Genomic DNA, 72,089 nt, shown 5'->3' on the forward strand with positions numbered 1-72,089 from the left:
TGGTTAGATTAGTGCCGAGACTAAACATGGATGGAGATTCTCTGTCTGTAGAAAGCATCCGTATCGATTATTCCTGATTTCTTAGAAACAAACCTATTTTTTATCCTTCCATGGGGAAAATCAACCGATTTGATTATTGTTTTGAATATTTTTGCCTACTATTCATTGTTACACGTACTTCTGTGATTTGAAAAATGATCCTGGTTACTGTTATGGTACAGATATAATAGATTTCAGGCCACAAGAAGCTCATGAATACAAACATGAGTTGAAGTATTTCCAATTCACAAACATGGAAACGAAGAATCTGTGTTTTTTTGTTAAATCTTTCCTTTAATTAATTTTGGGTACATTTTATTATTTAACTTTCTAAGGAAAGGAAACGAAAGCAAATGGGGTTTTACAGTACACAATACAATGTCATACTTTTTGGGTTTATCTATGATGATAGTAATATGGGACTATCTCGTATTCTAAAAGAGGCGGATAAATTTATTTTCAATTAATTTTTTTTTTAAATGTTAATAATTTGTGGTATTCATATGTGAATTGTGGAAATATTAAAATATGAAGACCGGACTGATAGTAGGGCCAATGTTTATCTAATGACCATGTTTTTGTATATTGTTAAGACTTGCGCTACTTATGGTAGTATTTACTTTATTGTAATGCTTGTGTGAGGGTTTTTGAAATTTCGAAAGGGGGTGGTTTAATCTTGTGGTAGTGAATGTTGTTCTTTTCTATTATGGGCCAGCCCCCATTTTGGTTGCTTCTTAATTTCAAAAACATATGGGAAGATAGTCTTGTAGTATTTTTGGCAATCACCCATTAATAATTGTGACTTTTAAGTTGTTATTATTCATGATGCCTACCCATAATTGAACATAAATTTTTTCTTACATGACTTCATGCACAACTATCAATCTTTATGGCCACCTTTGCATAAAACATGTTGATGTGACATCATATTTGATGACGTGGCCCCAAAACCTTCGTTGAATGTAGGGGGCTTGCCAAGCTATTTTTAATTTTAAAAATGAACTGATCTAAAACTTCTAAATACAATGTGAGAAGCACAAATTTAAGGTGTTGAATTGCTAGACCTTCTCCCCTTAATATATTGACACAATAATTGTGATTTTTAATGAGACACAAAGTAAGATGAGCATACAAATTGCATGAACCATAATTACATCTTTATCTAACCTCAAATCAAAGATCTCACTTAATGAATGTCATTTCCCTTTTTTCACATATAGCTTTACATGATTATTCATTGAGCGCCAAATTGAAAGCCTTATATAATAAATGACAAGGGAGATCTCTAAAAACTAGTGCACCATTCTAACCATAATTTATTATTGTCAGCGTCATATCATTGAAAAGACTTTAAAATAATTCACAATCATTGTATACAAATGCATTTTGTGTTGTACTATCTCAAAGGTAATGAATTATGATGATATAATGAGGTTAATCAATTTTCTAAAGTTATTTCCTATGAGATATCATGGACAATGGTAATAAGTTAAAATTTCTAAATATCTATATGAATATTTCCTTCTCTAAATATCCATTTAATATTACTATAAATCTTAGATTATAATGAATAAGTTCATACTTTATTTAAAATCACATCAATATAAATTATTGATGAGACAGCTTATAAAAGTATAGTTGGGAGTTTGATGTTTCTAGCCTACAGAAGGCTCGATAAATTGCATATTTAGTCTTATTGGTTTTAGGGTATTTGATAAATCTATCTGAATTACACATGAATGTAGCCAAGGGAATGTTGTGATATATTAAAGGAACTCTAAATTTCGGTATTCATTACTACTATTCAAACAACTTCAATCTTGTTGGCTTTAGTGATTCAGGTTGGAGAGGTAGTTTGGATGATTGTAATTTTACATCTTGTAATTATTTTTCTTTTGGTTTTGGTTTGATAACATAGAGTTTGAAAAAATAAACTATTTTTTCTCTCTCATCCACAGAAGAGGAATAAGTGACAATTACTTCAATGGGTACATAGGCTCTTTAGCTTTGAAAGGTTCTTAAAGAAATTGAAGAAAAGAAAATTCAAGCTTTGTGACAATATAAATGGCATCAAATTAGCAAATAGTCTAGTAGATCCCAGTAGAACCAATAATTTTGATCTAAAAAATCATGTTTCATTTGTTACTTAGTGAAAAATGAGGTTGAATTGAAACACATTCATACTCAAGATCAACTAGATGATATAAATTAACCAAGGAAGTAACAAAAAATTTAGTTTATAGCACTTCAAGATCAAATCGTGAGTCCTCTCTACATCAAGGGGGTGTATGTATACAATTCTTGCTTGCAGGATAATGATGCTCATAGAAAGATGATTTTTTTAATTTTAACTCACCCTCAATTTTTCAAGTTTATTTTGATAATTTTTTTTATTGCAAAAATAAAGGATAACTGTAATGCAAGTTGGAGTTTTTGGGTTAGTCTTCTTTATTAAATAAAGCATGTTTTTAATCTATTCTTTGAGCTTTTAGTTATTTTTTTAATCTTTAATTTTAATAAATATGAAACCTCTATATTATTTTCCAAGCTGCCATATAATTATTGAAGAATTACAATAAAGAAAAAAAATTGTACTTTTGGGTTTCTTCTCAATTTACACCAACCGCCCATTTATAGTACCATATGCATCCTTTTTTTAAAAAGGCAATTATATGTATAGTTAAGCAGATAATAAAATAGGTTTCTTTAAATGAGAGAAGAAAATTCATCCAATGAGTGGTGAAAAATCACTATTACTTTATGGATGCATTGATATCCTCTACACCTTGGTGAATTGTAATGCTTTGTGATGGCATGAGATCATTTATAAATTTGATTCACAAGTCACAGTTGATATACTAAATAAATGGGAGATAGACCTGGAGAGAACTAGAAATTGGTGTGGCAATTAGATTGACAAACTATCAAGATTTTGAGATTGTATTACTTTTTGTCATATCCCTCAAAAAAATAATAGAGTAGTTGACGCAAGGGAGGATGATAACTAGGGTCAAAGGCTCACCTAGTTACCATGCAACCTCACTGAGTTAACACAATGGAAGAAAATAACCAAGAGATAATGCTAGAAGGAGAGAAACAATAGATCTTTAAGATTTAGAAATGTAATTCATGCATACCAGGTTGTATGGAATTTATGGTTGCGACCAAATACAAAGGTTCAATTATAAAATAGATTCTTCATGTATCATGCACAATCTACTATCTCTAGACTCCAACTCTAACCTCTACCCCTAGACTAAACCTAAGACTCTATACCCCTATTTATACTTACCAAAATGACTTACAAAAGATTCTAGATATGTACTAGATATAGTAATGAGCCAAAATAGGTCCACACACTTCCCAATGATCGATCTCATACATTAAATTCAATTCACAAATTAAATACATAGGTCAACTCTCAAAGAAGAACTAAGCAGACAACTCGGTGAACAAAGGAACCAAGCGTCACCAAACATGCTCAATGAGAAAAGCAAGGATCACTCAACAAACATGCACATTGAGCCAAGCCAGGCCAACTCGATAAAAGAAGATAGAGTAAATCCATCAAGAAAACAAAAAAAATATCTACAAAGAAGGTCCAAAGAAGCAAGTGAGCACTACCATTCAATGTGAGCAGGATAACTAAACAATCTAGGATTCTCTTGCATCAAATACCTAGTGTTGAAAGAAATAATTTTCTAAAGCATGAAGGTATCGCAACTCAAGCTTAATCCAACTTAGACTGAGAAATCTATGCAGCATCTTCAATAGGTTATCTTTTCCACTTTACCAAATTTATTCCATGTAATCCTTTCCTCTTGTGCTCTTACCAACTCTGTGGTTTAGAATATGTTCAACCTCTTCCATCTACTTCTTAGGGTAATCACTCGATATGATAACTTCTTCATAAAAGTCATGATACTCATACAGAACAACAACCTTAAATATAGGTGATATATCCATGTCATCTGGAAACTCAACTTCATAAGCATTACCACTATCAAATCGCCTCATGATATTACAAGGACCAAACTTCTTCATCTTCAATTTACTATATGTGCCAATGGGAAATCTATCTTTCTTCAAATGAACCATCACCTCATCACCCACTTCAAAAACCTTACACCTTCTTGATCTATTTGCACTATCCTTGTACTCTGTTCCAACTTATATTTCACTTCCTAATGCAAAGACTTCATAACTTCAAAAATCTCTTCTCCTTCAAAACTCCTATTCTCTTCTCCAACAATATCCTTCAAATCTGATATACCTCTAGGATACATTCCTATAACAATCTTAAAAGGTGTCCTTCCAGTACTCCTATTTACAAAGTTATTATATGAAAACTCTACTTGTGCCAATACCAAATCTCAATTACCTAGTTTATCTCAAACTAAGCATCTCAACAAATTACCCAAACTTATGTTTACAACTTTTTTCTACCCATTAGTTTGTGGATGGAATATAGAACTAAACTTCAACTCATTATCCAACTTCTTCCACAAAGTCCTCAAAAAATTACCAACAAACTTATTGTCTCTATTAGAGATAATGCTCCTCAGTAGTACATGCAATTTGACAATCTCCTTAAAGAAAATATCTACAAAGTGCACATAAACTATTGTCTTCTTACAAGGTATGACATGTGTCATTTGGAAAAATATGTCCACAACAAATATAGAATCATTCCCCTCTCACTATCCTTGGTAAGACAAGAAAAAAATCCATGCTAATATCACTCCAAGGTTTCTCAAGTATTGAAATAGGTGTAATATACAATCCAATGTTCTAAATTACTCATTTGAAAACTTGACAAACTCCACAACTCCTTACAAACTTCTAAACATCCTTATACAAGTAACAAAATAATACTTTTCCTTAAGAAAACTAAATCTCTTATCAATACCAAAATGTCCAACCAAGCCACTATTATGCTTTTCCTTGATCAAATTAATTCTCATTGATCCCCTTGGTATACATAATTGAATAATCTTGAACAAAATATCTTCTTAAATGAAATAATCTTCATACTTACTCGATTGATCTGGCAAATTTGGTGTTCTGCATGCTGGGTAAAAGCACAAACCTATGTCACCTTTTGTGATATCTTGTACCGTTTCGGCCGGAACACTTTCGGCCGTAACGTTTTCGGCTACATAATGAATCCGGCCGTACACACTTGGCGGTTTCACGCGCCTACGTGGCATGTATAGTTTCGGCCGAAAGGGTTACGGCCGAAACCCCGAAACGGAATAAAACTTGGTGCAAACCTCTAGCGGCTATCATTGTTACTATTGCGGTTCCTGAATTTTTGGAGAGTGGATTAAGGGTTTCGGCCGTAACTGGTTGGTGGTTTTTCCCTCCCTATTTTTTAATAGTTTTTAAATGTATTTTTTGATTAGTAGATGTTAATCGTACTTAAAATAGTTGTTTTTTACGTATTTTGTGAGTGGAATGCTTTAAATTATTATTTTTTTAATATGTTTAAATTATTTTAATTATTTTAGATTATTTAAGAATGGTATTTAAATTAATTTGTTAACAAAAATGTAGTTAAACATGAGATAAAAACGTAGAAAAACATTAATTAAAAGTGTAGAAAAATATTAGGAAAAACATTAGAGTAAAATATAGAAAAACATTAGTTAAAAGTGAAGAAAAACATTAGGTTAAAATATAAAAAAACATTAGGTTAAAATATAAAAAAACATTAGGTTAAAATATACAAAAACATTAGGTTAAAATATACAAAAATATACCTTCTAACATAACCTTATATTAACTACAATCATAACCCATACCACATTCTAACCATAACATAGGCCCTCTACTAACCGAATGAACCACACTTAGATATTGATGATGTTCATTTTAACAACTAGTTATTGTTAGGTAATAATGATTCTTACATTACCAAATGACACATAACGACCTCATGATACATTTCTAAGTATTTTTATCCATATATATGTTAAGGGGACCTAGGGACTCCTACTAGGTCATTACGTCTGTTATAGGTTGTAATAGGTATTCATATGTTTACTAGCACATAATAGGTATTGTTAGGTAATAATGAGTCTTACATTACCAAACAACACATTACTTTATCACTTATGTCAACTGCGTTTTTCAATACCTTATCCATACATGTGTGTCTTAAGGGGACATAGGAGTTGTAATAGGTCATACTATTTTTTATAGGTTAGATAATAAATCTTAACATGTATTATTAGGATATAATAGGTCTTATTAGGTAATGATGATTCTTACATTACCATATGACACATAACGACCTCATGATACATTTTTAGGTATTTTTATCCATATATATGTTAAGGGGACCTAGGGACTCCTACTAGGTCATTACGTCTGTTATAGATTGTAATAGGTACATTCATATGTTTACTAGCACATAATAGGTATTGTCAGGTAATAATGAGTCTTAAATTACCAAACAACACATTACTTGATCACTTATGTCAACTGCATTTTTCAATACCTTATCCATACATGTGTGTCTTAAGGGGACATAGGAGTCGTAATAGGTCATACTATTTTTTATAGGTTCTAATAAATCTTAATATGTATTATTAGGATATAATAGGTCTTATTAGGTAATGATGATTCTTACATTACCAAATGACACATAACGACCTCATGATACATTTTTAGGTATTTTTATCCATATATATGTTAAGGGGACCTAGGGACTCCTACTAGGTCATTACATCTGTTATAGGTTGTAATAGGTATTCATATGTTTACTAGAACATAATAGGTATTGTCAGGTAATAATGAGTCTTACATTACCAAGCAACACATTACTTGATCACTTACGTCAACTGCATTTTTCAATACGTTATCCATACATGTGTGTCTTAAGGGGACATAGGAGTCATAATAGATCATACTATTTTTTATAGGTTCTAATAAATCTTAATATGTATTATTAGGATATAATAGGTCTTATTAGGTAATGATGATTCTTACATTACCATATGACACATAACGACCTCATGATACATTTTTAGGTATTTTTATCCATATATATGTTAAGGGGACCTAGGGACTCCTACTAGGTCATTACGTTTGTTATAGGTTGTAATAGGTATTCATATGTTTACTAGCACATAATAGGTATTGTCAGGTAATAATGAGTCTTACATTACCAAACAATACATTACTTGATCACTTATGTCAACTGCATTTTTCAATACCTTATCCATACATATGTGTCTTAAGGGGACATAGGAGTCGTAATAGGCCATACTATTTTTTATAGGTTAGATAATAAATCTTAATATGTATTATTAGGATATAATAGGTCTTATTAGGTAATGATGATTCTTACATTACCATATGACACATAACGACTTCATGATACATTTTTAGGTATTTTTATCCATATATATGTTAAGGGGACCTAGGGACTCCTACTAGGTCATTACGTCTGTTATAGGTTGTAATAGGTACATTCATATGTTTACGAGCACATAATAGGTATTGTCAGGTAATAATAAGTCTTACATTACCAAACAACACATTACTTGATCACTTATGTCAACTGCGTTTTTCAATACCTTATCCATACATGTGTGTCTTAAGGGGACATAGGAGTCGTAATAGGTCATACTATTTTTTATAGGTTCTAATAAATCTTAATATGTATTATTAGGATATAATAGGTCTTATTAGGTAATGATGATTCTTACATTACCAAATGACACATAACGACCTCATGATACATTTTTAGGTATTTTTATCCATATATATGTTAAGGGGACCTAGGGACTCCTACTAGGTCATTACATCTGTTATAGGTTGTAATAGGTATTCATGTGTTTACTAGCACATAATAGGTATTGTCAGGTAATAATGAGTCTTACATTACCAAACAACACATTACTTGATCACTTACGTCAACTACGTTTTTCAATACGTTATCCATACATGTGTGTCTTAAGGGGACATAGGTGTCGTAATAGATCATACTATTTTTTATAGGTTCTAATAAATCATAATATGTATTATTAGGATATAATAGGTCTTATTAGGTAATGATGATTCTTACATTACCATATGATACATAACGACCTCATGATACATTTTTAGGTATTTTTATCCATATATATGTTAAGAGGACCTAGGGACTCCTACTAGGTCATTACGTCTGTTATAGGTTGTAATAGGTATTCATATGTTTACTAGCACATAATAGGTATTGTCAGGTAATAATGAGTCTTACATTACCAAACAACACATTACTTGATCACTTATGTCAACTGCATTTTTTCAATACGTTATCCATACATGTGTGTCTTAAGGGGACATAGGAGTCGTAATAGGACCTCATGATACATTTCTAGGTATTTTTATCCATATATATGTTAAGGGGACCTAGGGACTCCTACTAGGTCATTACGTCTGTTATAGGTTGTAATAGGTATTCATATGTTTAAACTAGCACATAATAGACTGACCTTACTATCAACCTTAATAAAACTATATCCCATTTACTTTATTAACATTCTTAACTCTAATTCAAACTAGTAAATTAAGTCATGAGTTCTAAATTGTAAATTAACATTTGCTAACTAAACTCATTTACTTATCTAGTAACAAATTTTTCTATCCCTATGTCCTAACTGTCATCTACACTCTAGGCCATAATCATCAAAGCATTTACATCAAAATTTAGATTTTAGTCAAGAATTATATTTTTTTATTGCATGCATGTACATGTGTGCACTTAGTTATCATTTAATCAAGAAATTTTATTTTATTTTTATTGCATATACATGTACATATACGAATATTTATTTTTCACATTTGCATGAGCACGTTACAATGTACATTAGATATGGTCTCTAAGATAATTTGTTTTAAAATACATATGTATGTTACATGATTGTTCATTTAGCACCATACTTTTAATGTTGTGTATTTATATGTACATGTGTTTCAAATTAAATTTAACTTTTAATCATTTTAATTTAAATAGACTTGTATGTTTATATTTGTATATATATGCATGTGCAGATCTCTAGATATTTATCACTCAGATTGTAGCTTCACATTCATATTCTCATATTTATTTTCATATATACACTATGGCATCTGGTTCTGGGGATCATGCTCCTGCTGTCCCTGTATATTTAATTATTTAAAAAAGACAAAACAATATTTTTTTATATCAAAAAGTCACACTAACCGCAAGCGGTTTCTCAAGCCGACTAGGGGTTTCGGCCGTAACTGTTCTGGCCGAAACGGTTATGGACGAAATAGTTCTGGCTGTAACTGTCTATGTGGTAGCCTATGTGGCAACCAAACAAGAAAAAATCAGAACTTCTGTAAACATCTCACTTTGAAGGCCAATTTGACCTACTAAATTGAAGTATTTTTTAAAACTAAAAATATACTTTAGTAGTTCTCGGAGTCACGATTATGATTGTATAATTTTTTTAAAGTTTTGATTATGAATAATATGTTATAATTTAAAAATATTACAAGTAGGTATCTTAAGATTCAAGAAGATGTCTATTCAAAAATAAGAAAAAAATATTAAATCATGTTAAATTTTAATTTTTTTTTAATGGTGCACTAGAGGAGAGAGTCTTCTTCAAGAATATGTAATTTAAAAAAAAAAAAATGTAGATTTGATGGAAAATGTTTGACGGGAGAAAAAAACTGTCTATTTCTGATAACTTTGACTTTGACCAGTTATAACTTCAAAAATATTAGCCGAATTTCAATTTTTATTTTTTGGTGCACCAAGTATACATGTTAACTCTAACATATTCCAAAATAAAACCAAAATATGAAGATTTGAATATATTTGTTTGACGGGAAAAAAACTCTATATTTTTAGTATTTTTAAAAAATTAAAAAATACACTTTAAAAATTCAAAAATAAATAAAATTTTCACTCAATTTTTTTAAAATAAATTATAGACATAAACTTCATCTAATTTTACACATTTCATTAGTTTACATCATCTTCAAATTCTAAGCACAAATGCCACTTTTATTTCGTTAAAGTTGAAGACTTTAAATTCTGATATCACTTCTCCTTTATAAAAGGTGACACAGGTTTGTGCTTTTACCCTGCTCTCGACTAAAAAAAAATCACACTCAATTTCATACAAAGATGTCATCTCATCAAAACCAAGAACTTCAACCTTCATCTCAGTCAACAAATATCACCTTCTACTCAATGCATCTGCAACTCAGTTAGTGACTTTGCATTTATGCTTAGTCAAAAATGTGAAATTATACAAACACGCAACCCACTTCATATGCATTTGATTCAACTTATGTTGACTTCCCAAATATTGTCAAGCCTTATGATTAATAAACAACTTCTCACTAAATAAAGTAATAGGTTTACCTTCTTGAATTGACACAACTCCAACTATACTACCATTTCTATCACACTTCACTTGAAATACCTTATTGAAATTAAGCAAGGAAAACACAGGTAATTTAGCAACCTTATGTTTCAAAGTCTCAAAACTCTTATCAACACCATGTGTCCACTTGAATTTCATTTTATATCCTTTCATTATCTTAGTCATAGTATTACAAGTTGAACTAAAATTTCTTATATGCATCCTATAGAAACTTGCAAAACTATGAAATGATCTCACTTCCCCAACATTCTCAGGTGTAGGCCAATCAAGAATCGCCTGAACCATTCCATGATATATCATCAAACCATTAGTGGAAATCAAAAAACCAAGGTATAGAATCTCCTCTTTCATGAATGAACACATCTTCAAATTAATCAGCAACCTCTCTTCTTTCAATCTCTCCAACACTTTCCTAGTATGAAACATCTTCTCTAAACTTATTGAATATCTAAATATCATCAAGGTATGCAATCAAAAACTTACCCATGAATTTCTTCAAAACCTCATTCATCAATTTCATAAAAGTACTCAATGCATTAGTTAAACCCAAAGGCATAACCAACCACTCGTACAAGCCTTCTTTTGCCCTGAAATTATTTTTCCATTTATCACCTTCTTTGATTCTAATCTAGCGATAGTCACTCTTCAAATCAATCTTGGTAAAATATCTTGCACCACTTAAAAAATTCATTATATCATCTATCCTTGGTATAGGAAACCTATACTTCGTCGTGATCTTATTGATTTCTCTAGAATCTATACACATTCTCCATTCTCCATTATTTTTTGGTGCTAACATAGAAGGTACTACATGCGGACTCAAACTCTTTCTAATCAAACCTTTTTAAAATAATTCATATAATTTTCTATTAAGCTATTCATTCTTAGTTGATGTCAATCTATAAGGTTATTTATTTGGCAAATTAGGTACATACAATGACTTATACTCTTGCTTGTGGTAAATCATTAGGTAGATTCTCCAAAAAAAATTCCTTGTACTCGATAAGTAACTCTTCAAATTTTGTTGGAACTCAGTCAACATTGGCACTACTCAATGTATTAGGAATTATAGCAAAGAGAACATTTTGTTTCTTCACATCTTTGAAAAACCGATTTCCATTTACCAAGAAAACCTTGACAGTTTTATAATTATCTTCATCTAGTTTCTCTATTAAGGTTAATGATACTTGTCTCTTTCCATTAGCCCAAATGGTATACCAATTCAATCTCCTATTATGCATTGCTTGTCTATCATACTTCCAAAGTCTACCCAAAATAATATGACAACAATCCATGGACATTATATCGCACAAGACTTCATCATAGTATCTCCCAATCTTAAATTTCATGAGGTTTTTTTCACTTACCAGTAACTTATGCTCATTCCTAATCCAAACAATATGGTATGGCTTAGGATCTTTCAACCTCTACAGCTACAACTTGCTAGCTAATTCCTCTATTGCCAAGTTAGATAAACTATCACTATCAATGATTACTTTGCAACATTTATCTGCAATCTTGCATTTAGTTTTGAATGGACTTCTTAAAATAGGTTCCTCATCATATTTCTCATTTTGCAAGGTTATCGTCATCAAGTTCTTTCCATTTTCAAGTTCATTAGGTGGACTCTTGAAATATTCTTATTGAACTAGAAGGCATTGCTTCTACTACTTATAGTCTTCTTTTCTAAATGAGTACATTCAAAGGCACTATGACCTTCTTCTCCACACTTAAAAAAAGTTCCATGAAACCCTTCTCTACTATAACCACCTTAGTAAGAACTACCTCTTCCACGATGTGAATTATTACATTTCCACTCGGACTTCCCTTTGTCTTCACCTTGTCATTCACATTTTCCTTTATCTTGCATTGTACCATCGCATCCTTTATTTTTTCATAAGATATGCATCTACCTCTCTAAAGTATTCATTGTATTCTTCTTTATCTTTTCTCATACCTCTTTTTCAAAACCTCTTCAACCTTCAAAGCATACTAGTGTTCTTCTTCCACACAATCCATCTTACATAATTAATCTAATCTTGAATTGTAGTCCTCAATCCATTCAGGTATCAAGAAACTTTCTCAACATCATGATCCACATGTCTAAATTTGATATATAATTTATATAATTCCTCTATCTAAGCCTTCACATTCATATCCTTCTATCTTAGATTTTGGGTATGTACAGGATCATGGTGGGTCAAAAACTGGCAATGTGGGAAAGAAACTAGTCCAAAAATATCCAAAAGAGATTTGAAATTTGTTCTAACGTTTTTCTCCCAATCCTAATACCAAAGAAAAGAAAAGCTTCCATGGCATATTGGGTATCCTATATATCAGGTATCCAATATATCAGATACCCAAAACCTATGCATAGATTTTTTAAAATTTTGAATGCTTATATTGTCACTTTCTTTCAACATTAACGACCTCTACTATCAATTATTGGCTTCTAAATCAGGTATACAAAAATTCCTTGCCATTTTCTCACTCCACATTGCATCTAAAGAGTTTAAATTTTATTGGTATTTGATTGATTTAGTTTTTTTTTTTTTTAATTTAGGTTTTTGTAATGAAAATGGAATTTTTTAAAGTTTTATTTATAATTTTTCCATTCAAATTATAATTATATGTTCATTTACATTATAAAAATGCATGATAGAACCTAACCAACCTCCAAACATTCCCCTACCAAATGATGATCCTCAAAATAATCTAGAACCACCACTACCCCCTAAAAACCCTCCCCAAATTCAAGACCTAATTGAAGAAAATATCAAACAATTGAGGGTTGTCCAACAAACATATAACACTATCCTTATTTTATCTCCCATGCTAATCACCCTTAATACTATTGTGGCGAATATTAAGACCATTACCGACTGATGGGGACACAACCCAAGAACAGAATGGAACCAACAGAAAGGGAAAATTATATTAACTGAGAAAATAAGCTAGTAAAAATAGTACAGAGAAAATAAACTTCAAAACATGCCCTAAGGGCTTACAATAGCATAAATCTCGAGAATATTTCTCCTTTTAGCACCTCCTCTCAAACTCCACTCCGAACTGCCCTTTACAATGCCAGAAATCTCCTTAAATAGACCTCGGAGGGTTAAGGACTAGGAGTAAATTCGAGAAAGTTCTAGTAGGCATCCACCGACGAAATAGAAGGTTCTAGAAGCTGCGTTAGAAGTCGGTGCAAATCTAGAAGAATCCAGAAACAGTAACCGAACTTCCGGGAGGCATAACTTTTGAACCGTAGCTCCGATTGACGAACCGTTTACATTTTCGGAAAGCTCTTGAAGCGCTCTATAGCCCTATGGACAAGCTTTTCTCGTCCCCCATTTTTAGACCCTTTTTGAGGTCATTTAATGCCCCAAACCTGACTTTGAAGCATTCTTAGGAGGTCTCCAAAACCCAAAAAAACTGCAATAACTTTCAAATCATGGGGCCTATTGACCTGATTCTTTTTTTGGAATGCTCTAAATCATGATTACATTCATCTGGCCAATTCACACCTTCTAGTTTACCGAGATGATGGCCCAAATACATGCTCCTATTTTTTTAGGATTTTCAAACGCACTGATAGTTGAACTATGAGAGTTGGAACCTTTATTTGAGCCAAATGGGTATCCAAAAATGTAAAGACATGAAACAGAAACTAAGTCTAAGTACATTTTTTTTGGGTGACACAGGATTGCTCTTATACCTCTGGATGTTCTTGCATCAGACACCTAGGGTAGATTGAAAAGTGACCCTGTCACTTTATGGATGGTAGAGGAAATCCCAAATGGGAAACCTCAGCTGCTGAAATCCAAGTTGAGTCCTCGATTGGTCATCCTTTCCATTTGACCAAATACTCTTCATACTGCCTGTTTCTGGTACTCCTACCCACACGATGATCTAGAATGTCTTCTATCTCCTCCTTCTTAGAAGCAGGAATTGGACATGGCTCTAATACTAGCTCCTCATCTGCACAATCATCATGATACTCTGTTAAATCTGCAATGTTGAAAATGGGAGAAATTTGAATACCATCTGGCAGCTCCACTTCATATGCATTTCCTGAGTCATGTTTCTTCAAAATTTTGCAGGGGCCAAATTTCTTCATTTTCAGCTTATTGTAAGTACCGACTGGAAATCTTTCTTTTCGTAAGTGTACCATGACTAAATCTCCTACTTGGAATTCCTTATGTCTTCTCCTTTGATCAGCCCTAGCTTTATACTCTTGATTCATCTTGGTTTTGTGTGCCTGAACCTCCTCATGTAGACGCTTGATATGTTCAACAAATTCCTCAGCTTCAACACTTTTCCTCTACCCTTGTTCTATCTTCCTCAGCTCTGGTGCAGTCCTTGGGCTATTCCCATATACAATTTGGAATGGTGATTTTCCAGTACTCGTATTTACAGAGTTATTATAAGCAAACTCTGCCTGTGGTAGAATCAAATCCCATCCCTTGGGCTTATCCCCAACTAAACATCTCAGCAAATTTCCTAGACTTCTGTTTGACCATCAGTCTGTGGGTGATGCATGGAACTGAATTTTAGGTCTGTTCTCAACTTCTTCCACAATTTCCTCCAGAAATACCCCACAAATTTAGTATCTCTGTCAGAAACTATACTCCTTGGAAGACCATGTAGTCTTACCACCTCTTTGAAAAACAAGTCTGCAATATGGACAGCATCATGAGTTTTGTGGCATGGAATGAAATGTGCCATTTTGGAGAACCTATCAACCACCACGAATACTAAGTCATTACCCCTTTGTGTCCTTGGCAATCCAAGAACAAAATCCATACTTATGTCCTCCCTTGGCCTTGATGGAACAGGCAATGGTTGATATAGGCCAGTATTTTGACTAAACCCCTTGGCAACTTGACAAACCTGGCAACTCTGTACAAACTTCTTCACATCTTGTGTAATTTGAGGCCAAAAATAATGTTCTCTAATAATGGCAATGGTCTTATCCTGACCAAAATGTCCTGCCATCCCTCCACTATGTTTCTCCTTAATCAGATTTTCCCTCATGGAACTCCTTGGAATGCACAATTGACTACCTTTGAACAACATGCCATCCTGAATCAAATAGTCTAACCACTTGGTTCTATCTATAGCAACAGGTTCTTTACAAGCTTTCCATGCTTCAGCAAAATCAAGATCCTCAGGGTACAAATTCTTGAGTTCATCAAACCCAACTACTTCAACCTGCATTACTGTAAGCAGTGACTGTCTCCTACTTAGTGCATCTGCAACCCTGTTAGATTTTCCACTTCTATGCTTGAACACAAATGTATAACTCTGCAAGAATTCTACCCACTTCATATGCCTCTGATTCAATTTACCTTGGCTATTTAGGTACTGTAATGCCTGATGATCAGTATACAAAAAAAATTCCTTTGGCAATAAATAGTGCCTCCATTTCTTTAAAGCCTGAACTATTGCATAGAACTCTTGATCATAAACAGAATACTTCTTCTTTGCATCATTCAATTTCTCACTAAAATATGCAATAGGCTTACCTTCTTGGCTTAATACAGCCCCAATAGCGCTACCACTAGCATCACAATCCACCTAGAACACTTTTCTAAAATCTGGAAGTGCCAACATAGGCTGTTCTGTCACCTTCTTCTTTAAGAATTCAAAACTTCTCGCAGCTGCTGCAGTCCATTTGAACTCTTTTCTATCCCCTCTTATTGTATCAGTTAGGGGTGCACATATGCCACTGAAATTCTTAATAAAATTCCTGTAAAAACTAACCAGACCATGAAATGATCTTACCTCAGTAGAAGTCCTTGGAGTAGGCCATTCCAAGATGGCTTTTACCTTCTCTGGATTCATTTTGAGACCTTCAGGTGATATAACAAACCCCAAATAGACTAACTCCATTTTTGCAAAGACACACTTCTTTAGATTAATTAACAGTTTCTCTTCCCTTAGCCTTTCAAGGACACTACGAATATGCAGTAAATGTTCTTCCAAAGTCTTTCTGAAAATTAAAATATCATCCAAATAAACAATAACAAATTTTCCCAAGAACTTCTTAAGTACCTCATTCATGAGCCGCATGAAGGTGCTTGGGGCGTTCGTCAATCCAAAGGGCATGACTAACCACTCATAAAGACCCTCCTTGGTCTTGAAGGCTATTTTCCACTCATCTCCTTCTCAAATCCGTATATGATGATAGCCACTCTTCAGATCTATCTTTGTGAAGTACTGAGCTCCACTCAAGCAGTCCATAAGATCATCCATCCTTGGCAAAGGAAATCGGTACTTGATGGTTATCCTATTTATAGCTCAAGAATTTGTACACATCCTCCACTCTCCACCCTTCTTTGGTGCGAGTATTGTAGGTACTGCACATGGACTCAGGCTCTCTCGAATCAAGCCCTTCCTCAACAGCTCCTGAACCTGTCTATTTAGCTCCTCTGTTTCAGTAGGAGTCATCCTGTGAGCAGCCTTGTTAGGAAAACTAGCTCCTAGAATCAGATCTATCTGATGACTGATTTGCCTTACTGGTGGCAATCCATTTGGAACATTATCAGAAATAATATCTCCAAATTCCCCTAGTAAATCTGAAACTTCAAATGGTATTTCACTACTACCTTCTTTATCTTTCCTAGGAATCAAAGCATAGCACATATGCTGATGTTTCATGCCATCTAAAAACTTCCTTCCATCAACAAGACAAATCCTAGCACTGCTACATACCTTTTCACCTTCCTTTTTCATGGGCTTCAATTTGTGGTTAACTCCATCCTTTGTCAGAGAGTATGTGTTTGCATGTCCATCATGCACTGCATGTATCAAACTGCCATGGTCTACCCAATAATAGATGGCAAACATCCATCGAAATAACATCACAGAGAACTTCATCATGGTAACTCCCAATTTTGAATTTTACTAAACATTGTTCACTTACCAGGACCTTATGATCATCTTTTACCCAAGAAATCCGATAGGGCTGGGGATGTTTCTCCCTCTTGAGCTTCAGCTTAGAGGCCATCTCTTCTGATACCAAGTTATCAGTGCTACCACCATCAATGATCACATCACAACATCTATCCTCACACTTGCATCTGGTACGGAACAAACTCCTCCGCTGTCCTGGTTCATTTTCACCGCTTAGTAGGACTCTTTCATTTACCAAGGTCTCTCCTCTTTCTGCATCCTCTGAATGTGATGATTGTGCATCCTCATCCACATGAGCAACCCTAGCTTGGCCCTCAGTTCTCCTATCTTTCCTTCCTTGTCGTTGAGGGCATTCAAAGGCACGATGACCTTCTTTATTGCAATGGAAATAGGTACCACGAAAGCCTCCTCTTCCTTGTCCACGTCCTCTACCTCTTCCTCTTTGATTTCCAAAGTCTTGATCATGGGAGCGGTTGAAACCCTCATTCCTCTGGTTTCTGCTAGTACCCACATCTTCATTTTTCTTTTGGGTTTCATTGCGGCCTCCAGATGGTCTACCGCTTCCCCTTCCTCCTTGACCACACCCTCTTTGTCTTCCTTCAAACCTTTTATTCAGCTTCTCTTCAACTCACAGGGCAAACTGGTATGCCTCTTCAACGCTGGTCATTCTTACCAGACTTAATTCCTCCTGGATGCTAGGTCGCAACCCACTGATATAACGAGCAACCTTCTCCTTAATTGCTTCTGCATGCCCCACTCTAATCAAGAGTCGGTAAAACTCCTCTGTATATTCTTGGACTGATCTTCCTGCTTGCTTTAACCCATGCATCTTCTTAAACAGATCAAGCTCGTAGTCCACAGGAATGAACTGCTTCTTCAATTTGTCCACCATGCGATCCCATCTTGTGATCTTCTCCTTTCCTCTTCTAAGTCTTTCCAGTTGAACCTCTTGCCACTAGATTTTGGCATGGCCTTTCAGTTTGGCCTTTGCAAACTTAACCCTATCTGGGTCCCTTATATCCTCATACTCAAAGTATTCTTCCAGTTCATTGATCCAATCGATCAACTCATCTGGTTTCAGATTTCCTGAAAATATACCCACTTCAATTGTAGGTCTTTTCCCAAACTTAGTAATGGCCCTAAAAAGCCTTTCCTCTACAGGATTCAGAACTTCCCCGTCAACTTTCTCTTCTGGTCCCATTACTTCCTCTTCATTGTCATCCTCACTATTGTCACCTGCGGCAACATTTGCTCCTCTATGAAGCTCCTCTTGCAATGCTTGTACCTGCCTCTGGAGGGCTCTAACCTCCTCAGGATCAATAGCTCTGGCCCTTCCACCACACTCTCTTTGTGGAGGCATCTTCTAACTTGAACCCACAACCACACAGTCCTGGTGCAAACTGCCTCACAGTCAGCGCTTTGTCTACACACTCAGGAAAACCCGCTCTGATACCACTTGATGGGGACACAACCCAAGAACAGAATGGAACCAATAGAAAGGGAAAATTATATTAACTGAGAAAATAAGCTAGTACAAATAGTACAGAGAAAATAAACTTCAAAACATGCCCTAAGGGCTTACAATAGCATAAATCTAGAGAATATTTCTCCTTTTAGCACCTCCTCTCAAACTCCACTCTGAACTACCTTTTACAATGCTAGAAATCTCCTTAAATAGACCTCAGAGGGTTAAGGACTAGGAGTACATTCTAGAAAGTGCTAGTAGGCATCCACTGACAAAATAGAAGGTTCTGGAAGCTGCATTAGAAGTCGGTGCAAATCTAGAAGAATCTAGAAATGGTAACCGAACTTCCGGGAGGCATAACTTTTGAACCGTAGCTCCGATTGACGAAGCGTTTACATTTTTGAAAAGCTCTCGAAGTGCTCTATAGCCCTATGGACAAGATTTTCTCGTCCCCCTTTTTTTACCCTTTTCGAGGTCATTTAATGCCCCAAACTTGACTTTGAAGCATTCTTAGGAGGTCTCCAAAACCCGAAAAACTGCAATAACTTTCAAACTGTGGGGCCTATTGACCTGATTCTTTTTTTGGAATGCTCTAAATCATGATTACATTCATCTAGCCAATTCACATCTTCTAGTTTATCGAAATGATGGCCCAAATACATGCTCCTATTTTTTTGAGATTTTCAAACGCACTGATAGTTGAACTATGAGAGTTGGAACCTTTATTTGAGCCAAATGGGTATCCAAAAATGTAAAGACATGAAATAAAAACTAAGTCTAAGTACATTTTTTTTGGGTGACACAAGATTGCCCTTATACCTCTGGATGCTCCTGCATCACCAACCAACATGATGTAGCTCTTTGTTGGCATGACGAGATTCACCACCAGTTTGATGATGGGGTTGTGGCCCTTAATATTAGTATAAAAGAATTAATTGGCCTATTTTCCAACCCCAAAACTAGTAAAATAGTTGACCCTAGAAAACCAAAATTGTAAATAAAATTGTGCATTAATGAGGCCATTAAAACTCATTTTTGGGATCATTGGTGGATGGTTTCTAACAAAACACCACACAAAAATTTGGAGGTGCCCATATATTTCTTGAGAAAATTATATGTTGAGTTTGTCAAAGGTCTTAAAGTTAATTATTGGAGCATGAAGTTGAATATGGGCATAAAAGGTGGAGCTCTACAGGATGGACCTGGGGCAAAGCGGAAGAAAGCCTCCTCCTATTCAACATCCCGATGTCATCGTTGAGGCTAGTGTGACATCTATTAGAGTCATTCATCATTGGAGTAGTCTACTAGTCAGCATACTAGGTCATTATTGCCTCCTTGTGTTGATGATGTTGGTGTTAGTACATCTAGAAAATGCTCACATGTCTATGTGTCGCATACTTGTGTTATGTGCAAGAGTCTTTGTCTAGGTCCCATTACTAATTTTGAGTTTCAGTTTGAGTTTGGAGATGATGACACAGTAGACATGGCTACTGAGATAGCCGCAACTTCTACAAGAGATGAGGGGCAGGCAAAGACATGAATTCCTTCTATTATGATAAGTTTATAAATTTGATTTGTCATAGCATTGTTAATTATTTAAAATCAATATTTATATATTTTTTAAAATTATAACTTCTTACTTATGTACATTATGTGATCCATTTATGTCTAGCTAATGGTAGAGGAGGAGATGAGAGATTTGGATGTTATCACACTTTCGGCCATTTCATTTGGCCATTAGACCTCTATGGTAAGTATTATTTGATTAATCATTAATTTCTTGTTTGATATTGTATTTTACATGATTTCTCATCTTCTTTTTCTCTTGCAGGTTTCACTTGACAGTGGAGGAAAGTGTGAGGGGGTTGCACCATCGACCATTGACAAGGGGAAGGTAATAATACGTTTTAAATTCATTAAATGCATATATGTATGTATGTATGTATGTATGTATGTATATGTATACATATACATACATATACATATATATATATGTATACATATGTATATATATATGTATACATATATATATATATATGCATACATATACATACATATATATATACATATATGTATATATATATATATGTATATATATGTATATATATATGTATATATATGTATACATATATATATATATATACATATGTATACATATATATATATATATATATATGTATGTATATGTATGTATATGTATACATATACATATATGTATACATATACATATATGTATATATATATGTGTATATATGTATATGTACATATATGTATATATATATATATGTATATATGTATATGTACATATATGTATATATATGTATATATATGTATATGTATACATATATATACATATATATACATATGTATGTATGTATATGTACATATATGTATATATATGTATATATATGTATATGTATACATATATATACATATATATACATATATGTATATACATATGTATACATATGTATATATGTACATATACATAGATACATATATATATATATATATGTATGCATATGTATATATATACATATATATATATTTATTTATTTATTTATTTACTTTTTAGTTATTTGTACTAATGAAATATTATTTTATAGGAGGTGGCCTCTAATGATGTACATACCCAAATTCACCATCGTAGGCCCTTGGGAATTCCCATTCGTAGCGAAAGCCCTATAGTATGTATATTTATCATTTATTTGTTACTTATCTTAATGTTCTTAGATTATAATAAAAAAGATTTTTATTATTTTAAAAACTATATTTTTAACTATCATAGGAAACACTTGATGTAATGGAGGGATATCAGCAGGGCTTTGTATTTTGCTCACTCAACCGACATTTACTAATCAGAGATAATAGGAGGTAAATTTGAATTTTAATTCTTGATTATGTTATCATTAATAACATCATATTTTAAGTATTAGATCAATCTAACAACCATAAAAACATGTTTAGGTCAGACATAGCAAGGTATGTGCTTTGTGGAGGACATATGTGAGGACTCCTGAGCGGAGGAGGAAGGCATGGAGAGGTAAATAAAGCTACCCTCATTATTGATCAATATTCCTTTGAGTAAATTTATATTTTATATGTACAAATAATTTAATTAACTAGTCTGACTTGGATTTTGTCTTTTTTGTTCATATAGGAGCTAGAGAGCTCAAAGAGTGCATCAAGGAGACTCCAATTTAATGATCCTCACGTAGCCTAGGATATATAGTATTTTTTTAGGGATGCCTTAGGGAACACTTTTAGATGGCATATGCCATATTTTATGTATAAACTTTGATTTCAAAGATGTATTTTGATGGCATGTGCCATATTTTGTATATAGATGTACATTTTGACATACATTTGCATCAAATTTATATATGATTATGTATTTTCATATATTATATTATTTTGAATCATTGCACATGTGTTTTTTATAGTGTATGAAATCTTCTTTATTTTAATAATATTCATTAGATTATTTTAATTGAATTCTCGTTCATTGGAATCTTGTCTATGGTATATGAAATCTTATTCAGTGTAGTCTTGTTCATTAGAATCTTCTTCATGGTTTATGAAATCAATATCACACCAATACAAAAGAATTGAACTCCTCCAAAGATTTAAGTAACACCAAAACCAAAATCCCTCCTTAAGAAAATATAGCTAGAAATGAAGACAAGCCCTTGAAATTTTTCAGCATCCAACTAACCACGAAGATAATGAACAAACAAAATAACAAGGGCTTTCAGTTACGACTCTCAAAGATCATTGCTCAAATGTTCTTAATGCACCTTGTGGGCACTTTGATGTGTGGTGTTCATGAAATTTATAGTGATGAACCAATGCATGACCAATAGTTCAAAATTTGTGCACTGGTGCACCAATTCACTGAGGAACACTGTAAGGTTTGGCATTGATTAAGATCATTGTGCTAATTTTAAACAAAACTAAGTCTTGCATAATGGAGAGAGGTTATTGTGGGAATTGATATCACAATCATTTCTCATCTTATAGTTATTTGATAGGCCTCACGAGTTCTAAGATACAACCGTTGGAATATCGCAGCCCAAATGTGCTTAGGGCACCTTGGAGACACTCTGGTTCAAGGTGCTCACAAATGTTCTAGGCCCTCTGTCGTTAAAAAATTGGTGTCATTGGAGTTCACCCAACCATCTAGAGCTAACAGCACCAATGAAATGATGCCATGAAAAATGGTTCAAAATTTGTGCACCAATTCACTAAGGAACACTATGAGGTTTGGCATCAATCGAGATCGTTGTGCCAATTTCAAAAAAAATTGAATCTCCCAAAAATGAGAGAGGTTATTATGGGCATCCATATCATAGTCCTTTGACATCTAACATTTCTTTGATAGGAATCATGAGTTATGAGTTACAAGCATCAGAAGATCAAACCCCAAACGTGCTTAAGACACCTTGGAGACACTCTAGTTTGAGGTTCTTGTGAATGTTCTATGCTCTCCATGGTCAAAATAGTGGTGTCATTGGGGTTCACCTAGCCTTCAGGAGCTTATGATGCTAATGAAATGATGCCATGACAAATGATTTGAAATTTTCACATTGGTGGACCAATTCACTAAGGAGCATTGTGAAGTTTGACAATTACCAAGATCATTGTACGAATTTTTTTAAAAATTGAATCTCCTAGAACTGAGAGAGGTTATAGTGGGAATGGATATCATGGTCCTTTATAATCTAAAATTTCTTTGATAGGCCTCATGAGTTCTGAGTTGCAAGCATCAGAATATTGCAGTCCAAATGTGCTTAGGACACCTTGGAGATGCTATGGTCTGGAGTGCTCATAAACATTCTAGGATCTCCATGGTCAAAATAGTGATGTCACAAGGGTTCATCTAGACATCTAGGGATAATGGTACTGACAAAATGATGTCATAATGAACAGTTCAAAAGTTGTGCATTCGTGCACCAATTCAGTAAGGAACACTGTGAGATTTGGCATTAACCAAGATTGTTGTGCAAATTTTGAATAAAATTGAATCTCCCAGAACTGAGAGAGATTATTGTGGGCATCAATATCATAGTCCTTTAGCATCTAATATTTCTTTGACAGACCTCATGAGTTCTGAGTTACAAGCATCAAAATATCATAGCCCAAACATGCTTATGGCACCTTGGAGATGCTCCAATTTGAGGTGCTCATGAACATTCACTAATACATTAGGGGTCAGTTTGCGATGCCAATTTGTGACGGCGAGAAAATGTTATTTTTTTTGGCTTTTTTTTCAATTATAGCCCAACAACATCGTAATTACGACATCAGGCAATGTAGGTGTCGCAATTGCGACGTTGTCAGGCTATAATTGAAAAAAAAGAAGCCCGCATTGGTCATTCGGTGGGTTTTCTTTTGCAGCATATCAAGTCACGTTATATGCCATTTCAAACATTGAAAACCTGAACTTTGAGGTGCATTGCAAGACAAATCAGCAGTTACTCGATCCAAGTTTGTGGAGTATGCACTCCCCTCCATGAAAGTTGAGGCATTGTTGCAGATAGACCATCGGTAATCACATAAGACTGAAGGGAGAATTATTAGAAAGAACAAAAGGAGAAACATCTCTCTACAAACTTTGGGAAGGGAGAGCTGTGTCGGCTCATCCTCATCTTCATCTGTGTTCACAATCTCCCAAACCCAAATAAAACTTAATTAGCACTAAATTAGGTCATTGATTTCATTCCAACTTCTTCTGCATTCAAAAACCCTCAAACTTACCTACAAAACTAGGGGTTGTTGCGTATGTTATATGCATTTGGAGAAGGGTACGTGCATCGATGTTTTACGTTATATTTATTTGGAGAAGGGTATATTATCAAGCTCTACAGGTGAGAAATGTCCACAACTTAGCAATTTGTGTGGGTGGAAGTTTTATTGCTAAATGATAAATTAGTTTTATTGCTAAATGATAAATTAGTTACATTCATACACAGGTTCTGAGTATACAACACTACCAGTAACATATTTTGATTGATTGGTCAGGCGAATTCAGTGTAATTATTTCTATCACAGCCAGTATCATGTTATTAACGCCCAATGACCTAACACTCATCACAGAATATATACTATAAGAATAATTCATATGTAATTCCAACATTGAAACTGACAAAGATCATGGTTTTCCATCCATTCAAAATCATGTTGTAAATAGAAAAAAGTGAACTATCAAAAGGAGAACATTTAACTACTTATTGTAACTTATTATAGGTTTAAACAACCATATACACCATGAGATGCCCAATTTGGTAACAAACATTTTCACCTATGAAATACCCAGATCTGAGTCCATTGCTACTATATAATTTGCATTTGAGGAAAAAGTTGGATTTTTGAAACAAACTTGTGGAGGAGTTCCTTACCAAATAGATTATTCATCAAACTTGAATTTTTTCATTTTTAAAATTACCCATCATTGCATATCCTAATTAGGGTTTATACCAGAAATTGAGTTTAGAACACAAAATAGAAAGAGTGATTGTGCTACTAACCATAGCATGACACTCAAAGCCACTGAAATTCGAAGAAAAGCCCATAGATCATGAAAAGTAAGCTAGGAGAACCCTTTCCAAGCCTCTTGGAAAAAGTAAACTATATACAAAAGCTGACTAATATCAATAATATACCATGATATGTTTGATGTAATAGCTACTCTAGCGAACCCTAAACCCACTTGGAAGATTAATAACCAGCTCAGAAATGCATGAAACATCAACACCACTAAGGCAATCCAAGCCATTACCATGACTTTTCTCTATGCTTGAAGAAACTTTTGCATTGGGAAACCTAATGCATAGGCAGACAGTTTTGGTAGCATCCAAAGTGCATATTCTCCTAATAGATTTGCTACATTCTCCTCCTACCATAGTAGCTTCAGGATTGGAGTTGCAAAGATGTAAATAGAACTCAAGAGCACTGATGCAGCTAGTAGTATTAAACATGAACACTGCAAATACACTCCAAGCATTTGATGTTTTCCTGCTCCAACTACCTGATCATAGAGGGTTTATTTATTTAGAGAACAAAAAACTGTAAACCTGAAACAATGTTTACAAGCTAAAATTAATCTTTATAACCATTAACTTGGTGAGTGAACTTTTTGGGTTGGGTTAGGTGTTTGAGGACCTTGGAAACCATAGTAGAACCCTCGTGAAGTTGAGTCCTTGTATTTGTATATGTGAGCCATTAGTAGCCCTAAGGAACATTGTCGGTTTGGATTGCAATTTCATCTTTTGGCAAGACTGCCTAATAGTTGATAAAGAGCCCTTACCGATCTTTGCATCATTCCCCTCATCCTTAGTAGGGATGAATCATCTAAATAGTACCGCGTAGATTTTTTTGAGACAAAACATATGAAAAGATCAGATAAATTCCATCTAAATTAACCAAAGTAGATATATAAATCCTATTTTAACTATAAGTTTGCACATTATTATAGAAAAAGACTATATTCGTATCTCCTTCCTAAAGCCAATCAACCCTTACCTTCTACTTCCTAAAAATAGTTCTCATTACTTACTTAAGTTCTCAAACAACTTGAGACTCCTCTCTACTCAAATCCTATGAAAATACAAGATCTTGAATTTTTGTAAGTGACAACACACGATCTTGTGCCTACCTCTTCCTAGCATAAATATTACCAATACATGACCATTTCTTGATATGCCATTTAAACATATTGCAATTTCTTAATTCTATCATATGCTCATTTGGCAGGCTTCCATCTCAAAACCACGAAGCCATGAAATGAAGCCACATTGGTTGGAACTTAAAAGGAGGATTCTTAGGAAGTACAACTCGAGTAGCATAAAACTTAATAGGCCAATTATCTAAACCCCTCCAATCAAGAACTTCAAAAACCAGATAATGTACCCAATTTTGCTATATTACTATTCTCTGACTATTGTTTTCAATCTTCCTATCCTCTGATATCGATATTCCTATTTACTCACTATTTCCATGTCATTTTTATTCACATTCATTTTTTATAATTTATTCATAACATTAATCACTATTTTGCATGTATATTCACCACTATCTTTCTCTTTGATGTCACTATTTTTTGCATTGCAGTAGCGCTATTTGGATGTGTATCTGCTCGATATTTCCTTACATTGTTTGATCACTATTTTTTCTCTTATACATATATTATTGTTGCTTTTATATGGTACACACATTATTTCTACCCTTGGCCACTTCACTGCTCTTTGTTTTCTGATGGCCATCATAATATTCTTACTACATTTCTAGGTCTACTTTGTGTAACCAAGAGCATCGTTTCATACAATCGCAGATATTGTATCTTCACCAAAAGTGTTGTACCATTATTAACAGTTAAATGGTCTTTGACATTAGTGCTTGGATCCCTTAGACAAGACAGTAAATTGATGATCATTATATGGTGAATATCCTTCAAATAAAAGCAGTGAATGTATCCAAGGATAGTGAATCACCTTGCAAACACTCTAAATACCTTTAATAAAAAGGTGAAATTATCTCTCTTTTTGCCCCTCATCATATGAGTCATGCTCTCTAATATTTATCATAGTTTTGATCTTCTTCTTCACTAAAATTAATTGCAATCATGTTTTTTTAATGTCATTAAATCTACTCATAATATTGTTGATAGTTCTTTTGTAACCTCTAATGATGATGCTCCTCTAGACAATGGTAAATGTACATCTTGTCATGTCCTATCATCTCTGAGTTTCTATAACAGTCCATCTCACTATCTCGTCATCATTGTTATGGATTCCATTTGATGACATATATGTTTTGTTATTTTCAACATTTACCATTATTATTGATCTGTGCTCACTGAACATACTTATAAAAGTGTGTCAACATTTCTTCATCACTATCCTTGAATGTTGTATTTCTTTATCACTGTCCTTTAACATTGTTCCTAGATAACAATGACTAATTTTGATGACTTTTGATTGATCTCTGCTCAAGATATCTCCAATTCCTTCTCACTGTTTTTAGTCTTTTGTAGCACTTGTGTTCGTCTTTGAATGAGCACCATTTAATGACTTGGCTCTTGTCCATTAATTTTCTTTTTACTATCTTAATTGCATGATTCTTGACTACTGCTGTCCTTTAATTTGTTGATCACTATTTTGCATTGGAATTCTCATTCTTTGGGCTTTCCTTTTAGATTTCAATATTCATCTTTTCAACAAAAATGTTCTCATCTTATTTTATGTAATGCTTTGCTCTTAGACAAACTTGTATCTTTGTCTCTAAGACATGTGCCTTTTTTATCTCTTTCTTACTGCTATAATATTCATGAGACCTTATGCTCTGTTGAACATCCTTTTGACTGAGTTGTCATGACCATCACTTTTTTGTCAAAATTCTATAGTGGTAAATATCATTTAGGACCTAATATTCATGTAAAATCCCTCTGAGTCACAATATTTTCCATGGATGTCTAGATCAACCTAATCATCCTACATTTGATGTAAGGTGCCATTCTTACCCAACTACTAATAGTAAGTTTACCAGAATCATAAAGATTTTCTTTGCAAGCAATGTAGCCTAGATAGATCTTCATTTATATAATGAAAGTTAATAAAAATGGAAAACTATTATAAGAACTCCTATACTGGAAACATTTGTGTAAAAATGTATTTCATCTGCTTCGTATCTTCTCTAATAGCTATCACATTCTTTCAATGTTTTCATCAGTGCCTTTGATATTGTCTTCATTTCTTAGTTTCTTTCCTTTTGTCACAACTCTTCATAATGTTGCTCCTAACTACTCTTATCATCTTCAAGATCTCTATAACATAAAAGACCTTTCTTGTCATAGCAGTGACATCTATTGAGCATCACTGTCTTTTATTGATATCTCACTATCTAAGAGATGTGTACTGTCTTAAAGCATTGTTGATATCATTGTTACATTGAATATCACTGTTCCATTGAATATCACTATTATCTATCACGTTTTTTTCATTATGAACATCAACACTAGAATGTACCCCTTGAGACTCGAGCTCTTTAGAAGCAGAAGCATTAGCATCAGCTCCAGCAACCAGCTCCATAATTAGCAACCCTTCTTCTTGCTGCTTCACAATATCATCACTCCGAGACAGGATCTCAATTGATGATTGAACTATGGTTGGAGATTCCTACTTTTCCACCAGGTGCATCTCAACCTCTTTAGTTATATCTTGTTGCACGGGAGTTTCAAAATTTTCAACTCTTTTTTCACTAGAGTCAACCTTACCTAACTGGCATCTATCTTCCTCAAGTAGTTCATTCATTTCCTTTGGTTTTTTTGAAGACTCTGGTTTCTCTACTTCATCATGTTCCTCAATAGAACTTGGACAAATGGTTGGCATGTCAGCAGCTATAGAATTTGAAGCCTCTTCAATCATTGCTCTCTCATCTAATTGAGCCTTAGCAGAAATCTCACCAAGTGATGAAGCACATACCTGTGACAAACCATTTAATATCATTCTTGAAAAAAAGAATAACCTTAATTTACATTGAAATTAACTATAATAAAATTAGAACAAAAGTGAATATAATAGATTTGAGAGCATTTGGCATCCCCAGATTTTCATAACAGAAAATGAATTGTCTCTTAACATATGAACATAACTCTCCTGTACTAAACGATAATTGTGTGGTTTATTTTATTTAATAAGTATAATTATGGAGAGGCAAAATTGATAAAAAAAAATTTGGGAAAATTTTGCTAAAAGTATTAGATGATACTCATCAATGGAAAAGTTAAAGCAATGTAAAGTTCTTCTTTTCCTGCAACACATATAACAGCAATGTAAACTTATCTTGAAACTTCTTCTTTTCTTGCAACACATATAACAGCAATTATAAGTGCTTGCAAGGTATATACTTATGAATAAATATTGCATCCTAATTTAAATGTATGAAAACAATTTTCATTCCTTTTAAGCTTCATTCATCTTGAGGTGCAATTTACAAACTCAAGAATAGTGGCTTTTGTTCTTCAGGATACCTTTAGGGGAAGAGTATGTGAATGCCCCTTCGTGTCTGGAGTCTAGTTTAGAGGAGATGGCTATTTACACTGCTAAGGTTTGTTGAATCTAATTCTAAATAACATTGCTTGCTATTGTATCATCACAGAAATGAAAGCAAATGATTTAAGAGTTAATAGGAACAAAATCGATTTTTTGAAAAGGCTTTAGAAACTTTCAAGTAAATACTATTACTAATGATTTATTGCTGCTCTATTTTGGTATTTGATGATTTTCCATGCTTAAACATTTAATGTCACTATGGTTATATGAATGGATTCTTTGCCTTTGAACACTATCATCTTCAAAATCCCATATGAAATCTATATGACCATTTCATTTCTTCAATATGCCCTATGGATGTCCCTATCTAACTTTATATCTTTTAATTGCATATAATAACTAATTTATGTGTTTTTTCATGACTATGTTTGACTCATATAATTGTGATCTCTCTAGCACTATGATGCCATTTAATATGTCTTGCTAAAGCTTGTAAATTTTGTTCCTTTTGCCATGTCATGTAATATGTCTTGCCTTGTAGCTTATATGTTTTGAAATTGCTGTTAGGCCTTGTAGCTTGTATAATTTGATTGTTGGAGAGCTTCTATAGCTAAGCAAGAAGGCCGTTGCACGAGTTATAGCTACGTGCTCCAATATGAAAATTGTATATTTTTTAATCTAATGTATATATTGAGCCTCTTATCGATGAGTTGGTGGAGTTATGGAATGGTGTCATTATGTATAACGTGTCTAGACCAATAGGACAAAGACAATTTCAATTCCATGCAATACTTAAGTACATGGACAATACATGATGCCCCAGGGCTAACACATTTTTGTGGTATGTTATAGTGAATTCAAGTTGCGCATGATAATTCTAATTATAAAAATCAACATATTTAATAATCCAATTATATCATTATCTTGTAGGTCTTCAAACAAAGGGAAAATTTGCATGTCCATTTTGTGGTCCAAAGATGAAATCTCATCATTCAAAAAGTTTAGGAAAGTAGGTGTTTGATGAGTGTAGACACTTCCTCCACAGGAATCATAAGTATCGAAGTATGAAAAAACATCTTTTCAATGGGAAAGAAGAGACTACATCAAAGCCACAAAGAATGACACCTCGCCTATGGAAGTTGGAATATAATAGAATTAATCGTCGAGGTAATGTCATTCCACCTAATGGTTTATGTTTGTAATTTATATATTTCTATTGTGATTTTTGTTTACTAATTGTGTAATTGATGATCATGAAGGTCGTCAAGGCAGTACTGACAACCTTCCAAAGGGACTAAAAAGCTATTCCAGACAATTTAGTAGGTTGCCCTACTACAAACACTTACAAATTATGCATTTGTTTGATTCTATGCATATTGGAAAGAATATAACAGAGACATTGTGGAAAATATTGGATGGAAGGCGTGACAAAGAAAAAATTGTCAAAATTTGTAATGACATTCATGAATCCAATCATGCATTGAAGAATTTCATTCACTCAAATAGCAATAAAGATTAGATTAATATAAGTGCTCTTCCTTGGTTATTAACGGAGCAGAAAAGTGATGCCATAAAAGAAGTCATACGAAAAATTCAATTTCCCACAGGATTTGCTACGAACATAAACAATTTCATATAAAAAAAAAGTGAATTTGGGCCAAGGCTCAAAACACATGATTGGCATACTTTCATCAAGGTAAGTTATGTTCTTCTGTATATACAATATATTCATAAACTACGTGTACTGTTCGTTATGTTATGTTAGAAAAAAATGAAATGATTGGTTTATAATTATTGTTGTATGTGCTTCCTCTATCTCTCCCAGAGCCCTTCAACAATAACATCAAACAAGTGATATACGATCTTGGAAAATACATGAGGTAAGCAATAATATCTATTCAATTTGTTGTATATATTTATTATATTCGTGATTTTTTTTTCTTTCTATGTAATCTATTGTATATTATTTTGTAAAGTTTCGTATCTATATATTTTTTGTGACTTGAATCTCTTAATGTAGGTGGTTTTCATCTAAAGAAATCCATAAAGAAGATATAAAATATTGGAAGAGAAGAATTCCTCATTTACTATGTGAAATGCAAAAGTGTCTACCTCCAACTTTTTTCAATGCACAGGAACACTACCTCATACACCTAGTTGAGGAGATTGAATTGTGTGGACCTGTACACACTAGGTCAATGTGGATGGTTGAGAGGCCCTTGAAATCTTTGAAGGATTTGGTTCAAAAAGGAGCACATCCTAAGGGTTTTATGGTAGAGGGATATAGGGTATACCTGACTATGGTGTACATTACTGAATATCTTCTTAAGTTTGCATCAAATATCTGTGTAGATCGCATTTAGGATCTCGAGCCTTTTAAAAAATTAGAAGGGGAGTACTTGATGGGGAAAGGTAAATTGAGGAAAGTGAGAGGTAATAAATTATAAGATGTTATTGTAATAAATTATTTCTTAATCTTCAAAATAAATCTGTTGTAAGTTGTCTATTTTTTTTTTTGTACAGGTGCTCGAGAGTGGGATGCACTACACTTGTATATTGCAAACAATCTTTATTGGATGACGGTATGGATTGAATGATGTCAACATTCTGGTCAGACATTAACATGGGAAGGTGTATCTTCATTGGTTAAAGAAGCTCATAGTAATGGAGATTCCAATGTTATGCAAAGGGAAATAGATTTAGCACGTGGTTTAAGAGATTTCTAGGTACGTACAAATTTATTAATTACCCGTATGTTTATCAACTCATGATACAATAATTTTGACATGTTTCACATATTATTGCAGGTTAAACACCACAAGGCTTTGTTCTGTAATGGTCAAAAATTTTGCATCAAAGTGTTGGATGACATGAAGAAAACTTGTGATTCAGGAATAATTGTAGTCTTTCAAGTGACTAATATTTCATCTAGAAACGACTTACATCCTCGAGAGTCTAAAAATTGATACTATGGCATTTTGGATGATATACTTGAGTGTGACTTTAGTTCCTTCAAATTAGTACTCTTTTTTGTCAAATGGTACAGGCTATGACTTAATCCAAATGATCCTAATAGAACTGTTATTGAACATGATAATGGATTTACAATGGTTAATACAAGGTCATTTGAGCTAGTTGGGATGAGCCCTATATTCTTCCAAGCCAATGTGAGCAGGTATTTTACTCAGAGGTTCCACATAAACCGGGTTGGTCATTTGTTGTTAGACATGAACCGAGAGGAAGGCCAATAAAGTATAATGCGATGGAAGAAGAAGATACCGAAGAAGTAGAAGATGATGTAGATGTTGCTACTGATGATGATGATGAAGATGATGTTGATATTGATGATGATGATGACAATGACGATGATGATGGTGAAGATGATGATGATGATGATGAGGAGGAGGAGGAGGAGGAGGATGACGATGATGATGATGATGATGACGACAAGGATGATGATGATGAAATTTAGAGGTATGCCATCAATCCTTAATCTATTTAATATTCATTTCTTGATAGAAATATATTTTTCTTATATGGTTACATAGTTTATTCATTATCTATTTAAAAGCTACAAGTTTCAACTAGAAATAGAATATTGCTAATCTAAATTAACTATTAATCTAATTTAATTAAATAAAACTATTTAAAACACATATTGATACATAAATGTATTGAGCCTTATTTTCTTTTAGGTCAAAAGAATTTGTAAGTGTTTAGTTTAGAAAAGGGAATTCATTAAATATCTATAAAAGGGAGTTGTACCTAGAATAAAATTCATAGGGAAAACATAATATAAGTGCTTAGCCCTTCACTATGCCTACTTCCTTAGTAGGCTTATAATGTGAGCCTGATTTAAGTGTTATATTGTGTACCTTTTAATTTTTTTAATTTTTATGTGATGCTTATGATGGATGTGATTATGATTATGATGTGATTATGCTCACGATAATTGAATTACATTTGCAGGGAACTGAACCCCTTTCAGGAGCATCCCGCATAGTCTCATGGATCGACAGGTATAAGTCAATACTCCTTATAGACAATCTCTTTAATACACTTATCAATAGTAAGATTGATTTCTTCTAAGATTTCTCCCATTTGCAGGTACTAGTGAATAGGTATTTGTCAGAAGTGTCTTCCTTGAGTGAGGGAAATATAGGAATAGAAGAGGAAAGTGAGACATGTAGTTTATCTAGAACAGGAAGATTAACTAGAGGTCAAAGGACTAGAAGGAAACTCAATAAAAGCATGAAATTTTTCCTTGCTCAAGGGGGGTCATGTTCTTATGATGATGATATGGAAGGCAACATCGAGGTGCCCTTGAGGTACCAACATCTACAGAAACATTGGGTACCCAAGGAACTTCCTCCAATAAACACTGATTTTTGTGTTAACGAGAGGATATATCGCATAGCACCATCATCATTACATGGTTTGGGCCTATTTTCTATGGATGGCATAAAGGTGTCTTACAAAAAAGTTTCTGAATTGATGGAGTATGTTGGACCATGTTACGATTACAAAAGTTGGATGCATATTGTTCAATATAAAAAAAGTATGCATAGGTATGCCCTCTCGGCAAATTATATACAACAACAAGACAATAATCAAAGTAAAAGTGTGTCTATATATATTGATGGAAGGCCAAAAGCAACAGGGAATATTGTGGGTTTTATAAATAGTACATGACCCGGGTCACCTATAAAGCAACCCAATTTCATATTTGAGGCACGCAAGGGAAATTGTGTATTCATCTATGCGATAAAATCAATACGTGCAGGAGAAGAGCTTCTTATTGATTACAATTTGAACTACATAGATACAAACAAGCCTGCTATCATGGGGGTGGTACATACTATTAAACCAACTTCTAATCAATGACTCGAACATACCATTTAGTCAATAAATTTTTGGCTAACATTTTTATACTTGATCTTTGACACGAGGGCACAATATGGAGCAACTACCCAAAGGGGATGTTGGCGATGTTCCTGGCTCATCTACACATGAGCAGGTAAAACTCATTGTAGTTGTGCAAACTAGATAGAAGCAAAATGTTTTTTTTTAATGTTGTTTTCTTCATTTTTTTGGAGTAATTTTGATAATACTAATACTATTGTTGTCACAGAGGGCTAGTGGTCAGAGGGAGGGAAAGGAACCTGCAGTCCCTTAGCAGCCCGCCCCTGAGGAGGACCCTTTTTATATTGATTTAGCAGAGACCGATGACCCGATCGGTTCAATTAAAAAGTTGCTAAAGAAAATTGGCAAAGAAATTATACGTTTGGCAACCATTAAGCCTACTACTCAGGAAATAAAAGATAGGGCATCTGAATTGTTGCATGCCTCTGAAACTTTAAAAGTAAGTATTAATTAAATTTTTAATTATAACAAGAGTTCAATAATGGTTTTTATGTTATGCTCTTTTATGGCATTAATTAAAATATGGATGCGTTGTCTTTACAGAGTTTTTTGCATGATTTTGAGCCCCATTCCCATGATGAGGCTGTTGTAGGTGGTTCAGGTAGATCGCATGTTCCATTCCCCACTTGTATTTTCCACTGAATATATATAGGAATTATCATAATCATTGACAATACATTCTCGAACAATCCTTTTTTTTAATGCTCTAACAATCTTGTCCATGCTAGTCCATGCGTTCTATATTTATGCATGCTCTAACAATTTTATTCTTCAGCTTTAGATCCTGTGACGATGTCGCCTCCATCCAGGACAACCACAAATCTCTTTTCGACTACTGAGTTGACAACACGCAACTTACAAGCATCGACTGTTGCACCATCTATTTATACACAAATCCCTCTTTTTCTCTCTTTTGTTATGTGTTTAAGTGTTATGTGTTTATACTTCGTGACAAAGACTTATGAAAATTTTTGCAAAAGGAGATGCAGCATCATTTCTTGGATGTTCCTATGTTCCTATTACGGGAATGGTGAAGGATGTCATATTGATTGTCAGTGACGATGAAAGCATTCCATTAAAAGTAGCCAAAGTTCTAGGTACTTTAAAGTTATTATTCTATAGTGATATAATAGTAATTTAGTTTTTTATCACTCTTCATCGACTAATGATCCCATGATTATTTTGCAGGGAATGATGGTTTTTGGAAAAAACTTGGTGATGAGTGTTTGCGAATATTCGAGCCCACCATGCATACCTAGTGGAACATCATATCCTAACTAAAACCCCAAACCACTATTTTGATTTCATATCATTGCTAGAATAGTTTTCCTTTTCATCCATTTCTTGAACTATATTAAAGGTAGCTTCACTTCATTTATGAGTCTAACATATTTTTTTTTTACTTAAAAGGTGGAATAACCAAGACAAAAAGTTGAAGGATGATCTTATAGAGAGCATGACCCAACTCTTTGGACCTCGTGCATTTGAGAGAAACAAGCTTCTTGAAAAAGCTGGTTTATGTTTGAAGTATATTAGGGACCAGTACAAAAAAAATTTACGAGATAACCCTAGGTACGAGCATCTGCCCTATGTTCCTAAGGCTGAGTGGCAGGCTCTGATTTTGGATGGAAAGTATAAAGCTAACAAGAAAAATGCAATTACACCAGTAGAGAGTACACCAAGGTATGTGATACTATTGAGAATGTAATTATGTACTAATGAACCTCTATATTTATATTATCTAACATATTTCAAACTTTTCATAGATTGCCTGACACATCAAATTCAACAAAGGCAAGACTAGAAAAGAATGGAACACACAAGCTCGGCTCTGGTGGTTTTTTGAAACTTCAAGCACGAGTTGTAAGTATTAGTAAATAAAAAATTGTATCAATTTTTTTATATATTGTGATGGGAAATGCTAGGATAGACTAGCTTTTCTATGCTCCTGATCCTCAACTTTTACAACTTTTGTATTTCCTTTTGATATTTTAACTACCCTTCATTGGTTGATGAAACAATGCAAGTAAAATTCACTATACCACACAAAAATGTAGGGCTCAGAGTTCAAGAGATGCCTCACAGAAGAGGATAAGAGAATTGGCTTCCAACAAGGCTATAGAGTCGTGGCTGAACGGCTACGAGCTGAAATCAATGTGGAAGGTTCTAATAATTATGCATCTGAGCCACAGGTAAATAAGCTAAATGAAATTTATTTCAAATTGAATACTTTACCAATTAGTCTATTTGATATTAAGTTCCAATATAAAGTGAGTATATCTATTTCAAGCAAGCAATGATAACAATGTGTAGGATGTTGGAATGCAGCCTGAAAATCCTTCTACACACTCTGTGAATGCTGAAGGTTCGTATGATGTGCATCCTAGTGGTGGAGGTATACATTTGCTATTAAATTTTTTATATGTAATTGCAATTGGTGTTTGGATTAACGTAACATTTTGTATAGCAGTTGTAGAGGATCGAAGGGTTGATGTTCATGAGCATGTTGATGTTGAGTCCAGACAAAATGGTGTGGTCAGATCAGGTAAAGAGTGCCACAGTTATGTTATTTAAAATAATTAAATACTTGTAACAATTATAATAAATTATTTTTAATTTAACTCTTTTATTTGTTATTGCAGAGGACCCCCCTTTGCAATAGCATAGGAATTTGAGATCATCAAGAACAAAGAAAAGAACAACTGATGAGGGGGGAATTGATGATGACACTGATGCTCCTCTTAGAGCTTACATAGAAAAAAGAAATAGAAAGAAAAAGAAGAAATGATTGTCATCTACATACCTTAATTGATAATGACTGAATTTTATGTCTCAATGAATTTAATTATGTGCTAATGAATGTTCATGAATTATGTGTTAATGCAAAATATTGATGAATGTTGCCTGTTTACGAATCTAATGTGTTAATGAATGTTATCATGTGATATTGATTGAATGTTACATTTTATTAATTGTTGAAAGAATGAATGAATGTTAGATGTTAACGGGGAATGTAGAGTGATGTTAGGGGGAGGGGGGTGGGGCCAAATGAGCTTCCACCTTCACATGGTTGGCCCTGTTTAGTAGAGAATATTAAACTATTCTCAAAACAAAGTGAAACTCAATAAGATACTAAATATTATCTATTGTGTCCTATGTTTAGACTATTGTCCTATGCATCTAAGGCTTCATGATTTGAACTGTCATGAAGTTCTAAACTTGTAGCCTTTTTATTGCATCCCTAGATCTCAACACTGTCTTGGGACTATGTTATCACCAATGATATGATTATCATAATTAACTAGGGAAACCCTTGATCAACACTGTCTTTGGACTGTGTTATCTAAATATGTTGCTGCTTCGAAGAGGTTATTTTAAGCAAAGGGAATTAGGATTTGATCATATTAGTGATGCTAACACAACACAACACACACTCCGACCCCAAGAAAAATGCTTTTGACCTGGAGCTATGGATTGGTGGGCCACAAATGGGGGACCTCATCCACAATTAACAAAGTTAAGGCTCAACCCCGAGAGCAAATTGGCACAAGCCTACAATGACGATGGCCTAGTGGCTATTTGAACCTTGTTGGCCCCTACACCATCACCACCACCACTTAACCAAAATACTTAGTGGTGAACCTCACTTTTGATATTACTAAGTAGTAAAGGAGGTATCATTGTTAATACTTGTCAATTTCCTATCCATATTTTACTGATCCTTCATTTGAATCCATGTATGGTGTAGGGGCACCTAAGAAAAAATGAACCTATAGGGTACACCAGGAGCTATGTAGGAGATAATGAAGGTACAAGGGCAATCAATGCCTAATGGAGACCTATTGAGTTATTTGATGATGAATCATGGCTATTAAAGCCATTAAATGTAATAAATTTCACAAAATTGACAAAATGTAAGGTATTGCCAAGAATAGGCAAATTGGCACAAATAGGGAGTCAATATGATGTAAGGGGTCATTTGAAGTCCTAGGGTATCCTAGGAAGAGTTATGGGTGGATGGTAGTGTTTACATGATGTAATAGGCTATTAAAGCCCCTAAATGATATAAAATGCACTCAAAGTGCAAGATCTTGTAAAATTGCCAACATTGGCAACATAAGCCAACTTAGGCTTGAATGGGGTTAGTTAAGGTTATAGGTGTGTGAAGAGTGTTTTAAAAGGTCTTTTAGAGTCATTTAGGAATGACATTATAGTTTTCATAAGTCTTTAGCTGAGAAAAGGTCACAAAAGATAATCAAAGGTAATGATGTTAAAAAAGTTATAAAACTGTCTATTTGTTGTTATAAGACAGTTAGAAGAGCAGTTGGCACCCAAGGGGGCTTTAGTTCAGTTTTATGAGTTAGTTAGATGGGAAAACATTTAGAAAAGAAATGTCTTTATAAGACACAAGGGCAGAAGTTGAAGAGAGGTGTATGTAACAAGAAAATAAATAAATCAAAGAAATCTGCTATTCACTGTCATAGTGACAGTATACTAATTGCAAGATTTGACTTGGTAATCCAATAAAGTTCTTTATATTCAAGATTTATTGTTGTTTCTCCTTGAAAAGATTTTCATGATTTGTTAACTCTTGGAAAGGAGTTTGTAAGTTATTTAAAAAAAAAAAAACTATCTTTGAAATCTCTGCTGTCACAGGGAACGTGACTGATTGTCATAGTTTTGTAGTCATTAATGGAGACAAGCCTCTCCCACTTTCTATGAATGGACTATAACTTGTGGGAGAGGCACTTAAGTGTATGAATATGTTGTTTTTATGATTTTAATGCAGGAAGATGCAGGTGACAGTGAACAAAGAAAAGAACAACAGGGTGACTGTTGTACCAAATAGTGAAGGTGCATTTGCAAGTTACCACATGGTGAATATGAGCAAATGGAGGTTGGAATGGATAAATGTGTGTTGAAAACATTTTAGGGAGTATTTTTAAAGGTGTTTGAGCCAATAGAAAGGTTTTATGAGTTGATTTAGGGTCTTTTCTAGGAATCCCTAAGCTAGAAACCCTTAAAGGGAGGGTTTGATGAAAAGGTGTCTAGAAATGCATGGAGGGTCAAAAAAATTGTGGAATCCTATCATTTATTAGATGCCTTAAGACTGTTTCAAGGTTTGGAGAGTTGGGTGTGTGTGCAAAGCATAGTTGCTTTATTAGGCAAGGGCTAATTAGGCCTAATTGTTGTAGTGATAGCCATAGAAAGGTGCAATAGTCACAAGTTGAGAAATTGATATTTGCAAGGTTTGAAGAAAACCATAAAGGGTATTTGAAAAGGTGACTAAGTCACTAGTTTTTTTGGCGAGTTAGAGAGGAAAGTGCATTTTTTTGCAGGATAGGGCTACTAGACAGGCCTAGAAGGGCTAAAGTAGGAAATGGTGAAAGATGGGTTGTTGGAAGCTAGTAAAGAGTTGAAGAATGGTAGATAGGCCATGATAAGATGGTCTAAGGTGTTAGGGTCAGTGAGAGATGCCGGAGTTGGATTTTGGTATGATGGAGGTGCTAGGTACACTAGGTGACCTAGAAGGAAATTGATACAATAAGAGATTGTGGTAACGAGGTAGGAAGTGAATTTGTGGGTATGGTGTGTGGAAGAGATCTACTAAGTCAAGGACTTCTTATTGATCCTTGAGTTGAACTCTAGTTCCTTGAGTGGATTCCAAGACATTGTTGAATCCTTGAGTTGAATAGGGTTCCTTAAGGGGATATTAGAAGGCTCTGCATCAATGTAACTTCCAGTCCTCGATTTGAAGATTCTTTAGTTAGTTTGTGTCCATTTTCTTTAAAACTGGTAATAAAACCATTTTTAGAGGAATAAAATTCTTACATGGATCTATCGATAAGAACTCTTTTAAAACTATGGAAAGAACACAAGAAACTATAGTTTCTGTTGACTCATCTATGCTATGTGCATCATGAAGTTAAAAATTGCAATGTTGTACAAAGAAGCTTCTCATATATGGAATATTTACATAGAGGTATGCAAATTACTTAAAAGTTAAAGACATTTAGGTGGCCAATGTCACATAAATTACATTGTCTCGTATGAATATATTCATTAAAATGTATCGCCCTCTCTTATATCTTGTCTCTTATAAGGCTGAATTGGCCATGTGTGAGGATGGTTTCAACATATGTGTTTTGACAAGTTTTTTGATGGAATTACATGGACAGGGTGATCCCACATTACAAAATCCAGTGCTCTATGACAATGAGGTGACTTACATGTTGATTCAGCATAACAATATCTACCTTATGGCAGCATCAAGATAGAACTCTAATGCAGCTAGCTTACTATTATTTTTACATCGAGTTGTGGATGTAAGTTCAACAATCTACACTTCTCATTCACAATTTATTTCTTGTCTGAGGCTCTATTTTCAATTATTAAATGGAACACTACATTTAGGGAACTTACTAAACCTATAGAGCCAAGGATTCTAGTGTATGCATATAATTCTTCTATTTGTAGCTATTGCATGCATATTTAGGTGTTATTACAGTAATCAAGAGTTGTTAATGTTCCTCTTTGTTTTCTGCTATGATTAGTGTGTTGCAATAACTGATTCACGTGTCAACTTTAGGTTCAGATTTGGATTGTCATGTGTGTTATTTCTGTAGGTATTCAAGCACTATTTTGAAGAGCTAGAAGAAGAGTCTTTGAGAGAAAAAATTTTCTTTGTTGTGAGCGTACAAATCTATTTTTAATCTGAGCCACAGAGGGTTGAGGGTTCAGAATTCCTTGTAATGAACTATTTGAGAATATTTTATCATGAACTTAAAATTTAAAATATGTGTATATCATTTCACCACTTTTATTTCCCATTGTGCAGTATGAACTACTAGATGAAATAATGGATTTCGAGTACCCTCAATATATAGAGGCAAAGATTCTTAGTGAATTCATAAAAATGGATGATTACAAGATGAAAGTCACTCAGCGACCTCCAATGGCTATTACAAATGCAGTTTGCTAGTGAAGTGAAGGAATACAATACAAAAAAAATGAGGTTGAAGGCTAATCCAGATTTAACTTTGTGCTTTGTTTGAATATGGAAATTGATATTTAACTAATTTTGTGCTTTTAATTTGTTATTAAAGGTCTTTTTGGATGTAGTAGAAAGTGTAAATATTCTTGTGAGTAGCAATGGGCAAATAGTGCGATCTGATGTGGTTGGAGCGCTGAAGATGAGAGCTTACTTGAGATAGTTTTTTCCTAACCCATGCATAATCTTATTATTGAGTTCTTTTAGAAATAAAACTAATAGACTACAAAGAGGAAACATGGAACTGTTTCCCATAATCTATGCTAAGTTGAAACACTATAAACTCTAGCTAGGTTCATGGAGAACATTATAATGTTACTGCACACCTATTTTCTTAAATATGTACCCTACTTGTGGAATGCCTTGAAATAAGCTGAAAGGCCCATGTATGCTTATACACAACTAAACAAATAGACATATATTATAAGAATGGGATTGGTGCATGAGAGTTCAGATAATAAACATCTTGTGTTTATTTTTACGTGGTAGAATTATGAATTACCATCAGACAAAGAATCTACAAATTGTCCAATTTTTATAAGTACAAATATTATGTTCATATTCATTGTTAAGATTTAATAAATAACAATTTTTTGGTCATGAGACAACCAACTTCATTGCTAGATATTTGCATTTCAACAGATTACATGCTTCAGCGAGAATAAAACAAATATAGAAGAATAATGAACTATGGTGGATGATTGAACAGAGTCCAATTTCTTGGAGAGTTTAGAGTGACAGATTAAAAGTCAAATTATAATGACCAAATGTTGAAGTTTAGATTATGCTGCACTGGGTCCCATACCCAGACCAAGTCCAATTCATACAGTTTGTAGGCCTTCCTCGGGTCTATAATAGATGTATTTGGAATAATTTGGTCAAGACACCCGTGCCCTTGCCATATCAAGGCTGAAGCTAGATCCCCATAGCTGATCTTGGAAATAAAACAGTATGAAAAATTACAAAAAAAGAATAAAATACTGATATGTATATATCTTTAGACATTTTATATAATTATTGAGTGTTGGAAGTAGTTTGACCACTAATGATTTCTTTGTTTTATACATATGCCATAAGTATTAAACCTTTATAACTTTTGATTTAATATTTGGCATTGAATTATTGATTGTGTTTCATGGTTAATTTAGCTTGTTTTGTGCAAAATGTGGCTGTCTCTAATTTTTATTTATTTATAATGTACTTTTAGCATGACTACTAAAATGTTACATAGCTAGCTATTAATGACAAGGGTATTTTGATTCACTTTTTTTCAGCAGAATGCCAGAATGTAAACTTGGACTCAATGATAAGGTGCTACTAGAAGCTCAAGGTAAAGCATCGAAGGGTAAAGCAATTGATTTGGATGACATCAAGTTTCATCAGTATGCAATCAAGCTCATTATCTTATTCAATTCCTTAAACTATCAATTTTATCTTATATTAAAGTGCTTGCAAATTCCTTTGATGTTGTACTTGGTCTTTTTTTTCCCTTGAAAAGACATATGCTAATTTCTATTTCTTCTGTCAGGTGCGTTTGTCTTGCTTGTTTTGAAAATGATAGAACTGTATCCTTCATACCTCATTATGGGACTTTTGATCTTATGAACTATAGACTTAGCACACAGGTTTTTTCATATATTCAAGAGAATGCAGTTGTTGTCAAATCTTTGAAGTTCTATTATGAAGGATATCCTTCTAAAGTAGGTTTCATACCATATGTTTTTATTACTTTGTAGGTAAAGCTATTGATATGGGTTGAAGCTCAAGTAGAAAAGCATTCAAGAAGCTGGGTAGAATATTTGGTGAGAGCACGCAGCCAATACAAAGATCACAGGTTTCAAATTATCTCTTTGGCTTATGTATGCCTATTTTAGATCTGATTTATCTGTTGTTTAGATAGATCTTTCTAACATGTTAGCTTCAGGGAATGGTTTAAGTATGATTGATATTTTTGTGTATTTGCTAATTTGTCTCATGTTTTTCTTTAACTTTGCAGTAAGGCAAAAAATGTTGAAATTGAATTGCCAGTACCAACTGATGCATCTACACCGCATGTATGCACATCAATGGGTACTTCTGCATACTCCCCAGAGAGGGATGCTTTGCTTTGGAAAATAAAATCATTTCTTGGTGGAAAGGTATCTTGCAGCTTTCATTGGTTTTCTTGTTCAAAGATGGTTAATAGTACCATGGTTTTAGACCCTGATGTTTTAGTTTCTTGATTGACTTATTATGTGGGTTTTGATTCATGAATACATATTGAGGACTGAATTTAGCCTTTCTAGCATAACTATCGAAGAAGCAACCCCAGAAAAGTGGGCGCCTATTTGTGTCAAATTTGAGATACCATATTTTACTGTATCAGGAATTTAGGTCATCTCTTAACTTTAATTTACAAATGTAGATTATTGCTTTTGCGAGTATCATTAGATCATTACCATGATTTATAACTTATCTGAAATTTGAGTCATTTCAGGTCATTTTGGACTGACTCCATAAAAGTCATCACAGTGTTGGACCCTTTTGTGTGTTCACTTCTATATTTTTGATGAGAACAAGCTCATTGCTTATATTTATATTGGCCTCAGTGAAATTCATTATGCTTTTTAAATATTTAGCTCCACAAGTAAATTGATGCATTGAATAAATGGTTGAGAATTTACATTTTGTTCATTTAGATTTAGGCTGCTACTTTATAACAACTTTCTTTTGTTGCAATTCTTTACTGTAGGTCAGGTATCTGAAAATCATTGAAAAGAGCGGATATCAAGCATTGCCATGGGTGAGGTACATTACAATGACAGGTGAATATGAACTAAGAATGATCTAGACTAGTGATAAATGAGAAATGTTGTAAACAAGAGAGAATGTGGTATTTGATCATTCTAATGGCTTATTAAGTTGTTTTCAGTTTCTAAATGAAGGATCAAGCATAAGGATGTTATTTGACTATCTGCCTAATAGCTGTGTCTTGTTAAAAACCCATCACAAATTTGGTTTTTTTGTGTTCATCATTCTTTCTTTTATATATTCTGATTGCTTTCAACTGTAGTTTCTCGATCTCACCTAATTTACTCTCTAAGGGAAAAAAAATCTTTGGAACGAACTTTGCTTCAGCACTAGGTGGGAGGATATAGAGATTAGTTACAATCGATTGTTTCAGTCACTGATCATCAAAATTGAGGTCAACCAATAACCTTCTCTCCCCCTTCTCTAAATATATGTATTGTGGTATCATATTATGATCTGAACAACTGCTTAAAAGATAACATATTCTAATTATTTCATGTAGGTAGAGAAAGTGTACAATCAGGCTATTTATTTTAAGAAGACTCTCAAATGTCAAAGTAAACCGATGTCTCAGTTGGAATTCATTGCAACCTTAGTAGTAAGTACATAAAATTATTTTAATTCCTTTTTCCATGACTCAATTTTTTTTTACAGATGAATTTTAATGTTGGTTGTCGTTTGATATGTGGAAAGTGATATAAATTTAATAGAAGTATTTGTATGATAATTTTAGGTAAGTGCAACAATCAAAGTGAAAGCTTCTGTCATAGTAGTATTTACAACATCCGGACGAATTGCAAAGTAATTATTTTCTTATTCTACATTATATATTCCTTGGACATTTGAAACTATCAAATTTGGGAAATTGGTGATAAGTTACAACTTGGTTTCATTTTTGCCACTATTGGGGTTTGGTTATCATAATCATTAGCTCATAATGCAGGCAATTTCGTCAATTCTAGATTTATCTGTTTCCATGCCAATGTGAATTTGATTTTCTAATATACAGATAACACATCTATGAATTTTGATTCTCAGCATGATATTTATGTTTGATTTTCCCTAGGTTGATTTCTAAGTATAGGCCTACTATGCCAGTAATTTCTATTGTCATCCCAAGATTGACAAAAAATCAACTAAGATGGGGCTTTACGGGTGCATTTTAGGTATGCTATACATATTGTTAAAAAAGAAAGTTGTTCTATTTTTCTTCTACCTGAGTGACATGGATTAAAAATCAAAGTAGCTTTATTATTCTGTGTAAGTTTTTGTTCAAATCATTCAAGTAACGTTAATTAAATAAAAAATGATGAGATCAATATGCACATCTCAGAAAATTATGATGATGCTTTACTAGCATTAATATCCAGAGATATTTTTGATCCAATTAAATATATCGATGTATTCAATCTAATGCCACATCATTGCAATCTTTCTTCATAATATTTGTTTTCATTGAACCTTCCCAATTTTACTGGCTTTTGCTTCCATGGTTTCACTACTTCTATATTTGTATTTGTATAATCAGTTTCACTACATGATATTGTAGTGCACAAAATATATATTTCACATTCCTAGTCCACTATAGCCGAAAAAGTGTGTGCATGTTCAAGATATTGTTTCTATCATATTTTATCCCTATAAGAAAGCTTTTGAAAAGAGAAATGTAAGGAATGAATTTTAGAAAAATTGTTAGTACTCAATGATTTAAGCAACATAAGTATGACATATTAAGGCCTAAGAAGGAGTGAGGCAAAGGGAGGAGACAAGGGAGGTGAAGCTTCCAGCTACGTCATTCTCAACTACCTCCAACATCAAACAAGATCAAACCTCTTAAACCCTGTGTAACTTCATTTGGTCACATCTTATATTTGAGCAAGATGGTGTCTTATTGGTGCTCCTTCCATTATTTCATGATATATTATTATCAGGCCATCCAATCGGCTATAGGACAAAGATGATTCTTGAATAATCAAATTAGCAATATGGTCGATCTGCATTGCATTTGGACACTTGGTTTGAGGTTCATCTCATCGATTCCCATTCATCACAGGATCTTTATCTGATTAGACCTCGATAGAAAACATTGAGGTTTCTCGAGCCCCAAGTCCAAATCGTGCAGGCTTCAATCTCCACATATCATAAAGCCTGTATATAAAGCTAAGCATTCTCACACCATCTGAGAGCTGATGCAAGTGAAGCTTCCAGCTACGGGATGCTCAACTCTATATATAGGCTTTATGATATGTGGAGATTGAAGCCTGCACGATTTGGGCTTGGGGCTCAAGAAATCTCAATATTTTCTATCGAGATCTAATCAAATACAAATCCTATGATGAATGGGAATCAATGAGATGAACCTCAAACCAAGTGTCCAAATGCAATGTAGATCAACCATATTGCTAATTCGATTGTTCAGGAATCATCTTTGTCCTATAGCTGATTGGATGGCCTGATAATAATATCTCATGAAATAATCGAGGGAGCACCAATAAGACACCATCCTGCTCAAATATAAGATGTGACCAAATCAAGTTACGTAGGGTTTAAGAGGTCTGATTTTGTTTGACATAGCTGGAAGCCAACAAAATTTTTTTTATGTTTTACTCTGTCGCCGTCGCAATTGCGATGGGAGAGTTGTAGTGGCGACGCCATGTTCCATCACATCTCGTCACAATTGCGACACAAAAATAATGAATTGCGATGGGGTTGCTATAAAGGAGACACCCCCTTCCATCGCAATTCAACCGTCGCCATCGCAATTGCGACACAAAATGGAATTATTGCAACGGGGTTGCTGTTGGAGTCACTGCAGGTGGACACCCCAACTGCCATCACAAAAACCTTGGAGGCGTCACTATTGCGATGGATACCCCACAAATTACGAGGAGGTTGGTGTTACAAGAAAGCGGTTGGATTGCGATGGCTATGCATCATAATTGCAACGGAATAGGGTAGATGTTGTATTTTGCGACTAAAAAATAGTGACGTCTATTACTATCATAGTGGTGACACATAGCTATCGTAATTGCGATACATAGCCATCACAAATTGATGCCAAATGTATTAGTGATTCTAGGATCTCTGTGGTCAAAACAATGGTGTCAGTAGGGTTCACTCAAATATTGTAAACATGACCAATATTAATTAGATAAACTAAAAATATGATTTTTATGCTCCCTTCATCTTATATAATGACTACATGACTACTTTGACCATTTTGATCAGCCTTTGACCGATACAGACGAAGAGGCTAAATGGTTACTTAGATGTCTATAAGAATTTACCATTAATATATTTAATATGAAAACACAACTAGAGAACCTTATGAAAAGATATAATAAATCAACGAGTTCATATTTCCAATATTTCAAGTGTTTTGTCATAATTACATCTAAATGATATAAATATGAATATATCTTTGCCATACAAAGTTATGTATATGGAAAAAAAGGTATGTAATAGACATCATTGTACATACTAAAGTCCTTTTGTATATCATTGATAGAACCATATTATATGAACACAACCACCAAAAATCCTAGAGACTAATCTATCATAGAAGTGTTCTTCATTCTGCTCCTTAAAATTATTTCTAGATTTTTATGCATTTCTATTGTTCAAGACACCAACAATTCAATATCATAGTTAATAGTAGTATTGTAGGAATTTAATATTAAGTACAATTATAGGAATATAATTAACATATGAAACTAAATTTAAAGCATACAATGAAAATATGAAACCTTGTTGTGAGCTAGTATTACCTAGCCAAGTGTTCCTAAAGGGTGAATCTCTCTACTTGAGGGTCTCCAATAGGGATCTGTGATCAACATTACTAATAGTAAAATGTTCTTTTAGTTTTGGTCTTCCTTGATGATTCAAAAACTTCACATTTTCTTCTCTAATAACATGTGAATATATGAGAATTTTTTTGTTCGTCTCATAGTCTTCGAATGTGGGAATTCCATTCTTTCTAAGCATGTATGTTTGTGACCATGTTCTAGCAACAACAACTAAACCAATAGGATATGTGAATCCACTATCATCTATAATTAGTTGTGCAATATTTTGTTTACCTATTACACAACGTGCTAACCAATAATCTAATTTTTCATCATTCCATTGTGGTGCAACCAATGCAAAGACCTATCCTAGCTAAAGAAGATCTAATAGATGGTTATGGTTAAAAAAATTGTCCATGACATCATTTTCGATAGAGGGCATGAGATATAATGGAGTAATATAATGTGGAGCCCATGTATGCACCCACTCACTGGACTCACATTGATCCCAATCACATTGAAAATAACTAGGACAAAAGAAAACTAGTTATCATTTCCACATGGTGCATGTACTACAATCAAAGATGCAGAATGAATGCATCTTTGAAGAATCTTTGACTAGAGCCCAATCCAATCTATTACCTAAGGATCCCTCCTCAACCAACCAAAAGAACCTATGCACTAGTGAATCAAGAGTCCCCCCTATGATAAAGTAGATGTACACCAATCAACTATGGTATGAGCATCAAGAAGTTTTGTTGCTGAAATCTTCATTTGCTCCTTCACTAGAGCTCTCTTCACACATGCCCCCACTCCATTATGCTCCCCTTTCCCATATTCAAACTCAAAAAAGCTCCAAATATGAGGTACATCTATCTTTACACAGATTTTACACAACCAATAAAATATGTGAGCATTCTTGAATTGACCTATGCAATAATTTGACTAGATGAGATTTCTATCCATAGCAATATCACATTCTCACAAGAACTCAAAATGATTCTTGAAAAATTGTATGAAAAACTCATGAGAGTGAGATCTATAATCACTCATATAAAAGTGGCACTCTCTGATTATCTTTTGGTTATCTTATGCACTATCAAGTGCATGTCTATATATTTTGTGGATAAAAATGGCAATCTGAATGGAGTTGTAATATTTAGATTGCGTCTCATTTTGGGGTTGTAATGTATAGTCTCTGCAAAGTCAAAAACTGATATAATAATGCCAATGGGGAAAGTTTCCTTACATATTATAAATTGTTGATCCAACTATTGAGACCTGTGACTATTCCTTGCATACTTGTAAAAAAAAAATTCCTTGAAATTTTAAAATAAAATCACCCACACATAGTTTTTTCGCAACCAACCTACATCTAAAGCCTTCATCTCCATTATTCAATGTGTATTTTATTGTTTCATAAGCCTTATTTGAAACTAACTTCTTTCTGATATCTTCTTTGTACCCCTCATGCAAACATGTCAAAATATTTGGTAGACCACCACATTGTAAAAACTTTTTATTTAACAAATAATTTCCATAAAAGAAACAACCATCATTGTTAAATTGTGGTGATTGATCAGGAAAGTACTGTACATACTTCATAAATTATTTGGGCTCGAGGCATTGCTGTTGGAAATATTCAGGATGAAATGTGTTACTGAGAGGGGAGGTGTGAATCAGTAACATATAAATTTTTATCCATTTTATTCATAATTCATTCATCTAATCTACTACATAAATGAAAGATCAATATAACACATGAACACAATGATTTGGTGACCTAGAAACGTTCCAATTAGAAAGTAAAACTGGGGTGGGGATGATGCCCACAAAATTTCGTTACTGCAGTATGAAGTTGGCCGGTTAAAGCTTACATTGATCACTTCTGATGATCTGCCCTATTAGGAGCACAAAGGACTTGCTAGGTCCACCTTGTTAGAGGATTTACAAACATACAATGAACTATGCACTCTGTTAGGAGATTTACAAAAGACTATTAAGTCTACCCTGTTAAATGATTTACAAAACCGATTCACCTATTAGGATGAAGTAGTGGATCTACTTACAACTGTTTTCTAATAAGATCCTTGTTGAATTGATCACCTGATATGATAGATATAACTTTTCTACTCCTATGTTGACCTTGTTGTGTTCCTTTTATTCTGTTGTTGATTCACTTTCACTTTTCTCAAAATATATCAATACCTTCTTCACATGCGAACATCATTCTCCTTTTTTTTTCATACCATGCCATATATATGTTTCACAAATGGTATCATACATTACATATATACTATTCCAATATTTTATAGTTACAAGGTCAGCCAAAAAATAAGTGAACAAAACATTACTGAGTCGGCCCATTAGTAAACTCAGGTTCACTGAACTGACTCAGTGACCTTCTGATACTTGGCATCCACTACGTTACTCGGCATCTTCATGCACTCGGTAGAAGTAGAGACTTGATTCATACTAGTTACAGAACATTGCTTGGAACTTGGTAGCCATTGGTGACTCGGTAGATGTAGTGTTACTCAGTAGAAACTATCTTGTTCGTTTACCTTGCTTATCTTGGTAAACACTAAATCCTTTGTTTACCTTTTTTTCACTCGGTAAGCTCTGTTGATCTTCGATTACCTTTTTCACTCGGTAAAAACTGCTGATCTTTGATTACCTTTTTCACTTGGTAAACACTGCTGAACTTCCTTTACCTTTTTCACTCGATATCTTCTGAAATGTTCGGTGAGAACTGTTTGCCTGTTGAACTTCTCATTCATTCGGTATCTTCTGGAATGCTCGGTGAGAACTGTTTACCTGCTGAACTTATAAGGTAACCACTGAATGGTTGATATATACTTGAGACTAAGTGATGAGCAAGATAAGCATTTAGAATAGAATAAGTGTTTGCACTAATGACAAATATATCATAATTCTAACAATCTCCCCCTTTGGCATTAGTGACAAAAACGCTTATGAGTAAAATAAATAAAAACTTATGTACAAAATTTGATGTATTGATTTACATATATCTCCCCTATACAATATGCTCGAAGTATTTATAAATATCTTTATCTTTTCTAACTCTATTTCCCCCTCTAAACTCTATCTCCCCCTTTTTGACAATAATGCCAAATTAAGCAATATATATTTACACAGAGACACCAAAATGGGAGATGAATTCAAAATGTACCTTGAGAATAAGAGCCAAAGTCTTATCCCAATTTTCTTGCAAAATTTTACAAGAGGAGAGTGTTATTTAAACTTTTGCTAAAACTTCAATCATATGATCTGCAACTGAGAAATTGTTGTCATGGATCAATGCTTTGGAGTGGACAATGTGTTTCTACATTGTGTCCATGATAGGAAGGATCATGTTCTGTATGTCTATTAAGTAGACCTGGTCCTTGATTCCTCTCTCAGTAATTCTGCCTACTTTTCTAACAAAAATTTGATTCGAAGATGATGGGATGAACTTGAATTGGGATCAAGTTGCAATATTTGGGCACTGCCCTCCATATCCTCATCAATTTTATTCAATTGTTCTTTGATCTCCTTTGTGTACTCGGTAACATCACAAAGTTTTGCAAAAAGTAAAGTTACATTATCGAAAGAATTTTCAAAATTGGCCAAAATAGTAGACAATTCTACCTATTTTATTGCAATGTGTTGAGCAATGTGCTCAAGCAACTTATTATCAAATTTCCTTTCAGCCTTCTCAATAAATTTTTCTTCACCAGAGGTGTCCTCATTGAATTTATTTACAGCCTCTTCTAATTGAATCAAAATGTGTTGAGTAAAATCTACTTCAACACCTATAGCCTTTGTAATAATGTTCTTGGCATCCTCTATTATTTTGTATTCCTTATCCCTTTCAGATCTTAACTGCTTCTGTGTAGCCTTCATCTCTATTAATTGACTAGCATACCTCATTTCTTCAATAGTAGCTTTTTCATAGTCAATTTTTGGAATAACTATATCTATGTCTAAATCAATTTCTTCTGGTATCTCCTTTCCAGTCATCAGAAGTCTTAATGGTTGTTTTTGTTTGACTTTTGTGGCCATTGATTTAATCTTAGGAATAGACACAATAGTAGAGATGGAAGGGCTAGCAGCAAAAATTGGGATAGGACTTGAAGACTGAATGCCAATAGAAGTATTTACCGAATCAAAAACTGGAATACTTCCCAAAAATGATGATATACCCATTATAGCAGTATCTGAACTAGTTATACTTGAAGTAGATGCAGATAATGCTGTCAAAATTGCTAGAACTGACAAAATTGTAGAACTTGTTGATGTGTCACCTGATGATGTTGGAACAGAGGAGGCTGGCTCGGTGACTGAAGAAGAGGGCTGCAACTTGGTAGATGAAGTGGTAGACACTTCCACTGATGATACCTGGAGCTGTGAAGTGGCAGGTGCAGATGATAAATCTGATGAAGATGCTATCAAACTTGCGAAAGCTGACTCCAACCTTGATGATGTGATAGTTTTAGGTGGAGAATAAGGAAGAGATGCAATGACTGTTGCTGCAATTTTTACTGGATCATCTTCCTCCTTATTTTCCTCTTTAGCTTCTTCCTCTTTTTCTTCCTTGTCTTCCTCCATTAATGCATGCAGCTCTCCTGGTGAGACTATGATGGATGGAGAGGCAGTTGTATCATCACTGTCACTGTTGTCATCATCCTGGATTTCTACTAGATCTTCATTGGGCTTATGCAGATGATAGATATTTTTCCACATGTTGGTTGCATCATTTACAACAGGCTCAATGTCTTTGATTAAAATCAAACAAGTGTGGAATCTGATCATCGTTTTGCTTTCATGATTTTTAATTGTAGTTTTTACTTATGCTCCAATGAGACTTGTTTGAATGTTCTTCAGGGATTGCTCATATATGTCTTTTATCATTTGGGTTGATCTTTCCCATCTTGGTTGCAATCTCTCCAGTAGTTCCTTGGAGATTTGAGAGGCAAGCTGGTCCGGGAAGTATTTCCATTTACCCATCTTCGAGAGTACCAATTCCTCTATCTGCATTTTCTCAGCATCTGTTCTTGTTTCAAATTTCAAAGCTTTGAAATTTGTAATGTCTACCCCTTCTTCCAATTGTTTGAGCATTTCCTCAAATGTGAGTGAAGGTCTAACCAGTACAGGTTCCTGTTTGCCTTTCCTGGTCCTCCTTGAGAATACTGCAATAGGCATCTTCTTAGGTTTGGTAATGGTTACCTTACCTTTCTTCTTTAGAGGTTCTTCTCCTACAGATTCTTCTTCTTCTTCTTCTTCTCCCCCTTCTTCTTCATCATCTTCTTCATCCTCTCCTTTACCTTCAGTTAGCATAAGAGGACCAATAGCAGTTTTCATTTTGGCTATCTTCCTCTTGCCTTTGCTTATTGCCTGAGGTAGCTTGATTTCAAGCTCTATTCTAGCCTTTACTTCATCATAGGTTCCAAAGGCAGGAATTTTGGGGATAGTTGGTTCATTGACTAGTGCCTCAATGATATCTCTTGCATCATCAATATTTAATTCATAAGGCAATGGTTTTACCCATGCCACTCGGGGTATGATTGCCTGTATGTACACATGATCACAGTCAACCATGAAACATATATCATCTTTGTAATCCTCAACAAGCTTAAGAGGAATTCTGAACCTGTTATTCATCCTTTCTTTGAAATCTTCAAAATAGTTATCCATGACTTTGTCAAAATTTTCACCCATTTCTGCTATGAATTCATTAATCTGATATAAAATTGGAGTATCTTTCCTCCATACTATAGATCCTTTTGAGGGAAAAAACTTTTGTACATAAAAGAATAAACAAATTTAAAAAGAACCAAATTTACAGGGGTTATTCTTGGAAGTCCTTATGCTTTCCATATTTTTATTCAGCTGTCTTAACAGCAATTCTGACAAATCAAATTCAAGATTTTTCTTTACAATCTTAAATGCTAAATCCACAACTTCACACAGTACACTATTTAATCTGCTGGAACTGTATAACTTATATGCAATCACATAAATGCCAAATCTAAGTTCCACGTTAGAAATATTGTTAAGTTTTAGTCCTCTATCATCCCACTCTGCTAGGGTTTGCTTCTGTAACTCATCCCGACCTAGGGTTTTAGTGGTTTTAGCTTTGCTTAGCATAGGCAAACCCGTGATTTTATGAATCATCTTTTTGGTTAACAATACGGGTTGTTCCAACCAGAACTGATCATTATGAACATGGCTCAGAACATATCTAACCCATTTAACCTGGAAACGTCTTGGTAGGTGCAAAATATGGGTCAAGCCTTTTTCTTCTAAGTGTTTGTGCTCAGGTTTTAGGGCTCCATCAACACATAATTGACCTAGGGCATTATCCATATCTAATGTACCAATTCTTGAACAACACATTTGAAATGAGCGTGAATATCATTATCAAGAAGTACCTTAGGAGGGATTTTCGATTGAGCTCTGTGAATGTCAAGTGATTCTGCAACTGCGAGCACTACCTTGAATTTTGGGGCCTTCCATTTGACTCCTTTTACAAGCATTTCAGTACCCTTCTTCACCTTGTTGTTATTGGTGCTTGCAGATGCCATTGATGCTCAGTGGATGAAAAGATTTTCAAACAATTACTTCATAGGAATTTTTCTTCAAATCGCTTGGCATGCAACTGGAAATCCTTTTGGCTCTGAGAATTTTAAGTTGCGGTGGAAAATGAAATTGAATTCTACCCTTTTAATGAAATACTATCATTAAGGCTCGGTACGAAGGTAGATGAGATGACATAGTGCATGCCAGTCTGTCATTGAAATACTCGATAGAACCTTGCAACTCGGTGAACTAATAAAATCTTTGATACTCCCGACCTAGCTTGGTAAGGTCTTTAACCAACCTTGCTTGATAAATGCAACACAGTGAATGATAACTTTTCTTTGACCCTTGTATCTAAAATACTGATTTGATCATTTGCACTCTTTTACTCTGGAACTACTTGAATATGGCTTGATGATGCAGTTCTTGATTCTTCTTAAATCTTAATTGGAAATGGTAGAGTCACCCATTTCTTGATTGACATGACCATCATTTGAACTGTCTTGCTCGGTAGATTTAGGAATCCATTGTTGTCTCATCTGCTTCCGAATGTTATCAGCTTTAGCTTTCTTTTCATCTTCAATTCTTTTGGTATTCATGCAATTCTTGGCTATATGACCAAGTTTTGTACATGTATAACATCTTACTATTGTGTCTCTTTTCCTCAAGTGATGCCTTGAGCAGTCCTTGCCAACATGTCTATATTCTCCACAATAATGACATATGCACCAAGTATTATAGTCCCATCCAAAGATTTCTTTGACAAGTTGTTCAGCTGGATTGAATGATTTGGATCTACATTGGAATGCCTTGTGACCTTGTTTCTTGCATTTGTGACATTTGCCTTCAAATTTTGGTTTTTCTTTGCATTCATTAGCTTTGTGACCATGCTGATTGCAGTTGAAGCATTTGCCATTGAATTTTTCCTTTCCATTACTCCAACATTTGTTTGATGTATGCCCTATCTTACCACAGTGATTATAAGTAGGCCTTTGATTTCTTTGTGCACCTTGTTTGGAAGTTTCACCTTCTTCCTTGTAACCAAGTCCAACTTTACCTTTTTGTCTATGAAGATTTTTCTCACTTAGCTGATTTAATTGAGTCATGTCTACTTGTGATTTCATCATTCTCTCATTGATTTGCTTTTCTGTGTTTAGGTCATTTTCCAAACTTTCATTGATTTGTCTTTCAGATCTCAAGTCACTTTTTAAGATTTCATTAATTTATCTTTCAATGATCAGATCATTCCTCAGGTCTTCATTTTCAGATCTCAAATTCATAATTGCTTCATTTACAGTAGAGAGTTGATTTATAAGATCTTGATGCTGAAGGGATTGACTATTTCTTACCTCTAAGTCTTCATTTGCCTTGTTTCTTTCTTCCAAGATTTCACATAGCCTGATTGATTGGATTTCTTGTTCTCTTTTGAGTTTTCCTATTTCTTCCTATAGGGAACCATTCTTTGCTAGGAGTTCCTTGATTACCTCATTAGCTTCATTTGAACTACTTGAAGGTAAAAGGTCTTCAATTCTTTCTTCAACATACTGATGATCATTCATTTAACTTGCAAGTTCCTTCCTTCTTTTCAGGGATTGAGAAAGATGCTCCTTAGCTTCTTTGAGTTGAGCCATGATTATTTCCAAATCTAACTTTTCATTTTCAATAGCTTTGGCAAGTTTGAATATCTCCATTGCTCTTGATCTTTGCTCAAGCTGTCAAACTTTGTCCTGAGAACCAAATGCTCTGATACCAATTGTTCAAAATATTCAAGATGAAATGTGTTACTAAGAGGGGAGGGGTGAATCAGTAACATATAAAATTTTATCCATTTTATTCATCATTCATTCATCTAATCTACTGCATAAATGAAAGATTAATATAACACATGAACACAATGATTTGGTGACTCAGAAACGTTCCAATTAGAAAGTAAAACTAGGGTGGGGATGATGCCCACAAAACTTCATAACTACAGTATGAAGTTGGCCGATTAAAGCTTACATTGATCACTTCTGATGATCTGCCCTGTTAGGAGCACAAAGGACTTGCTAGGTCCACCTTGTTAGAGGATTTACAAACATACAATGAACTATGCACTCTGTTAGGAGATTTACAAAAGACTATTAAGTCTACCCTGTTAAAGGATTTACAAAACTGATTCACCTATTAGGATGAAGCAGTGGATCTACTTAAAACTGTTTGCTAATAAGATCCTTGTTGAATTGATCACCTGATATGATAGATATAACTTTTCTACTCCTATGTTGACCTTGTTGTGTTCCTTTTATTCTGTTGTTGATTCACTTTCACTTTTCTCAAAATATATCAATACCTTCTTCACATGCGAACATCATTCTCCTTTTTTTTTCATACCATGCCATATATATGTTTCACAAATGGTATCATACATTACATATATACTATTCCAATATTTTATAGTTACAAGGTCAGCCAAAAAACAAGTGAACAAAACATTATTGAGTCGGCCCATTAGTAAACTCAGGTTCACTGAACTGACTCAGTGACCTTCTGATACTCGGTATCCACTACGTTACTCAGCATCTTCATGCACTCGGTAGAAGTAAAGACTTGATTCATACTAGTTACAGAACATTGCTTGGAACTCGGTAGCCATTGGTGACTCGGTAGATGTAGTGTTACTCAGTAGAAACTATCTTGTTCGTTTACCTTGCTTATCTTGGTAAACACTAAATCCTTTGTTTACCTTTTTTTCACTCGGTAAGCTCTATTGATCTTCGATTACCTTTTTCACTTGGTAAACACTGCTGATCTTTGATTACCTTTTTCACTTGGTAAACACTGCTGAACTTCCTTTACCTTTTTCACTCGGTATCTTCTGAAATGTTCGGTGAGAACTGTTTGCCTGTTGAACTTCTCATTCAGTCAATATCTTCTGGAATGCTCGGTGAGAACTGTTTACCTACTGAACTTATAAGGTAACCACTGAATGGTCAATATATACTTGAGACTAAGTGATGAGCAAGATAAGCATTCAGAATAGAATAAGTGTTTGCACTAATGACAAATATATCATAATTCTAACAATCTCCCCCTTTGGCATTAGTGACAAAAACACTTATGAGTAAAATAAATAAAAACTTATGTACAAAATTTGATGTATTGATTTACATATATCTCCCCTATACAATATGCTCGAAGTATTTATAAATATCTTTATCTTTTCTAACTCTATCTTCCCCCTCTAAACTCTATCCCCCTCTTTTTGAGAATAATGCCAAATTAAGCAATATATATTTACACAGAGACACCAGAATGGGAGATGAATTCAAAATGCACCTTGAGAATAAGAGCCAAAGTCTTATCCCAATTTCTTGCAAAATTTTACAAGAGGAGAGTGCTATTTGAACTTCTGCTGAAAGTTCAATCATATGATCTTCAACTGAGAAATTGTTGTCTGTTAGGATAAACCACGGACAGAAATGAAAAACTACATGCAAATATAACCAATAACAAAAATAATAGAACACACAGAAATGAACACAAGGCACCAAGATTTAACGTGGTTCACCCAATCCCTGGGCTACATCCACCAAACAGCAAGTCCAATCTTATTACAATCCAGTGATTACAACCTGATTACAATCCGTAATCCCTTACAGCTCAATACCGCCGCAAAAACCAATTTCGTATCACCACACATAAAAAATACCCAACCCTAAGCCCTTTTTATACAAGTATTAAACCGCTTTAGGGTTATAACATGTCGGCCATATGTCGGCCATAATATGTCGGCTACCATGTCAGCTACCATGTCGGCTACCATGTCGGCTACCATGTCGGCTACTTCCAAAAAAAAAAAATTTCCGAGGCGATGCCCCGAACCCCACTATTTATGAAGTATGTACAGTACTTCCTGATCAGTCACCACAATCTAACAAAGGCTCCACACTAAACAACAATCTCCCACTTGGAGACTGATCCTGTAGCAATACAACTACCACATGGGGCTCCCACTAGATCAAACCACCCTGGACTCTGCTGTTCTTTTATTCACATTTAGTCTAAAAGACCAACTAAAGCTGAAGAGGAGTTCAGCTTCTCCCTTGTGACAACCTTTGTCAACATATCTGCTGGATTTTCATTGGTATGTATCTTCTCCAGCTTTAACTGTCCATCCTCCAAAACTGACCGAATGAAATGGTACCGCAACTGTATGTGTTTGGTCTTAGAATGCAGAGCTGAATTCTTAGCAAGATGAATGGCACTCTGACTATCTGTGAACAAATAATTATCCTTCTGTGGATGTCCCAATTCTTCCAAGAAGAACTGAAGCCATATCATCTCTTTGGCTGCCTCTGTAGCAGCAACATACTCTGCCTCTGTAGTGGAGAGAGCATTAATCTTCTGTAGCCTAGAAACCCAGCTCACGGCTGCCCCACCAACAATAAAGACATAACCTATAGTACTCCGCCTGGTATCAATACCCCCAGCCAAATCTGAGTCAACATAGCCCTGTAAATCAGTAGTAGAGCCCCCAAAGTGTAAACACTTATTGGATGTTCCTCTCAAATATCTGAGAATCCACTTGACAGCATTCCAATGCTCAAAACCTGGATGACTCATATACCTGCTAACGACTCCCACTGCATGTGCAATATCTGGCCTAGTGCATACCATAGCATACATCAAACTTCCTACAACTGAAGCATAGACATCTTATCCTCCTCTTCCTGTGTCTTGGGACACATCTCCTTAGTCAATTTCAAATGACCAGGTAAAGGTGTGCTGACAGCTTTAGCATTCTCCATAGAGAAACGTTGCAACACCTTCTCAACATAATCAGCTTGAGATAGCGTCAATGTTCTGTTCTTCCTATCTCTGTAAATCTTCATACCAAGGATTTGTTTTGCTGCCCCCAAATCCTTCATAGCAAATGCATGTGCTAACTGGTATTTTAGCCCCTTAATATGATGCATGTTAGACCCAGCTATAAGCATATCATCAACATATAGACATAAAATAATGTAGCTATCATCATCCAACCTCTTAAAATAAACACAGTAATCTGAATGACACCTGTTATATCCATGCTCATGCATAAAACTGTCAAATTTCAGATACCATTGCCGAGGTGCTTGCTTCAGGCCATATAAACTTTTCTTCAATTTGCACACTAAGTTCTCCTTACCTTTGACCTCAAAACCCTGTGGCTGAGCCATATATATTTCTTCATCCAAATCACCATGAAGAAAGGCTGTTTTAACATCCATCTGCTCTAAATGCAAATCTTCAGTAGCCACAAGACTTAAAACAGTATGAATAGAAGTCATTTTAACAACAGGAGAAAATATCTCATCAAAATCAATTCCCTTTTTCTGTGCAAATCCTTTTACAACTAACCTGGCCTTAAATCTTTTCTTACCTCCTTCCTCTTCTTTCAACCTGTAAACCCATTTATTCTGTAAAGCCTTTTTACCTGCAGGCAACTTGCACAAATCCCATGTCTTATTTTTCAGCAAAGAGTCCATTTCATCTTTCATTGCAGACTCCCACTGAATCTTAGTATCCACCTGCACAGCTTCATCATAACTTTCAGGTTCACCAACATCAGTAACTAAAATAGAATACAAAGAGGGAGAAAACCTTTGTGGAGGTCTAATTGGCCTTGTTGACCGTCTAACATTCACTGGTGTGTGTGGTATTTTTTGTTGCAGTTGTTGCACATCATGAGGAATGGCTGGAACATCAGCTTTTGGAGTATCATCTAGCACTACATAATCATCTTCTTTCTTCTCATGTTGCTGCAACAGATCTTTGTACAACACTTTTTCATTGAATATGATATCCCGGCTTCTTATAATTTTATGATTTTCAAAATCCCAAAGCCTATAGCCAAATTCATTAATGCCATATCCAACAAAGACACATTTCTTTGATTTCGCTTCTAGCTTGGTTCTATTTTCAGAGTCTATATGAGCAAAAGCTTCACAACCGAAGGTCTTGAGAAAAGAATAACTCACCTTCTTACCAGTCCATGCTTCCTCTGGAATACCACATCCCAAAGGAGTAGAGGGACCTCTATTAATCAAATATACTGCAGTATTAACAGCCTCTACCCACATGTGTAAGGGCAACCCAGCATGCAACCTCATGCTCCTTGCGCACTCCATTATAGTCATGTTCATGCGTTCAGCCACTCCATTTTCCTGTGGAGTCCTTGGAACAATTTTTTGTCTATGAATACCATTAGTGGAGCAATAATCTTCAAATTCATGACTGCAATACTCACCACCATTATCAGATCTGAGACATTTTAATTTCTTACCAGTCTCATTTTCAACCAAGCATTTCCATTTCTTAAAAGTTTGAAATACATCAGATTTCTGTCTAAGGAAATAAACCCATACTTTTCTAGTTGTGTCATCAATAAATGTAACATAATAATGAGAGCCACCAAGGGAAGATACCTGAGCCAGTCCCCATACATCTGTATGCACAAGCTCTAATTTCTCCTTTTTGTTTTCCTCCCCTGTCTTTACAAAACTCACTCTCTTTTTTTTCCATACACACAACTTTCACAGAAACCCATATTCACGCATTTTAGACCTGGTAAAACTTTCCTTGAATGAAGTACTTTCATACCTTTCTCACTCATGTGCCCAAGTGTATTGTGCCATAGCGCTGTATCAGAATCTACAGCAGCTATTTGTTCTCCCTGCTCAACTGCAGTAATTGTTCCTGAATATTCATTTTTCTCTGAAACAATCAAAGTAGAAGGAACAATATGACATGTACAAAGATATAAGGTGCCTACTTTCACACCTTTTTCTACTACAAGGGAACCTTTTGAAACCTTCCAATTGTTATTATTAAAAGTAATTACACAACCCTCATCACTGAGTTGCCCTGCTGAAATTAAATTCCTACTTAGCTTTGGAACATGTCTTACCTCATGTAGTAGCCAATGATTCCCATTCTGCAACTTAATCTTAATTTTTCCCTTTCCAACAATCTGACAGGGTTCATTATCCCCCAAATAAACAAGCCCAAAATCCCCTTGGACATAATCAATGAAATGACCTCTATGAGGTGTAGCATGAAAAGAAGCACCAGGATCTAAAACCCATGAATCATCAACACTCTCTAAAGATAGAAGCAAAGCATCCTCTTCAGATTTATTACTTACCACATTTGCCTCTTTGTCTCCATCTGATTTATCTCCTTCATTTTTCTTTCGAGTCCAGCAATCTTTCTTTTTGTGCCCTGGTTTCCCACAGTACCAGCAATCATTTGGTCCTCTCGATTGAGACCTCCTCCCCTTTGACTTTCCTCTTGATTTCCCACAATTTCCAGAGTTACTTCCTCTTTCAGTCGTTCTGCCCCTGCTTTGTGCATTTAAAGCACTTCCTGATGTAGATCCACCTGAGGATTTTCTATGAGTTTTCTCACTTAAAATAACACCGATCACATCATCATATTTTAGGGTACTTGATCCAGGAACAGAATTACTCACCGCCATTACCAAGCCATTCCAGCTTTCAGGCAAAGAATACAAAATCAAGAGAACCCTAATTTCTTCATCAAAATTGATACCCACAGAAGATAATTGACTAGTAATAGTATTAAACTCATTTAAATGATCTGCAACAGATCCACCTTCTGCCATTTTCATATTAAATAAATGCTTCATGAGAAATACCTTATTTGAAGTGAAGGGCTTTTCATACAGTGTCGCTAGGGTTTTCATCAAATCTTCTGTCATCTTTGCTTTTGTAATATTAAATGCCACTGATGGTGCCAAGCATAACCGAATGCTTCCGAGTGCCTTTTTGTCCAAAAGATCCCATTCAGCCTCTGACATAGTTCCCTGATTCTTGGCTTTTCCTTCCAACGGCTTCCATAAATCCTTCTGATATAAATAGTCTTCCATTTGCATCTTCCATAACTGGAAGTTCTGCCCATTAAACATATCAACCATCAGCTTACCATCATCTGCCATTGCTCCCACTCAACCGTGAGACTCCCACTTAACCGTGAGACTTTCCTGCAGAGGATAACTGAGAAACAACTAGGCTCTGATACCACTTTTTAGGATAAACCACGGATAGAAATAAAAAACTACATGCAAATATAACCAATAACAAAAATAATAGAACACACAGAAATGAACACAAGGCACCAAGATTTAACATGGTTCACCCAATCCCTGGGCTACGTCCACCAAACAGCAAGTCCGATCTTATTACAATCCAATGATTACAACCTGATTACAATCCGTAATCCCTTACAGCTCAATACCGCCGCAAAAACCAATTTCGTATCACCACACATAAAAAATACCCAACCCTAAGCCCTTTTTATACAAGTATTAAACCGCTTTAGGGTTAAAACATGTCGGCCATATGTCGGCCATAATATGTCGGCTACCATGTCGGCTACTTCTGTCGGCTACCATGTCGGCTACCATGTCGGCTACTTCCAAAAAAAAAATACCACAATCCAACAAAGGCTCCACACTAAACAACATTATCATGGATCAATGCTTTGGAGTGGACAATGTGTTTCTGCATTGTGTCCATGATAGGAAGGATCATGTTCTGTATGTCTATTAAGTAGACCTGGTCCTTGCTTCCTCTCTCAGTAATTTTGCCTACTTTTCTAAAAAAAAATTGATTCGAAGATGATGGGATGAACTTGAATTGGGATCAAGTTGCAGTATTTGGGCACTGCCCTCCATATCCTCATCAATTTTATTCAATTTTTCTTTGATCTCCTTTGTGTACTTGGTAACATCACAAAGTTTTGCAAAAAGTAAAGTTACATTATCAAAAGAATTTTCAAAATTGGCCAAAATAGTAGACAATTCTACTTATTTTATTGCAATGTGTTGAGCAATGTGCTCAAGAAACTTATTATCAAATTTCCTTTCAGCCTTCTCAATAAATTTTTCTTCACCAGAGGTGTCCTCATTGAATTTATTTACAACCTCTTCTAATTGAATCAAAATGTGTTGAGTAAAATCTACTTCAACACCTATAGCCTTTGTAATAATGTTCTTGGCATCCTCTATTATTTTTTATTCCTTATCCCTTTCAGATCTTAACTGCTTCTGTGTAGCCTTCATCTCTATTAATTGACTAGCATACCTCATTTCTTCAATAGTAGCTTTTTCATAGTCAATTTTTGGAATAACTATATCTATGTCTAAATCAATTTCTTCTGGTATCTCCTTTCCAGTCATCAGAAGTCTTAATGGTTGCTTTTGTTTGACTTTTGTGGCCATTGATTTAATCTTAGGAATAGACACAATAGTAGAGATGGAAGGGCTAGCAGCAAAAATTGGGATAGGACTTGAAGACTGAATGCCAATAGAAGTATTTATCGAATCAAAAATTGGAATACTTCCCAAAAATGATGATATACCCATTATAGCAGTATCTGAACTAGTTATACTTGAAGTAGATGCAGATAATGTTGTCAAAATTGCTAGAACTAACAAAATTGTAGAACTTATTGATGTGTCACCTGATGATGTTGGAACAGAGGAGGCTGGCTAGGTGACTGAAGAAGAGGGATGCAACTCGGTAGATGAAGTGGTAGATACTTCCACTGATGATACCTGGAGCTGTGAAGTGGCAGGTGCAGATGATAAATCTGATGAAGATGCTATCAAACTTGCGAAAGCTGACTCCAACCTTGATGATGTGATAGTTTTAGGTGGAGAGTAAGGAAGAGATGCAATGACTGTTGCTGCAATTTTTACTGGATCATCTTCCTCCTTATTTTCCTCTTCAGCTTCTTCCTCTTTTTCTTCCTTGTCTTCCTCCATTAATGCATGCAGCTCTCCTGGTGAGACTATGATGGATGGAGAGGCAATTGTATCATCACTGTCACTGTTGTCATCATCCTGGATTTCTACTGGATCTTCACTGGGCTTATGAAGTATGCACTCTATTAGGAGATTTACAAAAGATTGTTAAGTCTACCCTGTTAAAGGATTTACAAAATTGATTCACCTATTAGGATGAAGCAGTGGATCTGCTTACAATTGTTTGTTGATAAGATCCTTGTTGAATTGATCACCTGATATGATATAACTTTTCCACTCCTATGTTGACCTTGTTGTGTTCCTTTTATTCTGCTGCTGATTTTTTTTCACTTTTCTCAAAATATATCAATACCTTCTTCACATGTGAACATCATTCTCCTTTTTTTTCATACCATTCCATATATATGTTTCACAAATGATATCATACATTACATATATACTATTCCAATATTTTACAGTTACAAGGTCGGCCAAAACATAAGTGAACAAAACATTACTGAGTCGGCCCATTAGTAAACTCGGGTTCACTGAACTGACTCGGTGACCTTCTGATACTCGGCATCCACTACGTTACTCGACATCTTCATGCACTTGGTAGAAGTAGAGACTTGGTTCATACTAGTCACAGAACATTGTTTGGAACTCGGTAGCCATTGGTGACTCAGTAGATGTAGTGTTACTCAGTAGAAACTATCTTGTTCATTTACCTTGCTTATCTCGGTAAACACTAAATCCTTTGTTTACCTTTTTTTCACTCGATAAGCTCTGTTGATCTTCAATTACCTTTTTCACTCAGTAAACATTGCTGATCTTTGATTACCTTTTCCACTTGGTAAACACTGCTAAACTTCCTTTACCTTTTTCACTCGATATCTTCTAAAATGTTCGGTGATAACTGTTTGCCTGTTGAACTTCTCATTCAGTCGATATCTTTTGGAATGCTCGGTGAGAACTATTTACCTGCTGAACTTATAAGGTAACCACTGAATGCTCGATATATACTTGAGACTAAGTGATGAGCAAGATAAGCATTCAGGATAGAATAAGTGTTTGTACTAATGACAAATATATCATAATTCCAGCATTGCCCTAAAAAAAATTTTGGGCCCTATTTTATCAAGATTTTGGGCTGACATGTAATTATTAATTATAACCCTAAAGCGATAAAAACACTTGCATAAAAGAGCTTAGGGTTAGGGATTGTTTCATAGTTGTGATGCAAAATTGGTTCTTGTGGAAGTATTGAGCTGTAAGGGATTATGGATTGTAAACAAGTTGTAATTATTGGATCATAATAATATTGGACTTGTTGTTTGGTGGACGTAGCCCAGGGAGTGAATGAACCACATTAAATCTTGGTGTTTTGTGTTCTTTTTTGTGTGATCTATTATTTTCTGATATTGGTTATATTTGCATGTAATTGTTATTTATGTCCATGGTTTAATCCTAACAATCATCCCTAGGACATAAGAATTTATCTAGTAATGATCTTGATGAGTTTGAAAGGAAAGTAACACCATAAATTTCTAACATTTCATTACTATGCAAAGCAAAATGGATAGAGTGTAATACTTCATGGTGCATAGAAAACTTCACATCATATTTGCAACAATGTGTATTTCAAATCTTAAGAGGCACACAATAAAATGGCTTCATTGATTTTAAATCCCTTTGTGATACATGCAATGTTTTATTACTCTCACAAAACTGTTTGTACAACATGGTTTGACTTACCTCCAAATAATGTTTTGGATGCAGGGTATGGTCTTTATTGCCAATTCTCAACTTCAAAAAAACCTTCGCATTTGGTGACACTCTTAAGCCAAAGTGCCAAAATTGTGCAATTTGTTCCTTCACACCCTCTGTTAGTTTCTTATCAGAATGTGGATGTCTCCCATAATAATCCCATGTATCAGCTTGAAGAGGACTTTCAAGTCTCTCTCTTCTTTGAAGTGCTCTACTCAAAGTTGTATGACTTATGTTTAAGTGAACACAAGTTTGTCTAATAAATCTCACTTTTCTCAAATGATGACTTACCAAGGAAGTTGTAATAACCTTACCAGTACTTGTCTTGTCCTTTTCCCTACTCTTTTTTTCCTATTCTATTGAAAGCAATGAAAATATTCTTCATAATAATAGAATTTCTCTCAATTTTCCTTTTCACATGAATTTTCAATTTCAATGGCACAAGTCTTAATTTTTACATCCTTAAAAATTTCACAAAAATTTGGCATAGGTCCACTAATGTCTTGTTGCCAAAAAACTATTCATATAGTCTTGAAGCCCACAACTGAACCATTCTATGTGATCTCTTTCCTTCCAATGTGCTCAAAATACCCTCATCAATCTCTAGTAACCACTTCGGTGTTCTACCAAGTTTAGAGTCAGATGTTTGTCTCTCTTCATTACAAAGAACCTCATTTTGATTATAACAAGGAGAAGTGTAAGGTTCATTTGCAACATTATCACTATCATTCTCAATTGTTATATTTTCCCTTTCAAGCTCTACAGTTTCCTCTTTGATTAATGCATTGTCATTCACAACATAAACTTGATTCATTTTATCAAATTCAACATCATCTTTACTGGAAACTACTGTTATGGGCTCGACCTCATTCACATTCAAAATACCTTGTCTCTTTTTACAATGGTTTTCCCTATCTTTTGCCCTATATTCTTCAATTCATTCATTCGTCACCTTCCTCTTTCGTTTAGACTTTCTCCTACTACTACTCCCCATAGTGTCAACAATTCCAAGACACCTAATCAACTAATTGGATCACTTTTTCCTTCTAATTATTATATGATTGTGATTAAGGTGGTCAGACATACACCTACTTATTTTTGTTCTAAAATTTTTGTACCACTACATTAAAATAAAAAAAATTGACCAATTAGATTAAATTATTATCAAATAAGGCCTAGTAGTTTAGAAACTACATTCAATTTCCTATAGATTCTATTCTTACAACTTTTGAATATAATTTTCATAACTATCTCAAAATTGCATGTGAAGTTGATTTAAACCTAATTTGCTAATTTTAGACTACCACTGAAGGATATAGTTTGGGCCACCATGATCCTACACACATACCCTTTTGTATTCTTCTCAAAAAATTAACCTAGCAATCTGGAGGGAAGAACTTCTTCTTCATTTTTCATATCATCTATACCAAAGTTCTGATCATTTTTTTTCCTCTTCTATGTCTATGTATTTGCAAATTTTCTCACCAAAGAAAAGCATGACCTTTTGACTTGGTGATCAATAACTTTACTTTCCTATTATCAGGCATTCCTTCATACTCAAAGAAATTTTCCATCTCAAAGGGAAAATCCAACAAGGCATTGGTATCCAATTTTCCATAATAACTATCAACTTCAACATCATGTTTAGAATTCTCCCTTGATCGACCCTTAAAATTATGTCTTCATCTTCTTCTACTTTAGGTTCTAGATTAGGTGCCAGCACTACTTCATAATCACTAACATCAAGAAGGTGTGCTCCTCTCCTTTGGGATGTCTCAAAAACATCTAATCTAGCTTCAATTTGTCTTAACATGTCCATGATAGCATTTTCTGCATTTCCTCTACCTTAAACCATCTTGACAACAAGTTCCTCCAAGATCATAACCCCTTGCAAGTTAGAGGTCAGAAATCTAGATTTGTCACCCTACAACCAAGCGAACTAGGGTTCTCCATGACCTAAATTCCACAAGGACAAAACCTTTTCTCTAATACCACCTAATGCAAGGGAGGATGATATAACTAGAGCTAAAGGTTCACACAATTACCATGCAACCTTGTTGAGTTAACACAATAGAAGCAAATAACTAGGGGACAATGCCAGAAAGAGAGAAACAATAGATTTTTAAGACTCAGAAACTTAATTCATACATGTCAGGTTGTATGGACTTCCCAACTATGGCCAATTACAAAGGTTCAGTTATAGTTCATAGATTCTTCATGTATCACGCAGGAACCGTGATCTCTAGACTCGAACTCTAACCTCTACTCCCCATACTAAACCTCATAAGACTTGATACTCACATTTATACTTGCCAAAATGGATTACAAAAGATACTATATTTGTATTGGATAAACAAACAACCCAAAATAGGTCCACATGCTTCCCAATGATTGATCCCATACCATAAATCCAACTCACAAATTAAATACATAGGTTGTCTCTCAAGGAAAAACCAAACAGACAACTCAGTGAACAAAGGAACCAAATATCAAGGAACAGACTGAAACAAGCATCACCGAACATGCTTGGCAAAGATGTGTACTAAGCTAAGTTAGACTAGTTCGATAAAAGAAGACAGAGTAAATCCATCGAGCCAATAGCAACAACAGTTATTGAGAAGGTCCAAAGAAGTAACCGAGCACCACCATTCCAAGTGAACAAGATAACCACACAATCTAGGGTTCTCCTACATCAATAGTAGACTATATTTGGCTAAATGGGCTAGTACATGGGAATGTGGGATGACAAGGATTGGAGTCTCTTATCTTTTGAGTATTCTTGTTTCCTAAAAGATCTTGTTATGGAGGAAATGAGATATGTTCTGGTAGTTTTACATGATCATCGATCATTGTCTTGGCTTTTAGCCAATTGTTTTGTTGTTCTTCACTTCCTTTTATTCTTCTTTAATTGATTCAATAAATTCTTAACCCTTCTTTGAATAATATAGGATTACACTACTAAATTATTTTCATATTGCATCTTGATGAAGCTTAGCAAATACTAATGTTGACAAGGTTTTCTACAGCTAAAATTAGTTGTTTTTTTGTGAAAAATGATAATCTATTATGTGTAAAAATATAACCCCCTATTGCATGCTCTACTTGTGATACTTTAAAAAAAATCACGTAATAAAAAAATGCTCCTCAAATTAGATGTAATTTTTTGAAGTCACTAATCATACATTAATCCACTACTAAATTTAATTTTCATATTCTTTGATTTGTCATTCTAAATATATTAAATAATGTATATTTTATTAGTAACATAATTATTACATTTTTTTTAATAGAAATATTGATGAATCAAATTGTTTTTAGATTTGATTTGTTCTATTTTTTGCAACAACATTTTAAACAACTGCCACGTAGTAGCTAGTAATTGCCCTATTATAGTAAGTATAGTAATAATTTTTAATAATTTATTTTATTAGTGTAGAGGTGATGAAAAAGAAAAGGTAGAATTAAATTTTAAGAACTCCATTTTAATCTACAATGAAAAAATTATTTGAGGAAAGGGTTAAAATATTTGTAATGTAAAGAGTTTATATTACTAATAGAAATTTTAGATTAATATTAAGAATTAGATCCTAAAATAAAAAAGATCACATAGAATATTGAAGTGATTTTAAAGTATTTATAGTAATTAGAAAATGTAATTAGATGTTTATAAGTTTTTAATGATATGAAAATAATTTCTTGATATTAATTTCTTATATAGAAAATTTGAAGAAAAAAATAAACAAATATTTGTTAGAACAAATTTATATAATTTTCATATAGATTTATATTTTTTCCCTAGACAAAACTATGTTCATGTGAGAATATTTAACCATTTTATTCATAGTGGAAAGGCAAATTTACACTTGTATAGAGTAGAGGGCCTTATGCTCCTTGATCAATTGAAAGTGTTCCCGCATTTAAGAATTTAGGCAGGAAAAGAAAATTCTGCAATTAATTTAGGAAATGAAAACAAATAAATTCTATAATTTTATTTTTATATGTCTTACTTTGCATAAATATTGGACAATGTGTCCTCAAAAGTTGGCTAAAAATTTCAAGAGAAATAGTGGTTGAGGAAAATCCGTGTATAAGACCCCAATTGTTTAAACTATGAGATAGCTCAAAATTAGTTTTCTTAATTTATAAATGTAAAAAATGTACATCTTAACTATGAAAATATTAATAATATACTAATATTTAAAAATACTTAATTTTGATTGGTGGAAATCATAATTTTTAATCACTAGTTATAGGAAATTGATTACAATAGTACTATGCCTTCTGATGCAGGAGCATCCAGAGGTATAAGGGCAATCCTGTGCCACCCAAAAAAAATGTACTTAGACTTAGTTTCTATTTCATCTGTTTTCATTTTTGGACACCCGTTTGGGTCAAATAAAGGTTCCAACTCTCATAGTCCCACTATCAGTGTGCTAGAAAATCTCGAAAAAATAGGAGCATGTAATTGGGCCATCATTTTGGTAAACTAGAAGTTGTGAATTGGCCAGATGAATGTAATTTTGATTTAGAGCATTCCAAAAAAAGAATCAGGTCAAAAGGCCCCACGGTTTGAAAGTTATTGCATTTTTTCGAGTTTTGGAGACCTCCTAAGAATGCTTCAAAGTCAGGATAGGGGCATTAAATGACCTCAAAAAGGGCCAAAAATTGGGGGACAAGTGAAGCTGGTCCATAGGGCTATAGAGCGCTTCAAGAGCTTTTCAGAAATGTAAACGGTTCGTCAATCGGAGCTACAGTTCAAAAGTTATGCCTCCTGAAAGTTCAGTTACCGTTTCTGGATTCTTCTAGATTTGTGCCGACTTCTAACGCAGCTTCTAGAGCCTTCTATTTGGTCGGTGGATGCCTACTAGAACTTTCTAGAATGTATTCCTAGTTCTTAACCCTCTGGGGTCTATTTAAGGAGATTCCTGGCATTGTAGAAGGAGTTCGGAGTGGAGTTTGAGAGGAGGTACTGAAAGGAGAAATTATCTCCACATTTATGCTATTGTAAGCCCTTAGGGCATGTTTTGAAGTTTATTTTCTCTGTACTGAATGTACTAGCTTATTTTTCAGTTAATATAATTTCCCCTTTTTTCTGTTGTGTCCATTCTATTCTTGGGTCGTGCTCCCATCACCTTCAGCAAGTACTAATTACACTCTTAATCTATTATCATAATGTTAAAGATGATAAATAATAGAATATGACCCAAAACATAAATATAAAGAGTAACTCACAAACAATTTAATTGCATACACAAGAAATATAGAAACTTAATATCTATTATTCTAATGAAATTCGAGCTTATTTTTTCATATTAGAATGGTTTGCCTTTCAACCCATAAAACTATCTTGTTAGTCAAGCAACTTTGATAGCTAAAAGCACCAAATTTCTAAGACCATAAATTATGCAACTCTAGTCTCAGACAAAAATACAAAAAGATTTTTGGTATGTTGCTCGACTTCACATTTCAATTTCTCTTTTGCCTTGATTTTTTGACCAAGGGAGAAATCAAATCACGACAAGTGT

At 34.3% G+C, this 72,089-nt stretch overlaps 1 pseudogene; it reads left to right on the top strand.

The window, feature by feature from the left end:
• Positions 1 to 20,311: 20,311 nt before the first annotated feature.
• LOC149551195 (AP-1 complex subunit mu-2-like) lies at positions 20,312 to 44,680 on the top strand (annotated as a pseudogene).
• The last annotated feature ends 27,409 nt before the right edge of the window (positions 44,681 to 72,089 follow it).

The sequence above is a fragment of the Cupressus sempervirens genome, chromosome 6 (genome assembly GCF_028749045.1).
Source record: "Cupressus sempervirens isolate cs-2001-9-10 chromosome 6, ASM2874904v1, whole genome shotgun sequence".
NCBI classification, from domain to species: Eukaryota; Viridiplantae; Streptophyta; class Pinopsida; order Cupressales; family Cupressaceae; genus Cupressus; species Cupressus sempervirens.